Here is a 72,089-nt window from a genome sequence, read left to right on the forward strand (position 1 = left end):
GTTTAGGTTAGATATCAGGAAAAACTTCTTCACCGAGAGGGTGGTCAAGCATTGGAACAGGCTGCCCAGGGAAGTGATTGAGTCTCCATCCCTGGAGGTATTTAAAGAACGGATAGATACGGTGCTCGAAGACATGGTATGGATGGACTTGGCAGTGATAGGTTAATGGTTGGACTCGATGATTTTAAGGGTCTTTTCCAACCTTAACCATTCTATGATTCTATGATTCTATGAAGCATCAAATGATGTTAGATGACATCTGAATGGTCCTGCATGGTCAAAAAAACAAGAGCAAAAAGGATGAAGAGGTCATCCCTTCTTCAACTCCAGAAACAAAGTGTATCAGCCTTTTGGAGTGTCTTTCTCTCGCACTAACTATTAAGGGAACTTGGATACTTAACATTCAGGTGAATAAAGCTGAGTGAAATTAATGTGGGAATTAGTAATTATGTTATATTTCCTATGTATTTTTGCTTTTCAGAGGCAACCTTATTCATATATACCAATTATTTGACAAATATTAGCAAAAATAAACAAACAAACAAACATTAATTTTGATGAGGTAGTACAAAATAGGGGACGTAGGACATTAAAGCAGAAACTTGTAGCTTTCATATGCCTCCAGATTTCTGTTATAATGTTGTAAACATTATCACTAAAGCATTAAGCACTGTGGTGGTGAACTCTGAATTCAGTCTTTCCTAAACATCACTGACACCATTTTACTATTTAGCTACCATTTGATGAATGGTTGGTTATTTTCCACTCATCCATCATTTTCACGAAACACTTATTAATTTAGATTTTATTACAAAGATGTGAGTATTTTGCTACTGTACACAACCCAAAATACAAATAATCATAAGACATTATGTGAAAGTTTAACATGATGACGGTTATACTTCATAAACTCTATAGCTTGGCATGTACAGACACTTTTAAAGTATTATGTTTTCAGTGATTTATTTTCAACTGTATTCTTCAAAAAAAAAACCTGTGCACACTTCCTGAGGAGGAAACTCATATTACTCTGTTCCTCAGGAAAATGTTTCAGGATATTCTTCACTTATCAAGGAAGACAGGGTTTATTGGGGAACTTGATGGAGGAAAAAAAGGTAAAAATGTACTAATGAAGCACTTTATCTTCAGCTGAAGGAAATTTCATCTTGGATCAATTTTTTTCATACTGGCTAATCATAATTGTTTTAGCAACCCACAGTAGCTTCAGGTAGATATTTTGATTATTTTGCAGTGAAGAATCAATTAAACTGGCATAAAAATAATTGGTGAAAAGAGAAAAACACAGAAATTATTTTTCTACTGGCTGAAGCTTATTAGTATCATATTGCATTATATTTTGCTTGAACTCAAGTTAGACTCTTGATTTCTTACTTGAGGTACAAAGTCAAAGATGCAAAATGTCCATTTGATAAAAAAGAATTGTATTGTAACGTTTATGTTGCAAAAGAAAAAGAAACTATAATTCCTAATTCTTCTTGGAATGTTTCAACTTCCCAGAAGCATTACTACAATCTAGTCCTTGTTCAAATAATCAGAATAATTAAAAATTCTATTTATGTAAGATTTTAAAATATTGAAGTGTAAAACCTTAAGTTTTAAGCAAGTCAATGAAAATAGACTACTATTATGGATTTAACATTTTTAATAGAGTTATATTCTATATTTCAACAAAATGTTTCATAGTGGGCTGTTATACTTTTGAGTCTGATTCTGAGTTTTCCCAAAGAATAAGGGAATTTGTGTTATACAGATAAAAACCATATCTGTATCATGCTTTTAAAAAGTTTAATATGAAGCTCATCAGAAAGAAAAAAAAAAAAGGTTGTTTTTTTCAAGATGCTTCTGGTCTTTGGTAGACCTGCGTAAATAGTCTAGTTTTATCCTGGAAAGTTATCATGGACTACTTCTGAGCTAAATTTTGTCTGTATATTTCTGCAATACTATATTATTTGACCTTACTTTTGATTTCTTCCACTTGTCAGGCTTTAGGGGCAGGGAAACACTTAGAAAAGTTCTTAAACTGGAAGATGTTCAACTCAGATGCGATATATGAGTATTGGAGCCCTCAGTTCAGTTGATAGCAAATCCAAAATCTTAAATTGCTGTTAAATACAGATTAAACCCGTTTATTTTTTCCCTGAATAGATGTGGAACACCATATACATGAATTACACCAGAAGGCAGCTTCTGAACCTATCCTCTCTCAATTGTTCATTACCATCATTGATGAACAATGGACTGTGAGCATCTAAGTGTACTTTTTTTTGGCCTAAAATAAATGAAAAGTCCTACACTAACATGTCAGATATTGTTTCTTGTTGCTTCTCTGATACAACTCCATCTGCTGAGATCCTATTATTCTGTGCCCTTCATAGGCTTAATGCATGTGAACATGTCGAGAATGGGTGCAATTTCAAAATATTAACCTAAATATTGTTAACAGAGTTTGTTGCAATTTATTGTTCTTTTTAGATTTTTATTATATTTTTATTATATCTTATAATTTTATATATATATATATAATTTTATTTATATATTATTTATTTTATTATATGTTAGCAGATGAAAGAAATATGAAATGCATATTTAGGTAAAATTCATATGTATCCAGAACCTGAAAAGGTGTTTGTCATATGAGCAATGTTACCTTGTATAACACATATATGCAGTATACAAATAGTAGCATTTCTTCATCTGTCCTGTTGAAAGAACTGTGGCCTCTAAAAGACTATAGTTTATTGAAAGTTGAGTTGTTTATAGAGTTTTCTTGATTCATGTAAAGCTAAATTTTATCTTCTCAGCTTGCCTTTATTTTCTCAATAGAAAAGCTTTCTAACAATTATCTTCCTTCTTTTCTCTTCATTTTAAATATGTATTTGTTTTGATAATATATTTCACATATTGTCTTTGACTTAAAGAGTTTCACAGAACAGGATATGTCTTATGCTTGAAGATATAAGGTTATTATACAATTGCAATGAGTAATACAGTGAACTGAATACACTTTCTCTGAGGCATACACCCTGAGACCCCACATCCTGAAAACAATATTCACTTCTAATTTCTTGTTTTTTTCCCTGAATTAGCTAATGATCACGTTGCTTCAAATTCAAAGAGAAGAATGCATAACCTAAACTAGATGTCTAGAAATTATCCCTCTATGTCAGGATTTCTTGACAAAGGCTCAAAAACAAATTGCAGAATTTCTTTCTCAGCGAAGTGATTTCTAAGGTGACCATTGCTACTGTTACTTTCTCTCCTGAAAGACAACCAAGTCTTCATCCTCTAGTACACACTTAAACTCCCAATTGGAAGTATCATGAAGTAAATCAAATTTCTAATCAAAGAGCAAAAGATCAGGAATTCTGTTGAAAATATGGTAATAAAAACAAAAATGTATTTTAAAAGAAAATTACTTGCTTCCAAATTTTCTACACAGGGCATTTTCCTAAAGCACAGACTGCTGTCCTCTCCAGGAGCATTTTAAAATCCTTTGCTGTTGAAGAAGCTGTGGTGAAAGCCAGTTTCATATGATCCACAATAGATCAGATGGCTTCATGAACACTAGATTGTGAAGTACACCTTTTTTCCTTTCCAGTAAAAAAGATGTATGGTATGGTACAAAAAACATGGAGAATGTAGGTGCAGTATCAGTACCTCTAATTTTGGGTAGCCAGGGACTCTCACCTGATGTAAGATGGGTGTTTTTAAAATGCATTGCAGAGAAATCAGAAATACAGTTGCTCTGGGAAGCAAATTAGACAGAACAAAATTCTTCCATCATAGTTCTGGCTTTGAAGTCCTGTTGGTTTTCACATCAGACTCTACTGAAACAGAGCCTTGAAGAAAGATGTCCTGCATTGTTTACTATAGAGACTTTATCAGTATGCTAAGAATAGTCAAATTTTTACTTTGGTTATGGCTTGGAAATGCATCTAGCTTATAATAATTTGTTTAGCTCTTCTCCTAAGTGTCATGTCTAAAGAGTACTACAGTGCCTCAGAGTACAGGGACATAGATAAGAACTGAGCAAAGCAAAGATGACTGTGAGAAATGCAGATCTAAAAGAGAAAAAGAGAGAAGTGTTTTCTTATGAAATCTACTGATTTTTTAAAACTTAATTCCAAATCTGTATCAAAAATAGAGAAGTGAATTTCCTTGAGGAAAGGAACTCTTGTAAAAAAAGACTTAGGGAAACCAAAGGTATATATTTTATTATTTACAAACTACTTTTTATTTACTGCAAGTTTTATGTCATTTTTTTCAACAGGTCTCTTACCTCCTGATTTTCCCTCTGTCTGCTAGCCTCCCACTCCCTCAATTCCCAAAGTCAGGTTTAGTTCTCTGGCTGCCATCCTGGAATGTTCTTGTAAATCTTATTTTCTCTCTACTAAGAGTAAGAAAAAATCAACAAGATCCTTCCTCATAAATATGTGGGAGAGCTATCATTTTAATTTTCCTGAAAGAATATTAATCTCAGAGTATTTTTATTTACTTATTTTATTTATATTTACTGGGAAATATTTATCCAGTCATCCTTAAGAAACTTTTTAATGAAGTGAGAAAGACAAGAGAGCTCTCCAAAAGTTGTTAAAAAGGACAGTGGTTTTTTTAATGCCTACTTTAGGACTCTCTTAGATTAAATTTAGCATAAATTAACAATTAGTAGATTAAGTTAAAAATACATTGAGACTAAAAGGCTTTGTACAGAAAAAGTAAAATATTTTCATTTCTTTTAAAGATAATTTATATCTTGTTAGATGAAGACAAAACTAGAGAAATATCTTAGATATTAGCTTGAAGAAAGAAAAAATGTCAAAATCCTACTTTAAAGATTGTTTAGGAATTTTCCACATGGAGAAAGATAATTAAAATATGCTAAACAGTAATATCCTCTCCTTATAGAAAAGACTAGTTATGGCACTGAGCTAATGAAAGGATGATAAAAGCTAATTTTGAATGAAACCATGCATGGAAGAAGGATGTTTGTGTTCTCCATAAAGTGATGGAAAAGAACATTAAAACATCTCCTTGAGCTGAATAAGACATTTTCTATTTCTTTGTCCTCCAATCCTCGATTTAACAGCACTCTTTACTTGCATAAACCAACAAAAAGGCAGGCAACTAATACGATAGAAAACAAATTAAGCTTCTACAACAGGATCAAGAGGAAGCAACTTTCCAGTTCACAACTTCACATAGATTAAATATGTCATGATTAGATGAAGCTGTAACACAGGGAGTATATTTAAACTATTTTTTTCTTGAAAAGTTTTCAAGGGGCATATTAAAATACTATTATCACTGAAGATATTAACAGCATCTGCTGATAATCTGATTTGCTTCTATTCTAGAAAACATAACATGAACTAAACTCACAAAAATGCAAAGAAGAAATTAATATTTTACATTCTTTCTTGATATGTATTTATTTACTCCCTCTTATACATTATAGACTAAATTGGATAAATTAAGCTTTATGGTAGGATTCACCTAACCTAACTTCATATGTCTTTACATTAAAGCAGGGTTCATTCTACTGAATGCTAGAGGTTGGATTCATTGCACCTTCTACAAGTGAGGTACAATATAAATATCTTAGAATTTCCACTCCCACTCTGTGAAAGGTAGATTTGTTTAACCGGTGTGTCCTCTGTTTAGATGCTGACTTCAAGATGAAACAAATCAGTCCCTGGCCAGACTGACTGTATTGGCCATATCTCCACTGATTCTAATGAGGACCCAGACAGACACATTAGAAGCAGACATTTTCTGTCCAGATGGCTAGAACTTACTCCACATGAATGCATACCAAAATATCATAAAGCTAGGTATTTAATCTAAGATTGTGCAGGCTACTTATAGACACTAGAGAGAGCTAAGACAATACCACTTTGAGTATATATGACAGAAGAGCCTAGATAATTAGCTCTGACTGGTCATTTTATCTTTTAGATAGCTGTACTTAGCATTAATTAAAGCATTTAATTATATTCTTATATAAGACTTGTTATTGTTATCACTTACAGGACTTGTTATTGTTCTCAGAAATAAAGTATACAGTACCTTCCAAGGGGAGAATGACTTTACCAACATAGTTCTTACTGGAGTTATCAATAGTGAAGAGTACAGGGAAAAAAAAAGAAAAAAGAAGAAACTACTATTTATTGGTCAATGTTTTTTATTTTGTTGTTTTTCTCTCACAAGAAAATAGACTAATTATTAACTGTGATCTTTCTTATTGTTTATAGCTGTGGCATCTGCTCCCAAGAGCACAGCAAGAAAATCCAGGTTGCTAACACAATGGAATGTACATCCCTTAATTGGCTTGGGGGGGGGGGGGGGCGGGGGCGGGGGAAGATATTCATTGCTTGTTTTGCTTCTTTCTAATTATGGGTTATTTTTCATACTTAGGGTTACATTTCTCAACAGCCAAAACATAAAAAACACTCCTAACAAATCACCAATAGGAATTCTTCTCCCTTTCACTCAGAATCCATTATTGCATGATGCTCAAAGTTGTTGACCCCATCTTCTAGGTAGAAATCGAATCTACCTCTTAGGTAGCAAGAGAAAATCAAGGAATGACCTCCAGACTTCCTAACAGGGTTATATTCTCCTTTGGAATCTTCATAGAAATACAGCTTTAAAACCTAAACTTGCAAAATCCAAAGACAGTCATTTTACTGGAAAAGATATACATTTTCTCTGATGTCCAGCAGAAAAATGCTATAATCTGTGTCATAAAATTGGGACAGCATAGAAGTTCTAAAGTGATGACAAATTTAGGAAAATGGTTTTATCTTTCTGAGTGCTTTTCTGTCTCAAAGGAACCATCTCTATGTCACAGGAAGTCAAATGCAAAGTAATTTCCAGGACAGAAAACTAAGATGTGTATGATTATAAAACAAATAGAGGAACGATCAGTACTTTCCACTCGATATGTTTTTGATTGAACAGCAAAAGTCTGAAATTATTTTTATTTTACATCTGACAATATTCTCAGAGCAACTTACTGTAGTCCATTTGTTAAAGGCTGCAATAACCATATGACTTGCAAAACCAGCATATGTTCCAGTATGTGTTTTTAATTTGGGCTTCACATGTGAAAAATGCAAATATTATAAAATGCATTTGAGGTGCAGACATTAAATGATTATTGCAAATGAAACTTATGACATCTGAAGAAATTTAGGTATTTGATTATTTGTATTTAAGTTTCCTATGATAACATCAAAGGAATACATTTCAAAATGAATACACTTATAAGCTTACTCCTAAATTTCTATGGGTGCCAAGCACAGAGCTCATTAATATTTAGGTGAATAAGAATCTGTCAAGAAATAATCACTTTTAAAAGTGTAAAATTAAAGTGACAATAAGAAATGTATCCAACCTACATATTACAGTTCTGTGTAGACTGAAATCTTTGAAGAAAAAAAAAAAAAGGGGAGAAGAAAGCAAAGGCAACAGTGCAGTGAGCTATTAGCAAATATGGCTTGAAATACATACAAGTAAGTGTATGTCAAAACCTTGTTCTGGTTCTACAGTAGGTAAAAGATAATCTCAAACCTCCTGCTGGAGAAAATAATGCAAAACATATTTAATACTGCATGATGCAACTACAGCTATATAATGAAACTACAACAGGCTGCTCAGAGAGATTGTAGAATCTCCGGCCTCTAGATATACAAAACTCAATTGGACATCATCCTGAGGAACCTGATGCTAGTGACTGTGCTTTGGGCAGCGGTGGTTGCCTGGGCAATCCCCAGAAGTCCCTGCCAATGGCAACTGTTCTGTGATTCTATAGCTCTGACTACGCTAAGGTCGACTAGATCTACTGAAGAGATTTCTGCTATTGGTTTAGCACAATAAATAGACCATATATTGACAATGGCATCTGTCACACTTGGTGACTGCAAAGATCAGACTCCAGAGTCTTGAGTTCTACCTGAGAAGTAAAATGGCTCAGAATTCATAATCTTACATCTCTCATTAGCTTACTAGTAGTTTTTTTCCTGTCAGTTTGGCCTCCATTCAGGTAGCTTATTTCTCTCCGAATACCAGTCCTACACTCTTTTCTCTTCACTTCTAGTATGAATCTGAGGGATTTGAAAGAAAGGGGAATAAAAGTCTCTAAGTTGAATTATTCTGTCCAGCCCACAAATTTCCCTGCAATATCTGTGTTAACTATTTCATCCCCTTTTTTGCAGAAACAGGCAGGAACTATAAGAGATAAAGAGTCTTCTCTTAGGAAGGCATGTGTTCAGCGCAATTTACAGAGGCCTGTTGTATATTAACAAGTGAAGTCAAGTGAAGAAGAAAATCTTTACAGGTTCTAGCTGATCTGCTCTACACATGTTTTCCTGTGTAATGAGATTTTTCAAAGACAAAAGGCTTGGCAAAAGGCTTCCTCTCTGATTTCAAGTCCATGCTGCAAAGTCTCATGTGAATAGATGCTTGTTGATATTTAAGTAACTATATTTTCTAAAAGTATAAAACATAAATATTTCCTGCCACAGTTTCAGAAATGCAGAAATTATTACAAAAATTTCAGAAATTATTTAGATTGAGGCAAACTGTTGACATTCCAAATTTTTAACCCGACCATACTGTTACAGACTGCTGCAAATATAAGTGATCACAGGCACTTATTATGAGAACTATCAGACAAGGTGAATAATAAATGGTGCTTATTGCCCTGACTCTAATAAACAATTGTTCTCAGTTTTTATATTCCAGCCATGATATTGACAATTACATCATCCTTTTGTCTTTCTTTGTCTCTTCATTTGTGAAGCTTCCCTTCACAAACACTCTCACAAAGATCAACAGAAATCAAAATCAAATCCAAGAAAATGTGCTAAAGCAAATTTCTGCAGAAATTCATCATTCAGACTGAAAGGTCAAATGTTCATTTTGAAGAAACTGGGATGAAAATGGCTTTCTAAAGTTTTCAGGATGTCATAACAAACAGATACGCATGAGATACATAATTGCATGGACCAAAACAGAATTGAAAGTACTCCACTCATTTTGCGTGATAATACAATGCTTAGTATTCCTCTAGGCCCAAAATCCTCTTGGATTTTGGCAGGACACTCAGACAGAGTCCTGAATGCTGATGACCTACAGTGATGCAAAGGATTCAGTATTAGCATGAGATGGCAAAATGTTCTGGAGTTATCCTCTTTCACTTCATTGCTTAACATTGATATCCCAAGTTGATTCTTGGTACTTTATATCACATATATGTGTAAGATTTATTTACTTACGTATTCTTGCTAATCACAGTGTTATATAAGCCTGTTCCTTTGATTTAAGCCTATTCCTTTGAATTTTATTGTACTGCTTACTCACCCCGATGATCAAAAAGCTAGCACTTTCACGTTCACTTCTAGATCTAGAGCTACAGGAGTTTATTTTACTTACCATTTTCAGTTGTCACTGAATTTAAATTATCATCCACCTGTACCTATTACTGCAGTATACACAGCAGATCATTAGCAATTCATTGCAGAGTCAGTTAACATTGACATCTAATAATGCCTCTATATAGTAATTGCATTTTCATTATATCCTATGGGACACATATGTCCAGTTTGAAGACCATGCTTAGTAACTCTAATAAAGGAAAAGTAATTTGTTGCCTTTATATCTTTTTTCTTCTTTTTTTTTTTTAATTGAAGTAGTAACAATTGGAAATTAATTCTTGCTTTCCAATTTTAGGCTCATCCCACTGATAACAGGTTTCAAAGAATGCAATTCTGATGCTAACTTTCACAAAGCTGAAACTGTGAAGGCTAAAATTGACAGCAATCTACCTTTCACATTACTTATCGTTGACCATAATTGATTTTGATTTGGGATCTTACAGCAGCATTGGCCATAACTGACCCTATGAATTGTTCAGACCACCTGGAATATTCTCCTTTGACCTCTTAAAAACAGTCATTTCCCTGTCCAAAATCTTTTACTCCTGCAGAACCAGCATTCAGTTAAAGCAGTGAAGTTAAACCTTCTCTCATATAAACTGAATCTGAAGTCTCTCCTGGTCTAGTTTTAAGTCATGTGGAAGGTGCATACTCAGGTATAGAGGATCTTGTCTTCTTGATCTAATCTCTTTTCTGGGTGCCCAACATCCAGTGAAGAGGATGAATATGAAGACAGATGTGTGCTTGGTTCCTGCCATAATATGGAGGTAGGAAGCTGGGGACAGGAGCCCGGAGTAGTTGTGGAACATGAGCATAAAAAATACCCATAGTTATCTGTTATGTATTTATTCCTCTTTGTTTATTTGTTTGAGAAACGTGCCAGTTCATACAAGAGTTCTGTTTCATGATGTTTGCAGTAGATAGGTTAAAAAAAATAATTTTCTTCAGAAAGTGAATTTTCAGTTAAATTCTTGTTTGGTGAGAACTCCTGAAAACTCACTACCTGTATCTGGAATTTTAGCTGGTGACAATTGCCAATGTTCTGTAAAATGTGCATTAGCCTAGCACCTCCAGTCAAATTCTAGATCTATTCTAATAAGTATTGCACAATTACCTAAAAAAGTACTATTCCTAGATCTCTTACAATAAAAAATCTTCATCACAGACAAGTAGAGAAAAGACTAGGTGGCTTGGATGTTCTGAATACTTTACTGTTAGCAATTTAACATTCTTCCACAACAAAGCTGGGGTCCCATGGCCTATTGTACTGGCTTTGACTAGGGTAGAGTTAATTTTCTTCACATTAGCTCATATGGTGCTATGTTTTGGATTGTTGATGAAAACAACAGGGATGCTTTAATTATTGCTGGACATTGCTAACACAGCATTAAGGCCTTTTCTGTTTCTCATGCTGCTCCACCAACAAGTTGGCTGGGAGTGTACAAGAAGTTGGGAGGGGACACAGCTGAGACAGCTGACTCAAGCTGGGCAAAGGGACATCCCAGACCATATGACATTGCACTCAGCAATAAAAGATGGGGGAAAGAAGGAGGAAAGGATGATGTTTGGAGTTATGGTGTTTGTCTTCCCAAGTAACCATTATGTGTGATGAAGCCCTGCTTTCCTGGAGATGGATAAACATTTGCCTGCCGATGGGAATAATGAATGAATTCCTCATTTTGCTTTGCTTGTGCACACAGATTTTTCTTTACTTATCAAACTGTCTTTATCTCAACCCATGGGTTTTCTTACTTTTATTCTTCTAATTCTCTCCCCCATCCCACTGTAGGGGAGTGAGTGAGGATCTGTGTGATGTTTGCCTTCCTACTGGGGTTAAACCACAACACCTATCCTTTAGTGAAGAAAACCTGTAAGGGCTGCAGAGATGGTTTTCCCCATTTTGTTCATAATACAGAGATTTTTTATGTCAGTAAGATCCAGGCTTAGAAACTGAAGAGGCATGAAACAGATTTGGGAACTGAACTTTGGGCTGCCTCTCATTACCCAGCAGCAGTTACTGGAGGACCTGCTCTCTGAAGTAAGACTGACTGTCTCATAGGTCTCAATAACTTTAATTTCCAGCTGAAGGATGGGTAACAGTCTGATTTTTAGTTTGGGCTCCTAGCAAGTACAAGAAGATTAGTTGTTTGGGCTGTTCCTTGTTTCAACAATTCTGCTTTGTCTCTTACAGAATAAGCAATTGGATGAATGGAAATGTCCATGGAGCACATTTGATCTGCTAGCTGCAGCTGGACTACGCTGACTTACATTACATAACTTCTTCACTTATAATATGAAGTAAGTATGACATTTTTTTTTCTGTTAAAACATGGCTGAACAACCAAACAACTGAGTTGTCTTATTAGGAACATTTGTTTACAGTCAGCTTGACCATATTGTTTCTGCCACTATAAATTCAAAAACTCTTTGTCTATCTCAAATTCCAAAATTGATGGGATACTATGCTCTTCCTCCTTTAATCTTAAAATTCTGTGTAGGTGGTTTTAATTTGACTCTGAGTCTTTGTAGCACAATAAATCATAGTGTTCTAAATATGAGTTCCTTTTAATTTGAAAGCCTTTGGGACAGAAAAAACAAACAAACAAACATATCATTTGACTCATTGATCTCTACAGAACTGCTCTGGACAGTTTCTGTAATTATAAGTATATGCACCTGAACATTTCAAATAACAGTTCAAGGTCTAGGCAGCTAGCTGGCTAAATTTTCTCTGTTCAGAAAGAACAAGAACAGCAGAAAGAGGTGTTTATCATTCCATGTTGGGATATAGTTTATACCTAAAACAGTAAATATTTTTGCTAGGGATTTTCTTTTATTTATGCTGTGCAGGATTCTTTTTCATGTGGTGACCTGAAAAATTGTTGCATAAATGGTCATTTAAGCTTTGAAAAGTGGGTTGCATAAAGAAAGCACAATGATCCCTTGCATTTTATTTCTCTACTTCCAACTCTTGTTCTAACTAGTGTCCTCAGTTTTTCCCCCATTTCTGTTCTCTGACTTCCTGTTCTCTCTTGGGGCAGAGAGTACCCAGGAATTAAACACTAGAAAGGGACATGAACACTGCAAATTCAATTCTCAGTTCTTCATCAGATTTCCTTTGTAATTTTGGAGCGAGATAGTCAGAGTGAGTTTCAACTAAATGAACTCAAAACAAACTTTCAGGACACCAAAACACACACTTGCAGCAATGACTGTCTCTAGCATTTGCTTACCAGCTGCCTTCACAAAGCACCTAAATTTGCTGGATCTCTCTGGTTAGATTTAAAATTCCTTAGTGTCTGAGACCAGCACCACTGTAAATACCTCAGTTTCAGCATCTCAATGCCAGTGTCTTATTTAAGACTTATTGGTCTTGGGAATGAGATAACCTTTGGTCTGCTCCTGAAAGATCTGATCCATTACAGTGTTCCTGAAATGCATTCACATGATTGGTTTTCCTGCATAACTGCCAGAACCGCTTATTCTTTCAAACATGGCTGCCAGGGGAAGAGACAACCATAATACTATTCATTTCACTAGTCTTTAACAGAATAGCATTGCACCCATTCAAAAGATAAAATGCATGAACCACTCTGGAAAAAGGATAAAACTTCTGGACTCCCAATTGGCTGTATCAATCCTAAATTATGACATACCTCTCTTCTCTTTCTGCATTGGATGTTGAGAAGGTGGAGACTGTCTCCACAAAAAATCCATCTGTGCTGATAACACCTTCCAGGGTGACAGGAGATGTGGACTGGAACCTCCTGAGTCAGGGACAAGCAGTGAATATGGGTTTCTCACCTCCTGTGTGACTGCTCCAGTGATTCAGGAATTATATAAAAGAGGCTGCAGTTCTTGAGAAGTCACTTTTGTATTGGAAAAGGAAACAGTAAGCTTTACCCAGGTGTTGGAAAGAGTGTTTGTAGATGCTTACTGAGTGGCTAAAGTTGGACCAACACCTAATATACTGGATGGTGTTGAACTCACTCTGAGGGGTTTTCCTAGCCACAATACCTGAGGTTTGAGTGACCAAAAGCTAAGCACCTTGATTTAGGGTTTTCAAATCCTGAATTCTAGCTGGATTTAGTGTTCAGTCTCAATAAATTTAAATGTTTAAATGTAAACCCCAGATAATACCTTGCTTTTCCATTCATCTTCCATTTCCATCTCTCCATTCAATTTAAGAGAGACTGTTTGTGCTCTTTCAAAGAATTTATACTGGACAGTTTCTGTACTTTGGAGATCTGATATCAGTTAACACTCTTGATACTATAACAAAAATAATAATAAAATGGTAATTCCCAAAACAACTATTATATATTTTTGCCTTAAATTATTTCTGAACTCAGAAAACAACACAGTGTAAAAAAAAAAAAAAAAAGCACAGTGTAACTACAAAGATCCTTGAGGACAAGACTTAATAATCTGTAAAGACTTGTAGAGCATGATAGAAGGTATGGAAACAATGATTTAAAAAAAAAAATCACTACTGTTTTTTCTTTTGGCCCCTATTTTTTCTCTCCTCTCTGTAGACCTTGTTTCAGCAAACAACTTGAAAGGTCTGAGCATGGGAGCCAATCAAAATATAGTGATCTGTATGGAAATCAAGAGAATATTACATTTATTTACATAGTTTTATAGGATAATATCGCTTATATGTAAATGAAATTTCATCTCCTATATTGCTACTGAGAAAACTACAGGATAAATTGGATGTGTTGAATCTATAATCTAAGGTAAATGTACTATTATATAAGTTCAGCTGCATAGACTTCCTGTCATTTCATTGGGTGAGACAGTTCCATCTTCATTTTAAAATGAAGCTATGAACATTTTTCTAATCTTTTGCAGCCTAATCCACATGAGTGAATATATTTCTCTGTCTTTTTAGTGGTCCATACTGTATTTTGCCTAATGTATTCTTTCTAGAATTACAACCTGTAAAAATATATGATCCGCATAACCCTGTCTGTCTGGTTTCCCTCCACGGTGTCACAGTAGAAAGCAGATAGAAATCTGGCTTAAGCAGCTGATAAGGAGTTTTGCAGAACTTCTAAAGCACTGAAGTGACACCAAGCAGCTTAACTACATGGGCATACCCAGCTCGTCTTTCTCTCTCTTAAAATGCAGATATATATGTACTCATTCATTTTTACTATTAGATAATTTTCATACTCTGGACATTAGGAAAGAGAAATACCGCTTTCAGAATGGATATTAAGAAAAAAAAAAAAAAAAAACAAACAGAACAAATTAAACCCCAAATTTCCTGATTATTAATTATCTTGAACTTCTTAATTTTATATGATTCTCCTTTTCTAATTTCATCTTTCTACTTTTCACCTTCAACCAAAAGAAAGAACATACTTCAGAAAAATATATTTTTTAAAAATTATATGATCATATGTATATAATAAAGAATAACAAGTCAAGAGCCTGAGCACAGGAACAGGTTGTCCAGAGAGGTTGTGGAATCTCCGTCTATGGAAATATTCAAAAGCCATCTGGACATGATCCTGGGCAGCTTGCTCTACTGGCCCTGCTTGAGAAGTGGGGTTGAGCCAGACAACCTCCAGAGGTCCCTTCCAACCTCAACCACTCTGTGATTCTATGAGAGAAATTAAACGCTAAAGATGCTGTTCTCATATGACAGACAATAGTGCTCTTCCAGCATGTAGCACTGATGTTTCCTTTCTCAGGGGGGCAGGGTTCTTATTCTCAGTAAAAGAAATGATTTCTAGTGCTCATAACAATGAAATTTGATCTAATTGGATAACCTTTACTCCAAGTAATTACACAGTAACAAGAACACTGTACATGTTTTAAATGGCACATGTGCCTCGTAAAGTGTTGTCCCTAATTACACAGAGCGTGACAGAGAATATAGATAATGTAGTGAAACTGCCCTGTTTTCGCTGGGTTCACTTTTCTAGCTGCAGACATTAAAAAAGAGGAAAATCTGTTTTTTCCAGAGTCTTTAATATTTACATTTTACTTCCTTCTAGCTAGGTTAGGGGCATTGTCCCTATGTCTGAGAACAGTAAAGGTGGATGACATACATTATCTTTTCATATTTAGCTTTGTTAACTACAGAGAAATTCAGCATGTTCTTCATTTCTGATTCTGATTATTCCCAGAAGCTATTAATTTTTCTCTTTTGTTGGCTCCAGAAGCAGATACATTTCTGAGACTGACAAAATGATTTCTGTCTGACCTTATATGTATATAGACATACTGGTATACACACATACCGAAGAACTATTAAAAAGGTTTTCTCTCTTCCATATAAGTAATTTTTGTTGGTGTTTTTATAATGGATTCTGAAGCAACTCATTTAAGATCAAAAAGTTTTTGAGACATCTCGATTAGAGTATATGAGGAGAAATGTACTCTCTAACAAAGGAAAGCAATCTAAGAAAAATGCTGCAAACTGCAGTTGGACACATTTAAATTTGCAACAATGAGAACATTTGAACAGTAAGAATGATTAATCACAGAGGTAAAAGATGCAGACCTAGTAGCATCTTTGATGGACAGGCTGATCCAGAATTGGAAAACCAGTGCAGCAAAGTCACATGAATTGTGCAAAGAGTCATCCACAGTGATACAGTATGTGAAGTCAATGGGTGAAGCTACAGCCCTCTAAGTGTCCTCCTGAAAGAACCCAAAGGGCAAAGGGAAATGATATATTCTATAGTTGTCTTTGTGTTTCAATCAAAAGTAATGACCTTTCCAAAAACATGCTTCAACCCCCTATTTCAAACAGGAAAATGTGCCTGACCGGTGAGGGTTGCGGAACTGGAAGAAAATGCCTTCCTATCGATTCCCAGAAACATTGCACTACCAGGCCCACACATGTGATGAAGTACCATTTGCACTGCTTCAGATATATTCTTTCAGCTATGTGTACTTTTCAATATAACAGAAACTGGATGACATTAAAAAGCCAGCTACATTTCCAATGTCCACACCAGATGTTGGCCTTAAAATTCAAAAATACAAGTACTCAGTTCTCTGTCAGGGCGTAGACGGAAGTAGACACTGAAAATTGCTGTGTTATAAATTGCTGGCTGTCTGCAGTGAACAGATGTTTAATTGGTATTTATATTATTTCGGCTATTAAACTACAGAAACACGATCCTTCATCTCATCATCCAAGGATGCTCATTACCTGTTCACTGAAGTAGTTGCCTTTGGTCTTTATGTTTAAGTGAAGAACAATGGCCTTTACTGAATATCAGTGCTACTCATTAACAGCAAAAGGAATCCAAAGCAACATAATATTCTTAATGTGTTTTCATTGGAAAATATTTTCTGATTTTTTTGAGGATTCTATAGTATTCATGATATTTTGAACTGTGAGGACAGCTAATAAAACTGTTGACTTGAATACAATGGATTATTAGAATATATAGTAAATCAATTGACATCTCAGTTTTATAAAACACTAGAATTTTATTCTTACATTAAAGGAAACACTCAATTTATGTTCTATTAATATAAAATATAAAAATTTTTTTCCAGCCTAAAAATTAATTTCACCCATGCAAAGGAGGGATAGAACAGTATCTGTTCTTTCTGAAAGATAAAATACAGTATCCTTAAACTAACCTTCAATGGTGATTTCAGAGCACTGAACTGGGAGAGACATGGTACAACTACACAGAAATGGAATACAAATTCCTTTTTTTCTGTTTCTTTTTTCACTTCTGATGAAAATTATTTTACTGTTTTATGTGTGGTTTGTTTTACCATATATGATTTACCTTTCTTTCATGGTATCATATTTTGAGAAATATATATCCAACTTCAAAACATGTCTTACTTATATCTGTGACAAATACTTTGGAAACTATCAATTCCTAACAGCAATTGCACTCTCAATAAAAAAATAGCTCTTAAGCAAAAATATATATCCTTTGCCTACTTAGGGCACTCAAGAACATATCTTCATACACCTTGCAAAGTCTTATCTGGTTCTTGTGCAAGCAACTGATGTTCTTTGGATTTAGAGCCACTGGATCAGCTCTCAACCTAGTTCATATTATTCACATTCATGAACTGCTTTAAATAGTTCATAGGAAAAAAATACGTATATTTTTTTTTCCGCAACATCAGTGAAGTGGAACTACATGCTAATAGCAGGGGACTGACACATATTCCTTTGTTGTGGTGAAAGTAGCAAAAACAAATAATCTGCAAAACATCTCAATCTCAAATTGCTCCTTGCAAAGTTAATATTTATATTATTATTTCTAAGAAATAATTTTGAAGCTATTAACCTGTCATTTGACAGCATAACTTGAATATGCATTGCTATACAAGATTCTTTATGTATAAAATTGCTATTAAATGTTCTTGATACTGCTGAGTGAAATCAAGATTTACATAATATTCAGGCAGAAATTCACACTCTAAAATTTGATGCAAGCTGCAAAGCCAGGATTTGACAGACTTGTTCATAGTTACCCAAGAGAAAATAACATTGCATGTATAAGTCTTAAAGGACCCTCAAAATAGCTAAAAATATGTTTTATACCTGCACTTTAAGAATAAATTAAAATTAATGCTACAGGTCCAAATGTTGAGACGTTGGGGGTTTTTTGTGGGTTTTTCTTCTGTTTTCTTCTGTAGACAATTCTGTTATGGAAGTGTCTACTTCTCATCACTGCCTACCCAGTCTAAAGTGCAGATTTTGTCATTGGACAGCTGAATATTACCATTTCTGTTTCAGCTTTTTGTCTTTAAAACAGAGACAACAATATAACTTTTCACATAAAGATATAGTTGTAGTTGCCAATATAAAGAATCAGACTCAGATACTAGTCTTGCAGTGTTGAATGTGAAGGTAATCATTGATCTGTCTAAAGATGGCTTCCATAAAGATATTGAACATAGTGTTTTTCTCTTTAGTGTTTTCCTCTTTAGTGTTTTCCTCAATTAATCTGAACCAAATTATTAAAAAATCTGCTCATGTGATAAACAAAATTTGATTTTTAACCTGTTTTTGTGTCATCAGGTACTTTTTAGTTTGTTTTGTAATATACAGGGTCATCATCAATAATTATTTCCACAGAGTAATATAGAATAAGCAATGTTGCAAGCAAATTAAGCCTAATGCTAAAATCCTTCTATTCTAAGGTATTTATTGCAAGAGAAAATTGATACAAAATGAGAAACAGAAGAAAAAACAGTGTAATATTTCTGAGAAAGGAAAAGGTTTATACACATACACACACCCATATATACTTATATATACACATCTACATAGTCATGGATAATATCATTTTTCTAGCCATTGGGCCCCCAGACTTTTATCTGGTCTGAATTTCTATTGAAAGATTATTTTCTTCATTGAATGTTCCTTTTGATTATATAAAGAAAAACAAAGAAAAACACCTTGTAGACTAATACCCACAATTTTGGTCATTATGATGAATCAAATCATATTTACAAATCAAATCATATTTACTTTGTTTCCAATAGCATGTTTACTGTTTCCAATAGCCTTTGAGTAGATTGATTTAATTAGTTGCATGCTAGTATCTGCATATCTGAATACAAATAAGCAATGGTCTGTATAATTTAGAAGTCAAATGATCAAAACAAACTGTCTGGGTTTTGTGACACATGCTATTTTGCACTGTTATTAATAAGCAATATATTGTGGGTGATATGAAATCATATTTTCCCTTTGTTACTAGTTGACCTATATCTTGCACTGAAAGACAGTTCTACTGTAAACTGAAGAAAAGCAGCTGGAAACAAAAAATTGAATTGAAACATTAACTTTCTTTCTGACAGACATCATTTTTGTCAGAAAAATAGTACTTAGTCATTAATTTTCCCACTAATCAAACCAAAAAGGTGTAATTTCATCATTAAGTATATGCCTAATGGAAAGATACACGATTCAACTATACTATAATATCCTCAAGCCTCTAGTGAATTTCCTGAACCATAATGAATAGTTTCAGGTTCACTACTCAAAAACAAGGCGTCATGAAAGATTACTAAATGGTTCTTAAACCATACAGATGAATAATTTTACAGAAAGCAAATTAATTTGAATGATTTGCTTGAAAAGTTTAAGTACTTATCATAATTGATGAAAATTTTACATCATTTACTACTGCAAGCTATCTGTAATACAATGATTTTTTTTTTAATATCTCTCCAAATATGCTACTTGATTCTTCTCTTTCCACATCACAAGGGTTATTGACATGTTAGACACCACAGAAGTGCCTGAGAACAGTCACATAGGAATTAGGGCTTCTCCCCCCAAAAAGGTGGTGGGATCAATAGCCCAACTGAAGTGCATCTATGCCAATGCACGCAGCAGGGGCAACAAACTGCTGGCAGCTGGAAGCCATTGTGCAGCAGGAAAACTGTGATATAGTTGCCATTACGGAAACATGGTGGGATGACTTGGACAACTGGAGTGCTGCAATGGACAGCTATAAACTCTTCAGAAGAGAAAGGCAAGGAAGGAGAGGTGGTGGGGCAGCTCTGTATGTTAGGGAATGTTTTGATTGTCTGGAGTTTGATGATGGTGATGAAAGGGTTGAGTGTTTATGGGTACAAATCAGGGGGAAAGCCAACAAGGCAGATATCATAGTGGGAGTCTGTTACAGACCACCCAACCAGGATGAAGGGGCAGACAAACATTCTATAAGCAGCTGGGAGAAGTCTCACAATTGCTAGCCCTTGTTCTCATGGGGGACTTCAACTTACCAGATGTCTGCTGGAAATAAAATACAGTGGAGAGGAAACAGTCTAGGAGGTTCCTGGAGTGTGTGGAAGATGATAACTTCCTGACATAGCTGGTGAGGGAGCCAACTAGGGAAGGCGCCCTGCTGGACCTGCTTTTTGCAAACAGAGACGGACTTGTGGGTGATGTGATGGCTGGAGGCCATCTTGGGCATAGCAATCATGAAATGATAGAGTTTTCAATTCTTGGAGAAGTAAGGAACTTTTTCTGCTTAACTTTGATCTTTGAATGAAGCAGGTAAAACAATTTTTTTCTCATGTATTTAAATCTTTCAAAAACTACTTCCATTTTTCAACCCAAATTTAGCTTTTGTCTTAGTATACTTTGCTGTCCTACTGGACAAAACCAGTTACCCACTCAGCAAAAAAGACTATGAAATGCTAATCTATAGTAATTTTTTAAATCATATGAAAAAGGAATGTTCTTTTTTAAAGAAGTTTCAAGAACCTCATTCCATTATAGTTATGACAATTTTTTCCAGCATATTTATTTTTTTTACTTTCAATATTTTTAAATACTGCTGTGAAAAAAATTCTAATTGCAGGAAAGTAGATGCATATTGGTCCCTTTAAACATCAGTATTTTTACTAACAATGACTTAAAGCAGCAACATGAACTCTCTTTTTGCTTGATATTGCAAAGTGAGCATGCATATATAATTGATCCCAATTGAGTGATTCTTTTTTACCTATATTTACATATTGAAGGAGCCTTTCTTAATATGTTTCTTCAGTATTAGAGAACTTTAGTAAGTGTCACTATCTGTATTGTCTTGGAGAAACTACTTCACTTCAGCATGTCAGCATTGGAAATAGTATCTGATTCAAAAAACCAGAGCATTAGCTTTTCAAAAAATGGGAAAAAAGTATTTTTAACAGTTTTTTGCTGTCTGAATTAAACTGCCGTGTACTTATACTTTCCCACCCTTTTATATGCCACTAAATCACTGATCCCAGATTGCTTAGATGTCTGGGGGAAATGGAAAGCCACGTATTCTCCAATTGCAAAGGAAAGAGTTAATGAATAAGTAGGAAAACTGTCTTTTCAGCCTGTAGAAATATTTACTGCCCTAAACCCCCCAAAAATGAGATGCTAGGTGGTAAGAGTGGATCAGCTGTTACACAGAGATCTCCTTTATATATTGTGGGTTCTTTTAAAAATTTTTGATTGTGTATTGATTTTGTTTTGTTGGAGACAAAACAGTCTTGATTCAAGAATTTTTACTTAATTTATTACTGATTAAGGCAAACTTCTAATCACTGATTTAGGTATTGAGAAAAAAGAAAACATACATTATTAAACAATTTCACATTTAGTGAAGTACCTTTCCTCCCCCTTTCCCAGCTTAAGTTAAGCCAAACAATTCTCCTACCCCCTTCCTAGTTTCAATTCCTCATGTTTAACTGTGCATTACACTCAGCCAAGCCAATTCCTTTGGTGAGAAGTCAGGAGTGCAGGAGGTTTTCTTCAGTGCATAACAGATTGTTTCTGCCACTCCTTGCTTCTTACACATTTTCCTCTGCTGTTCCTGAATTCTTTCTCAGTTCTCTGTGGCCCAGCACAGGTCCGCCACAGGCTGCAGTCCCTCTGGGGTGTCCCTGCCCTGACTTGGGTCCCCCATGGTGGCAGTCCCTCAGATCTGCGCCTCCTTCGGCATAGAGCACCTCCTTCCAAGAACCTCCAACCATGTCCCCAACAATATCTTTCTCCATGTGTCTCTCTCCCCGTGGGTGACTCCCCACTGTGCCTCCAAACATGTATCTCGGCATTTCCTCCATGATTCCACTATATATCTTCTTGTTCTTTTGTTTCTCCGCATGTCTCCCTCTGTGTTTTCTTTGCATCTCTCCCGTTTCTTCTTGTACAACGACTGCTGCTCTTTCATCACTGCCTGAGCAGAAGTGTTGCAGGATCCCCCAGCTGGAGCAGTTGTAGGGTGTGATCGTAGAATCATAGAATGCTTTGGGATGGAGGGGACCTTTATAGGTCATCTAGTCCAACCCCCCTGCAATGGGCAGGGACATCTTCAACTAGATCAGGTTGCTCAGAGCCCCATCTAGCCTGTCCTTGAACGTTTCCAAGGATGGGGCATCTACCACCTCTCTGGGCAACACGTTCCAGTGTTTCACCACCCTCATCGTGAAAAATTTTTTGGTGATGGGCTGTTTGTATCTGTGTCAGCTCTAGCTGGAACCAGCTGTGCCTAGCACAGGGCATGACATGACCACGTCCCATACACAGCACCCTGGAAAACCCCTGCCACTCAAAGCCTGCCCATTGTGCCTGATACATCTTCCTAGAGGGTTGTCTTTCTGGAAGTATTTTTTCTTATATTATGGAAGTGAGATAATACTGAAAGAATAATTTAAAGATGGTCTTTTGGGACCATACCACTGTAAAATATCCTGAAATAAGTGTTCTTGTAACTGATTGTGGTGGGTTGACCTTGGCTAGCCGTGAGGTGCCCACCAAACTGCTCTATCACTCCCTCTCCTCAACAGGACGGGGGGAGAAAATAGGACAAAAAGCTTGTGGGTCGAGATAATTTTATCCCAAATGTGGGGTCATTCGCCTGGTGTGCAGATGCCAATTAACACACAGAGCCAAGGTATTTTATTCCCTTCATATTTGTGCAAAGATGGGTGCTAGGTGGCAGTTCCACAAATCTATCAGCACCTTCATACAAAACTACAATATATTTCTCCTGCTACATGATTAGCATAAACCCACCAAAATTTACACTTATTGGTTAGTGATTAACATTTCATACACTATTGGTTTACTGTATTTAAATTAGCCTCGCTTGTTATGCAAATTAGCAGGCATGGTCCTTTCAGGTGCAGGGAGGGGCAAGTCTTTTCGGTCCTGAATTGAGTCGGTGGTCGCGATCTCCCCTCACCACATATACCTTTCACCCAGTTACTGCAGTTTTATCATACTTCATATTTTTCTGGCCACCATCCAGTCTTTGGCGCCAAGATGTTCCCTTTTATCAGTCTGGTAGCTCTTCTTCAAGTGTACAGCCGTCAGTTTTCCACAGTGCATTAATTAAACAAATACTTTTTTATCTTTTAGCTCCTTCCCAGATTCCTTTCTCAGAGCACAGGTGGTTTGTAGTTTTGCTCAGTGGAAAATTTTCACTTTCTGCAGGATATCAATAAGTACAGGAAGATCACTTACCAATTACCATCATGGGCAAAAAAGACTGGACTCAAGAAAATTAATTTAATTTATTGCCAATTAAACACAGTAGGATAGAGAGACATATGAACAAATCTAAAAACACCTTCCTCCGTGCCCCCCTTCTTTCCAGGCTCAACTTCACTCCCAACTCTTCTACCTCCTCCCTGAGTGGCCCAGGGGAATGGGCAATGGGTATTGCAGTCAGTCCATAACACTTTGTCTGTTGCTCCTTCCTCCTCATGCTCTTCCCCTGCTCCAGTACAGGGTCCCTTCCACGGGAGACAGTCCTTCACAAACTTCTCCATAGGTCCTTTCCACAGGCTGCACTTCTTCATGAACTGCTCCAGTATGGGTCCTTTCTACAGGGTGCAGTCCTTCAGGAATAGACTGCTCTAGGGTACGTTCCCCACAGGGTCACAAGTCCTGCCAGAAAACCTGGTCCAGCATGTGCTGCTCTCCACAGGGTTACAGTTCCTGCCAGGAGCCTTTTCCAGTGTGGGCCCTCCAGAGGCTGCAGCTTCCTTCAGGGCACATACACCTGCTCTGGCATGGGGTCCTCCATGGGTTGCAGGGTGGATATCTGCTCCACCATGGACCTTTCTGGGCTGCAGGGGGACAGCCTGCATCACCATGGTCTTCTCCATGGGCTGCAGGGGAACGTCTGCTTCAGCACCTGGAGCATCTCTTCCCCCTCCTTCTTCACTTATCTTGGTGTCTGCAGTGCAGTTTCTCTCACATTTTCTACCTCCTCTCTCCCAACTGTTGTTGTGCAGCATTTTTGTATCCTTTCTTAAATATGTTATAACAGAGGCACTACCAGCATCACTGATGGGCTCAGCTTCGGCCAGCAGCAGCTCTGTCTTGGAGCCGTCTGGAAACTGCTCTGTCTGACATGGGAGCAGCTTCTGGTATCTTCTCACAGAAGCCACTCCTGCAGCCCCCCTTCCACCAAACCCTTGCCACATAAACCCAATACACTAATACCAACCAAATAACCAAAGGAAATATATCTTTACATTATGGAAAATGTGATGTGACTTTAGAGTATTAGAGTAGGTATGAGCTATTGCTTTTCTAACACCAATTCCTGAAATTACTGAGGTCTGAGACAGCACCTCTCTCTGCATAGGCATTATTAGCCAAGGGCACTTAACACTGATGATTCATATAGGTGTTTGTCCTGGGTGTTTCTATTCAGCATAGTTATTTGTACAACTGTTAGTAGAGTTAAAGGACGGTTTGGGTAAAAGGTTAAAGACAAATGCCAACGGGCTCCAGTGAGTATTTTCATGCAAGAACAGCTGCTGAGAATGTTTCTGGACCTTTTCATTATTTACTGGATAGAAAGACTAAAGAATTTCTGTGTTTAAAATCAAGCTATATCAAAGAGCAACTTCTATTAAAAAGACATTTATTTTAGAGGAACAAGGTTTCCATACCTGGAAGATATTTTTTTATTCTAGATGCTTTGTACCAACTTAGGCAGATGGAGATCTCTGTAGAAAAACAGAGGATACCTGGAAAAAAATTATTTTTATGTCATCCCTGATTACTAGCATAGTAATATTCATACATGCTAGTATAGCATACTCATACATGGGTAGCGGTAGTAGAATATCAAATTGTAGCAAACTCTAGGAGAAAATAAAGCACCCCACCAAGTAACCATTGCTAGACTGAAAAAAGGGAGTGGAGGTCTGGGAGATACAGAACTTAGTGTATGTATGCAACAGACTCTGGTCAAAAGAGAGAATATTGAACTTCCAGAAAGTCTATTTTACCTGTGTCCAAGATATAACAACAATATTGATCCCAGGAGGTAATTACTTCTTTGTTTTGTAAAGCCGGTGAGTTTGAATCAGGCACAGACAGTGCATGCGTGAACACCTATGCATGCATAAGAAGTGTCTTTACCCTGAACTTACTAGCCAGCTCAAATAACAGAGAAATGTAGCTGTATTAGAGTGGTACTTTGTTTAGGTTAATTAGCCTTTCTAAAAAGACATTATTTTAGTGTAGAACAAATGCTAGGCAGAATGTGTCTTTGTTGGTTCCAGTACCTGAGTTGATATAACATATGAGCAGGACACAACCTTATACCACACAGACATGTTCCAAGAGGCAAAATTCTATACCTAAATATCTACATAGTGTTGTGGAAAATAACAAAAAAAAAATTAAAGCAAACACCTAAAGCACTTTCTCAGGTTGTATTTCTTTTTTCTTTAGTTCTAGTAGCTTTCATTATGCTTTTAATACTATGCAGGAATTAGCCACTGTCAGAGAACAGCTTTGCCTACATGGAAGCTAGTGACAGGTGCAAAATTGAACTGCATACTATTACTGCTGCTATTTAACGGGTTTAGACTATATATAATCAATCATTTGCACTGGTGTTACTCAGAGAGCAAAGACAATATGCAAACTGGGTAACAAAAATTTTCATTATTCAAAGGTTTGGCCACATTTCCCTCTAGAATTATAAATTTTCTAGGTGAAAGAAGTACTCCTATTTTCAAAATAGTAATTTCTACCACCTTCATATTAATTCTCTTTTTTTTTTGTGAAGGGAAATTAATGGCTGCAGAAAGTAGCAAATGTGAGTAATGATGGAAATATCCAGTACGAGAGAAAGAGCAATACAGTTCATAATTTAGAAATCCTGTGGTCTAAGACCGCATTTAGTCTACAACAGAATATTAACCTCCTTCATCTACTTTTAGAACTTTAACTTAAAATTGAAGACATTTTCCACAGATAAAAACTTTTTCAAATTTTCCAGCAAAATCAATAATGAAAACAAACAACGCCCGTCTCCTTCCTTTCAGATTATTAAAGTAAACTTATATTATAACCACAGAAACAAAAGGTTGTTTTTCAAAGGAAGGGGTTTTATTTGATTGTTATTTTTCTAAAAGCTGTGACTAATGAAATAAAACTCATTCTTTTTTTGGAGCTATTGCCCACTTTAAAAAGACAGGAGTAGGAAAAGAAGCTATGCCAGAAACATGGGCAAGAATTGAGAAATTGTTTCTACCTCAAAAGTTTCTAAAAAAAAAAAAAGGAGCTGGGCAAGCTTTCCCTCTCCCCCCCCCATCCCTTCTGAATATATCTGTCGACTTAATATTTTAAAGACTTACTATAAGTGATGGGTCACTGCTTTTACTAGGCATTCTGCCAATTTGAGGATACATGCTTTCAGTCTGTCTCCCTAATCAACTCTTCAGCCCCTTCATTGGTTCATCACTAACTTAGCCATCTGTTACCACTGGCTGAAAAATCCCAAAGTGGCTAATTTTACAGTCTAATCACTATTTGAAAAGAAAACAAAACCAAACAAACAAAAAATCACCCCTCTTTTTCTTTCTTTCTCCCCTGCAAATGTATTTTAGTTGTGTCTTAGCTTTTGCAAGTACTGTAGGAGCTTTGCTCTGCATTTTGCAGTAAGTCAAATAACCCAATCACCCCTAGCCAAACATTGCAATGCTGATTTTTTTTCACAATAAAACGATGAATTGCATATATTGGGTCATTTATTCAAAATGTTCTTTTCTTAGGATTTGTAGGCGAATACATAGGAGAAAATGCAATCTAATAATTTTTCTTTTAAGCAACAATAGTGTTTGTTATTTACTTAAAATATTAATGAATACTGACAATATTAAGCAAAAAAATTCTATCAGCATTAATGAAGTTTTATGGGAGTCTTGAATCCAATATATACCACAGCCTTTTATTGTAAAGCAATTTTAAAATATGTGTTAAAAGTACTGGGATTTGTAAGCATATTTGAATGGGAGTCAGCACTCAAGACTTTTATGCAGTTATGTCCCACACGTATTTTACTTAGAGATTGAAACTGTCTATATACACAAGAACTACAGCATGTGTAAAGGCATGTCATGCCTTTGGATTTTAGAGATTTTTCCTGGAAGTGCCACTTAAAAGATAGATCTGTTCTGGATCTTTTGCTTAGATTACCAATGGGGGTCCTGATTTGTATCAGGTGAGAGCATGATTTTGTACAGTATGAATTGTCCCACAGGAAAGGGATGGAGTTCATCAGTTCTATTCAGAGACTAGGCATTAGATAAATGGCAAAAACTTTTGGTTTAACAACTTTCCACTGACCTGGACTGCATTCAAATTAATAATTTAGGGAAAAAAATTCAGGACACTACATTTCAAATACCCATTGCAGTTCTGAAGAAATGATTGTCTCAGTTGCATTCAGGCTCCTTCCTTCATATTTGCAAAAGTGTTTGTTATTGTGGTTTTTGTCTGAGCATAATTGCCTGCTCTTCACACCAAAACTTACATTTGTATGCCAGAGAGCATAGCCATACATAAATAAGTGTATGTGGTTTTCATCTACTGTTTCTTAGAATTCTGTTGCTGATAATGTTTAATTGTTCTTCTGGGGAAAAGAAGTTTTATGTATTGCGAGTTCCTATATGAACAAATGCTCATAGTGATTGGGATAGCATGTATGTAAGTCTCTCTGCATTTACAAGAACAGGACTCACTTAAGAATCAAACTGTATGCTCACAAAGGGAAATTAGTGGGCATAGAATAGAGAAAAGTAATATAAGGAGAAAGAGGGCATTTTCCTTAGCCAATTTTAAATCACTTCTGAGCCCAGAAGGGTCAGTTCTCAACAAGTCGCTCCTGCCATTATGCCTAGTTTTGGACTGATTACATTTATGCAAGTGTATATTGGGGTGTAGTGTTGGCAAACTGTCTATGAATACTTGCAATGCAGGTAAAGACTTCCTTGCTTCCTTTGGTTGCCCTTAGCTAACATATCTTATGGAAGGCCGTAATAAATTTAAATTTCACTTGTAATTGTCGAATCATTACTAGATAGATCCCATCACTGGGAAGGAACTTATGAATTCTATGTAACAAGTTAGGGCGTTACTGTGGAATCTTAGGCTCTTAAACCTTTGAAAATTCACAAAAGATGACAAAGAGAAAAAGAAGTGTGATCACTTGACCCTAAAAAAGGTATACAGATCTGAGTCCAGCAGTTAATGTCAGTCTTAGATGTAACCTTTATGATTAATGTACATGACTTAGAAACCATATAATGTATTTTGTACGTCCTTGGAAAGAAAATCTGAGGTAATGGTGCATTTTCTTTTTTTTTTTAGTTGTATAGTTTAGTTGTTTAGTTAGAAAATTCATCTGTATTAACAAAAATACATTCAAAGATAACACCAAGAATACAAGTTTAAATCAACTTTATTTTTTTTGCTGAAAAGGATGTCATAACATTTCAGATATCTGTCTTCATAAGGTAAGTAAAAAGTGAACCCTTCATTAAAAAAAAAAGAAAAGAAAAAATTATCTTTTTCTTCTTGAAAGACATTTTATTCTCAAAACTTCTAGATTTAATTTAGAAAACTATTTAATTTGGGTTTTGTAAACTGCATGGATAAAATCCTGATGTCATTGAAATCAGTGCTTGAATTTCCCTTTTCTGATTTTGCCCTAAAGATGCAATTCTGTATCAAAATCTTTTTTTTTTTCAAAGTTAGGTAATTTTTATTTTAGTTGTGTTTCAGAAGAATTCCATGGCTCCAACAGACAAGAACAATATTGCAGAACTACCGAGGTTGTAGGTAAGATGAAATCATGTCGTCACTGCCAGTAGAATCATAGAATCATTTAGGTGGAAAAGACACTTAAGATCATCAAGACCAATCATTAATCTAACACTGCCAAGTCCACCACTAAACCATGTCCCTAGCACCAGATCTACACACCTTTTAAATACCTCCAGGGATGGTGACTCAGCCATTTCCCTGGGCAGCCTGGTCCAATGCTTGACAACCCTTTCAGTGAAGAAATTTTTCCTAATATCCAGTCTAAACCTCCCCTGGCACAGCTTGAGGCGATTTCCTCTCATCCTATGAGTAGTCTTTAAACCATAGAAAGCTTACATATACCTTACAAGGGCAGCAGGCACCTGTGAGATTCACAAATAAGTACCTTGATGGTCATGAAGGAAATTATGTACTTTGCTGTACTTCAAGCTTAACAGAGGCTGAGTATAATTTGGTGGCTTTTTTTTAAAAGGTGTGTCTGCCATTCCCTTTCTGCTGCTGTGTAGGTGAACGAAGTACATTCCATCTTCTTTAATTATTATGCAGCCAATAACAGGGTTTCCCTAGGCTGTGAAATCCAGAAACCGGTATTCACTGACAGAAGACAGAACCACAGAATCAAAGAATTATTGAAGTTGGAAGAGACCTCTGGAGGTCATCTGGTCCAAGCGCCCTGATCAAGCAGGGCCACCTAGAACTAGTTGCCCAGGAACATGTCCAGATGGTTTTTGAATATATCTCCAAAGATGGAGACTCCATAACCTCCCTGGACATCCTGTGCCAGAGCTCTGTCGCCCTCACAGTAAAAAAAATTGTTTCCTGATGTTCAGACTGAATCTCCTGTGTTTCAGTTTGTGCTCATTGCATCTGGTCCTGTCACTGGGCACTATTGAAAAGAGCTTGACCCTGGCTTCTTTGCACCCTTCCTTCAGGTATTTATATAAATTTATAAGACCCCCCTGAGCTTTCTCTCCTCTCCTCTCCTCTCCTCTCCTCTCCTCTCCTCTCCTCTCCTCTCCTCTCCTCTCCTCTCCTCTCCTCTCCTCTCCCCTCCCCTCCTCTCCTCTCCTCTCCTCTCCTCTCCTCTCCTCTCCTCTCCTCTCCTCTCCTCTCCTCTCCTCTCCTCTCCTCTCCTCTCCTCTCCTCTCCTCTCTTCCTGAACAGTCTCAGCTCTCTCAGCCTTTCCTCGTATAAGAAACACCCCAGTCCCTTCATCATCTTCGTGGCCCTTTGCTGGACTCTCTCCAGTACGTCCATGTGTCTCTCGTACTGGGAAGTCCAGAACTGGACATAGAATTCCAGGTGTGGCCTCAGCAGTGCTGAGTAGAAGGGAAGGATCACCTCCCTCGACCTGTTTGCGTCATTGACAGAGAGTAGAGGTAAGAATTTATTCAAACTGCAGAACACAGATTTATTTTTTACACTTTCTGTAAGTATGTAACAATTATGATGAAATTTCTGTGACTGTTATCCTGGCAAATGGTAAAATTTGAAAACTTTGTGTATCGTTAAATGTTTTGTCTGATGAAAAGAAGGTGGCCCCAAAACAGCCTAGGTGGTGCAAAAATTGCTAAATTTTACAGGAAGAAGAGTCACATTAAACTTCTTTTGTGAGATCAGTTTCGTGAAATATAAAAGGCAATAGGTTTCATTTTCATTTCTTGTGAGGAAAAAATCTTAGCATCAGCTGTAGTTAGATTTTAGTGCTTTGAAATAGACCTATTGCTCAGTAAGAGACAAAAATAGTCATAAATCCTTTACCTAAGCCCTCTTAGGTAAAGAGGGCTTTTTATCACAGAATGTGAAAGAAAATGTAAATGTAATGAATCTGAATTTGTTTAAAAATTATTAGTAGAACAATATAAGGTAGGTATTATTTCCCCTACCAATAAAAATTTGACATAGTAAAAATCTGTTGTCATAAAGCAAATTCATCTGATATGATATTTTTGAATATCAACTTAGATGTAGTACTACTTTAATTCTGCTAGTAAATTTTTAAAAAGCAGCATCTGTTTGTAAGTTTTGATGTTGTAATTCTCAAAAAAAAAGTGAATGTGACTACTAGTACCTGCTTCTTCTCTAAAGAATGCAAACATATTATTGAATATTGTGGTCCATCAGTTCTTACTAATGGATTTATGAACCCTAAGGAAAAAGTATTTAAAACACAAAGTCTTGGAAGCAGGAAGAGATAAAAGGCATATATCTTTAAAAATTAACTACTGTGTAACCATACTGAAAAAAATATTGCAGGTAGGTTTTTTACTTTTTTCTTATTTATTTAATTTAACTGCCTACCCCCTTGACTGCATGTGCAATAAATGATAAAACACTCTGTATGAAAAAAATGTAAGCTAAAATAATGCCATCTAAACTGAAGCTTTTTCAGGCTCTAAATGTCTACATTGCACATTACAGTCTATGTAAAACATCACACTTGAAAGCAGCTAAATTTGACCTCTTTTAAGATCAAGTTGCCTGATCTGACTTTTTGCTGTCACTACTGGAAACCTGCAAGTTGAAGTACTTGTATTGCATCTTAGAATGATTCTTATGGTATTACCAAAGAGGCAGGATATCCTTAGTGTATGCAGTACCGTAATATCTTTGCAAAAAATTTAATAGCTTCTATGCCCATCTGCAAGAAAGTCAAATTGCATAAGAAAGATGATAGCTATGTGTGGAACTTTCTTTCACTGAAAATCCTCAATTCTTTTTCAGAATAGTGTAATAAGAACTTATGTAATGTAACATACTAGTTATTTCCCGCATGAATTTTATGGATTGATAAGATTCTTCTGTTTATTAAAAACCTTTTCAAAGTATTATTTTTATTAGGGAATATTTCATTTCAGTGCTTCATAACACTAAAACTGCAAGAAATTTCTACAGGCAGATACCATCTAATCAGAACAGTATTGTCTCCTGATCAGTATGGTGAAGGCAATACAGCCCTTATATAATCTCAAAATGGTCTGAATGCTTCTGTACCATTCCTTCGTAACAGACATCAACATCAGCTCAGTGATGTTAGAGTGATTCATATGAATTGGGAAAAATTGTTTGCCTTACAAATAGAGGAAAAAAAAGTTCTCCAAAAAATATGTTTGAATATTCAATTTACCTGAATAACTGAGAATTGTAAGATTTTTGTCTTTATGTGAAAAGTGAAGATAATAACAGTAACTGTACTGGGCACGAGATTCAATCTTGCAAAACTACCATCGTTGCATAATGATCTTTATATACTTTGTCATCTTAAAATTCAGTACTTGGACAGTTTTCAATAGCTTAATCATTTTTTCAATGTCTCTGCTTGCACTGGGACCACTTTGCATCATTTTAAATTAAAATGTTTCTTACTGATGCATGCTCCCTATGTGAAAGCATTGATAGATAATACATACAACCAATGGGGATACACAGACTACTTTTTTTATTAAATATAACTTCAAGGTTTTTGCCACTTTAATATGTGCCAAAGCAGTCAATTTCTTTTTTTTATAGGGTTTTTCTTTAGTATCTTAGTTTATCTTCTGTTGCACTGAAACTTGTTCATACTCAGTCTAGCATACTTTCCTCTGCAGAATTATAACTGAGGTAACTAGAGATTATTTACTTTCTGTCTTGTTTCATTGCAAATGTCAACCCACACTCTTAACATGAATATTTAAATTTATCCTGCTAGCATGGCAATTTAAAAGTAATTAAACATTGCACATAATTGACTGACAAGCTATGTCTAATAAACACTTTGAAGTTGTGTTTTTATACTTACATATAAACAGTCCCGACTGTTAAAGACAGTGAAAGTTTTAGTGGTGATCTTAGCAGAGTCAGAGCTTCTTTGATTTGATGAAACTCCATCACTCAAGGCTTGATGAAGACCTGTAAAACTTAATTATACTGCAGATCTCCAGTCAAACCTGTAACTTATAAACACACTACATGCACCTAGCAAGACCTCGATATTTCAAACAGATAATTTCAGTGCCTGTTTCTGGATGCTTTGCTTTCTGAGGGAATGCAGAGTTTCTTGAGAGGTTTCAGTCCCAAAACAAACCTGAGTGTTTAAGATGTCAGAAAAGAATCTAAAAAAGTCATCGCATGATATAGGAATCCATCTAAGGAAAAAGGAATTATAAGGGCTTAACTTCATTTTAAGCATTTTCTTTTTAAAATAAGAGATTCCTTTCCCATCTGTGTTGTACCCATAAAAGGGGCATGGTTCTCACGTCAGTGGCATGAACCTTGCATATTTCTGTTGTCAGATCACATAATGAAGGGCATGAAAGTATAGCACTTCCACCAAAAAAAACCAAATATATATACGCTCCTTCTATATTGTTTACCACTACAGTTTTGCTGTTTCACTCCATATGAGTGAAGGAAGAATGGGGAAGCCACTGTGCTGTGTTTTCTTCGAATGTCTCAATTCCCAGTGCCATGGCAGCCCAGTAGAACATGGAAGCCAAAGTCAAGGCCAAAGCCAGAAAATTCAGATTCTCTGTTAAATTTGCACATATGCAGGTTTTAAGTGCCCTTTTCTGGGTGTTTTTTTTCACTCCATTGATCACAGCCATATATATATTTCTGGTTGTAGGCAACTCACTACATACAGCACCTCAACACTACAATTTTCAGGGGATCTTGAACAGAAGTTCAATCCTATAACAGAAGAGAGAGGATCTGAAACTTCTGTTAGTGTGTGGGTATTTCTAATCACATGATGATAAGTTAAATTTAGATGGGAGATCTGTGAATGCCACAGCTGATTTATTTGGTTTTCTTTTTTTCTTTTAAGAGAATAACTGAATTTCTGTTTATCTGTAAGAAAAAGAAAAAAAGGAAAAGAAAAAGTGAAAATGTATCTGTAGATCTGCTTGCAAAGTTTATTGTGAATGGATATAATCTCTTTCCTGTACACCCAGCTGACCAAAAGATCACACTAAGTCTGAGCGAGTGTATACAGCTGCAGTATAAAGTAGCTTTGTTTTTCACAATAAATATGTACAGTCAATTCAAGATAAAGGTAGGGCATCTATGTAAAATATACAGTGTAAATATATAACATATATAGTATAGTGGTTAGAGCATGTTACCTTAACAAACTAAAAAAAACCCAAACACCTTAATTTTTATTTCCAAACTGTATTTAGAATCCACAAAACTCTTCTTTTTCATTATTGTTGTGGGCTTTTTCCCACACTAACATGTTGAATAGCTTTGTAAATTTGGACCTTATACAAACCCTTTCATCATTATTTTAATTTTAACCCACATTGATCAGGGCAAAAAGTCACTGTAAGCTGACAGCATTTCGATAGGCTCCCAGAGATGAATTTTTGGTTCTGTTCAGAACCAGCAGTTGTTTTCTGATGTCTCACCATGCAGCACAATTTGGCAGGTTCACCCTTCACTCTCATGGGCTGGGTATGTAGGCTGATAAAGATTCCAGACAGCTTGAACTCCCATTGTCAGTGACATTCACGCTCTTAGTATAAACAGAAGCCTTTAATGCAAATCCAGCATAAATCATTAATACCTTCCACCTTGCCAAAAATATAAGTTGTACTATGGCCTATCTCTAAGGTTTTGCCTCTACGTTCAGTAACTGATTTCTTTCACAGAAATATGGAAAAGGATGTAACTCACTATGGTAAGCATATAGATATATTCTCCTCTCTTTCTCTCTCTCCAGTTTCCATGGTAACCCATCAAAACTAATAGAGGCCCACAGAACGTCATGTTCAGATACAGAAGAGTAATACAAAAGGTTCAATTTGTAGTTCAAAATGAAAGGCAAATTACAGTGTGTTAAAATCATTCTTATAAATACATGTTTAAAATGTAAAAGTTTAGGTAGAAAACTTTAATGTTTTATAGATTATATGTATAGACACAGCCCTTATAGGAAACCTACAGATTTAATGTAGAATGTTTGGGACTTTAAACAGAAACGTTGAGAGTATGGTGAGGAATTTAAAAGCAGATAAATTTCTCTATATCAAATGATGCGTCGAAGTCATCTCTATTTTCTGAGTGATTTAATTATTCTACAAAGTGTGAGAGTTTGCCTAGGAGTATTACAATAGAGATTCTGGATGATTGCTGGCCAGAGGACACTTTGACAGACAAATAAAACAGTTTGAAATTAAAACAAACAAACAAACAAACAAACAAAATGCCACCGCGAACTAAACCAAATGAAAACAAATCTAATTAAAACCTAGGCCTACAATTTTCAGATGTAAAACATGGAAAAAAATTGCATTCTGTGAATCTTATTCATCTATGAATTTTACTTAAATCACCACAGCTCCAACAAAATTCATTCAGCTGGACATCATTCACCTGACAGGCAAACGTCTAGCTGTGAGTTTAATCAATAGCTGAAACGAAATTTAGGTAGATCAAAAAAGCAAACTGTGACTGACTTGGTTAAGGATGTATCAGTTTGACATATATGAAAGCTAACACTGCTGCTAAAGAGTGAATTGTCTCTTCCAACTCTTTCCTATACTTATATAACCTTCCACAGAGCTCTTTGCAGATTGATGGTGAATGAAGTAGGGACGTTGATTTGCCTGAGAGGGTTTTTTTTTCTAAGTTCTTTTCAGGTGGATGTCTTGTCTGTAAATTACATCAAATGCTTGTGCTGTCACAATAAAAAAGAGGGAAATGAAAGTTAAAAAACAGGACAAATGGAAAAGAACTTTAACTGGTAGGTCTTGCTTAAATGAACTTCAAATAACTGCACAGGGTCTAGTTATTTCAGTGATGAACATCAATAAAGATAGAACGTCATTGTAACAAACAAAATTATTCTTAATGTGGCAGAGACACATTTTGTCATATTATCCCTGTATCTTACATCTTCTAACATAACTAGTAAATTATACACATTTATAGTCTCCTAAACATTTAATATTTTCACTGCAATTTTGAGAAGTCAACATTCTACAAGGATTTATAAACACCATTTTTATTGAAAGTAGACTCAAGTAAAAAAAGTTTATCTACTTAAAGTTTTGTCAAGGCCAAGTTTATTCACTGCCCTATTCCTAGCTTGGAATATCAAATAGGGGAGATTACTTTTTTCTTGTTTATCACCACCTGTTGTAAGCAAGGAGTTTTTTGGTGACTGAAAGAAAAGGGTTGTTGACATAAGTATTTAAATGAATATTTCATATCTTTAATTGTAACGGCTGTGTACCGTATCATGAAGGAGATCGATGCAAGTATGACTCAGGTCATAGATTTAAGACATATAAAGACCAACAAACAAGATGGACATTTTTTCCTCATTAACGAGCATCTATTTAACCCAAACTGCTCTTGAGGACCATTAAGCCCATTTGATCATTGATCCCTAAGAATTAGTCTGCTTTACAGTAACCTTTATAAACTGAAACTAAAAATATCTGTTCTGCCTGTTCAATTTCAACTAGTGTGTACAGAACAGACAGTGCATCTGTACAAATTTAATAATCTGATTCATTTCAGGTCGTCTACTCAGTTTAGCATGTTGGACAATGAAGCATGAATACAGTCTTGCAAACAGTGTTCTAAGAGAGGAAAAGAAGAAATATACTCTTCATAAAATCTAATGCAGGTTTAGCAAAATCCAGCTTTGCTTAACACGTGGTTTTTGGAGATGTCTCTGTGATCATGGATGAAATAGAATCATTTTTCTTCCAGGCAAGAAAATTAGATCCGGAATTTAGTTCTGACTTTAGCAAATAGAAATGTTAACTGTCCTGGAATATTCTTAAGGATGGCAGTGGTGCTCCTTACCCATCTGACATCAGTTTTCGCTTCATTAGTAAACACACTTCATGCACGCCACTTAAAAAAGGAAAAAAAAAATTCTAGAGTGAAGTTCTTTGCCTAATTTATATTGATTTTATTTACTCATTGGAGGAAAGCTCCACCACTAAATGATGTCTGAACATATCTCACACATCTAATATGCTGTTCTAGGAGACTGTCTGGTTATCATACTTGTGTAATAACCTGTATCCATCAACAGCATTTAGTTTTTTGTGAATTTATGGAGCTAATCACCAGTCCTGATTCTGACAGCCAATAATGAGACATTTTTACACAGTGTAGTTTGTTATTCACTAGCTCAGAGGAAAATTGTTTTTTTCTTCCCTTATAATGAATCCATTCTTTGACATGTTTAACTTTCTGATATCAGCTGCAAAATTATTAGTGAAAATATGACTACTGTATAACAAATCCACAAGTGATAGGTTTGGCAAATAAGTAAATGAATACAGCAGTAACACAACTTTCAGTATTAGCCTCTAATGAGAGTGTGAAAATAGGAGTGAAAAATGGAAGCATCACAAGTACGCTTTGCAGATGCTTGTCATTGTTATCTTAGGAAACTACAAAGAAAATGTTAGTAGCCCAGGGAAGAAATCATTTTAATAGTCAAATAAAGGGAGATTATTTCAAGGAGGATAATAAAAAGGTGAAATAAGAATTGTCAGAGCATTGAATAGAATAAGTAATGGAAAGAAATGTATACCAAAAACTATAACCAATGAACATTATTATACTGAATATTCTATATATTCTGTATATTATACAGAAGCTCTCAGTTGTCTCCTCATCCATCTCTTCGTGCACTCCAGCTGCTCTCTCACATAAAGGTCAACTCCCCCTCCTTGTTTTTCCATCCTGTCCTTCCTAAAGAGCCTCTATTCCTCCATTGCAACACTCCAGTCATGAGAGCCACCCCACCATGTCTCTGTGATCCCAACAAGATAGAAGTCCTGCAACTGCACCCAGATCTCTAACTCATCATGTTTATTCCCATACTGCATGCATTAGCGTCTTCATCAGCAAAACCTGAGTTATACTTTACTGGTGCTGGATAGCGAACCTCAAATGAGAAGTCCATGAATGCCCCTTTTAGGTATATCTTTATCGCAGCTTTCCCTATCAGGCACTGTAGCAACTCTGAAACCATTCAGTTAAAACAGTGAGAGCTTGTTTAGGAAATGAAAAGAAAGAAAGGAAAATTCCAGCTTCTTTACTGGATAAGAGTATTCTATAGCATTTCAGAAGTAACACAGTTCTGTCCATTTTCCACAGCTTTTCTGCAGTTTTCTCATTTTTAACCATATGCCAAAAGGACACTCCCTTTCAAGAGGAAGAACAAATTAAAAAAAAACTCCAAACATTCTTGACAGAAAAAAAGGAACACTGTTGTCTTCTTCTGTTTTTCTTCCAGCCCCTCAAAGTAAGTGCTCTCAAGGATTCCTCAATAAAAGATTAGAAAAGTGAGGGCAAAACTCTCAAGAAGTGCAAAATAGATGATTTTTCAGGAGATCATTGCCTCATGCTTGGTTTCAGAGAAACTTTGTAGGTATTGTATCGTCATTTCTTAGGCAACTCATTGGTTTATATATTTGAATGGTTTGCGTAATCGAGTGGGGGATATTATGCTATTTTTAATGGAGTTACTTATATTTTTTATTTGTAACTATGTTAATAGAAATAATGTTTTCAGTTTGGAATTTATTATAAATTCCATGTTTTTCAGTTATAGCGTAAGATCATAGAATGAAAATGTTTAAAAGCCACACTAGGAGCACATGTATTTTGGTTTTGTAATTAAAGAAGAGTGTGTTGACTGGGAAGTTAGTGCCCACTTATTGTAATGGGATAGCCTCCACTCACAGAGGGAAGCTACTTGAACATTCCTTCATCACACTATTGTACCTACAGACCATATCTAGTGCAATTAATTTGGCAATTTGTAATATGACTAAAGGGCCAGACCTGCTGCACAGACACCTAAGTAAATTTGTGTCTGCTCTTGAGTTGCCTCTAGAAAAAGGGTGGTTGAGTACTTCTTTGCTATAAGAACAATTCCAATAGCCTTTACCAGTACAATTTATTTCCCAAAGTACCCTCAGAAACTGGGTGTGGGTTAGATTCATTTTTCTAACAGCCATGTAACAGTACCAGCCCACTTTTTTTCCAAAGTCCTTTTCCTCTCCTTTATTGTGTGACCAGATATACCTGTAGATAGGGGAAGGGGTCTGGACTGATCAGAGAAGGCAAGAAAAATTAAGCTAGCTTGCAGTCAGATCCTGAGAAGCCAAATAAGTGCATGCAATAGGCTGGCTGTATTGTCTTGGTGGAGCACCCAAATAAGAATCAGTGGTGTAAGTACAGCAGTAGTTAAAAGTGCTTTTTATAAATATGACTTTTTTTTCTTTTGAGCATATAAATAATTCTGATACAATGCAGGTTCTTTCCTTCCTAAGACTAACTAAAAGCCAGTGATATCTAATTATGTGAAAAATCTTAACTACATGTTCTTATTTTTAAGGCAACAACATAAAGAACAGAAAAAAAAAAATCTTGATAACCTGTAAGTTTCATATGCTAAACAGATATATAGAGATTTGTGGGGTTTTGTTTGTGTTTTTTTGTTTGGTTTTTTTTGTTTGTTTGTTTGGGGGGAGTGTTTGTGTTTGGGCTGGTTGTTTTTGTGTGTGTGCTAACTTTTAAGACCTACGCTATAATTTGATTTTGCACGGTTAGGGTCTTAAATAGCAATGTGCTGCCCCACTACTCTTTCTTTGCAACTAAATGGAGCTGTGTTTTATAAAATGGAAAATATGCTATTTCACTTCATTTATATATGTGTGTGTGTATGTAAAAATATTTATAACATTTCTGTTCTTCACATCTGTTATGACTGATACTTATAGGGAAGAAAGCTCTTTGTCAAGGGTTCCTGCAGCTTATGCCTCACCTGAAATCATAAGCCTTTTTTTTTTTTTGACCTGATTATCATTTCTATGGCAACCAATTGTAATATCAAAATGGAACATTTTTCCTTCAAGTAGGGAATAAGCAGCAGGATGTGATTAATTCTTAAAGTGCAAGGGTATTCTGAAAACTCTCTACAAAAATAGTATTGTCACATTCAATAGGGTTTTTTTCCCCCCATAATTTCTCAATCAAATTAATTCGGTTTACAATTGAAATGTTTTTCTGACAGCCAGCCCTTTAAATTAGGACTGGGATTTGGAAGCTTATTTGTCTTCTATCTGACTCATGGATCGCCAATAATAAAGATTTTTTCAGGTCAAGTATTACCTTCAGATTCACTTGTGCAACTCCATTACTTTCAGTCAGGTTGCATAAATGTAACTGAAGGCAAAACACCAAAAATAGTGGAACTGAAAAATAGTCCTGCAACTGGAACTTTTAGTTAACAATTGTATCGATTATGCTCAGGCCAGAAAATTATGCAGTGCACTCTCCCAGATCTATATTGTTTCTGTCTGCTTAAAATTAATTTGTGCTTATAAGACCTCCCTGTTCACAAGTTCGACTATACACAAATAACAGGCCAAAGCAACAGATTGTTTTCAGAAAATTTGAGACTGAAAATGATCTGTTTATGAGATATGTTTTGTATTTTAAAAAAAACTTTTTTCTTTTCCACTTGTTTTTTTTCCCTTTTTAAATAAAAGGTTCCCATTGTCTTCTCTGTTCTGTCTGTCCAGCTGCATCCTGCTAGAATGGGGTTGCTAGAAATGTCAGTGATTTCTTAGTTCTTTTGCAGTTCTCCATGAAGTACAAGATGTCAGGAGCCTGAGGGCAATAAGAGGCATTGCTTCCCCTGCCCAGCCTTTCCTGGGGCTCCCCCCAAGCTGCCCACAGCCCACAACACCATTTCAGCCTCCTGCAGCCATCTGTCCCTGCCTCAGCGATGCCAGTCTTCAGCTCCCCACAGCCCTGCCCTGTCCAGCCACGGGTACCCACATCCCAGGGTAGCATTCGCCTGTCGCCGGGGAGGTGCTTGATGCCCAGGGCTGGTGCTACCCCTGGTGCCCCCCTGGCTGCCCTCCTCCTGGCTGGGGTGGTGGGATAGCCTGTGGCTGCCCCCTACCCCAGGTTCCCAGCCCCCAGAGAGCCCCCAGCCCATGCCATGCCTTAACACGAGACAGTGTCTTTGCTGTTCATGCACTGGGCTTGTTTTGTTACTTTTCACTTAAAGAAGGTGGCTTCTATGACTGGTGCAATTGTAATTCAATAATTATGGTGCTGATTTTATTTGGCTTCCCTAAAGCAGCCATTGAATTTTTAAGTTCTCCTGATAAAGGGAACGCTAAAATATTTAAGGTAGCAGGATAGGAGTAAGCCCTAGTACAAACAAAAAACAAGCTTGAGCAGCTAAGAGCTGTTTTCATTTAAGTGAAAGTAGCATTGACATGGTAGCTGGATGGTTGGAGAGTTCATACTTCACTTTTTGCTTACAGGCAAGGCTAGTAATTAATGGTGGGCGTTTTGCCTCTGTTTGGGCAAAATATTGAAGAACCTGTTTATGCATTAGTCCTTGGCCTTCACAGATGACTTATCAAATAACTTCACGTTCCCTAATCTTGATAAAAGTTTTCCTGCAATTTGTACATGGATTAAATCAAGGGCTACTTCTCTACATAGGTTCTAAATGCACACTTTTAGGATAGGTACGTACTGTTCAATTTTTCTAAAGATATGGGGTTCTGCATAATTTTTTTTTTTTTTGCTGTCTGTAATAGAGAAGCATTTAGAGTAATCAGAGAAAGGATTGAAATGATACTCAGATCTGGATTCAACGTTCATTCTGTCCCCATGTTAAAGTATGGATATTAGTAACGTACTTATGTTTTAAAGCTCCGGTTTCAGGTGTGTAAAATATATATTAATCCAGTAAATTCTAGAATTCTTTGGCATATCTCTAACCTAATATTACACATCTAAAAGGTAGTTATACAAGTCAAAGCAAATAATTTTGGCTTTCCTGTATACTTAGTAGAAGGAAATAAAAACCTTCAGAGAATGCTTTGACTGCCCTTGGACATCTATTTTAGGATAACATGAATTATTTGAAGGTGGCTGTTTCTCTCCATTAACTATAAAGAAAGATAGAATTACTATCTTTGACTTAGACAATGAACTACTAAGTACCTAATACTGAGACTGATTAATCCAAATTTAGGTGAGATTAATTTGTTTGGAACTCTCTTAATAAGTCTATACATTCAGTTGAACCCTGCACATTGCTTTAGCTGATAATATGCTTAAATCCCTTATGACACTACTCATTACATGCAACTTTTTTATCTGCTCTGGACTTGAGATAAAAAGTGGTTTTAAAAGTGAAATCTAAAAATTTTAATTATTAAATTTATGTCAAATAGTTGAGAGATATTAATTATACCATGAATAATCTAAACACATTAGAACTAAACAGACAAAGAACAGGATAGGATAGGGATGGAAAAACTGCATGATGCCTCTGTTTCTATGGTATTAGAATTGGCTACTTGCAACTTTCATTTTGAGGAACAAACTTGACTTTTTTTAAGACTATATTAGTACAGGCTATTCTAACAAGCTTTTATTGCTCACTTAAAATTTATTTCTTGTCTCTTACATGCAAAGATACAGTCACTTGGGCACGAACTGTACACCTTCATCGGAGTACAAAACATAATGAGGCAGTGTGCTGGGGCAGGGAGGAACCTTTATTTCATGACTGGGTATTTTGAACATGCCCAGGTTTTGGAAAGACTTGAAAACAGTGTTTTACTGCTGTGAGCGAGGCTTCCCTTACTTCATTGAATGAAACCTGATTCATATTCTTAACATTTAATACAAAATTAATACAGCGGTCACTTTGACCACTTCCCAGTGAAATACACAGTTCTGGCACTGAGATACTGACTGAGAGACCAGCTCTCACAGGTTGGCTATGCTGACAGTGTTAAACAGCTTTGGCCTCTGTAGCAGGATGGTAACCTCCAGACTGCCTTTTGGAAATAACTCTGGTCTGTTCTAACTCCTAGCTGTGTTCCAAGTGTGCTATCTAGCAAAGGCAAAAGCCATGCCAATGATTATGCTAACAGTAGAGCAGTGTGGATCATCACTGGCCAGTGCTCATGCCTCTGTCCTGGCCTGTTTTAGTTTATTAGCATAGACATAGTGTCAGGAGCTGAGTTATGAAGCTAACCTATAGTCATTGGAAAGACTAGTCCTCTCAGAGGGCAATTCAGTGCTCCACTGTAAGGTATTGACACTGAATCAAGAAGGAGATTCAACTAAATCAGCTTTAGATGCCTCTTTTCTCCAAGCCTTCTGCTGAGACCACAGTCTTGCCATTTCAGTTACTAATTGCACATAACATCATACATAGGGCTCTCACTGTTTCCAATAGGAGTGCCTTCCAAACCACAAGGAGAGAGTTTTATTGATAGTTAAAAATAAATAATCCGAATTATTTGAAGTTACTTACTCCTTTCATTTCTATTCCAAAATGCCTATAGCTGTTCTCTGTAAAAATCTTTAACTACCTTGATGTATTGTCATGAAAAAGTTTGTCAGGAAAATTTCCCTTAAGGGGGAAATTTCCTCTTTCCTCTCAGTTGTGAACTCTTCAGGTCTTTTCTCATGTTTAAGAAATGTAATGTGATGGATGAGTAATTTATCATGAAAGTAGTGTCAGGGCCTTGAGGGTACCATCAGCCCTGACTGTCCCTGCCCACATCCCCTGGGTCTCCCCCAACCCTGCTCACAGCCCAGGACCCCATTTCAGCCCCCTGGGGCTGTGAGCCCCTGCCTCAGTGACATCACAGCAGGGCTGGTGTCCAGCCCCCCACAGTCCTGCCCTGCCCAGCCATGGGTCCTGCTGAGCTTGGCCCACCTACAGGCCCACATCCCACTCTAGCATTGGCCCGTCCCCAGGGAGGTGCCTGTTACCCAGGGCTGTGGGACTGGGGCTCCCCCAGTACCCCCCAGCCTGCCCTGCATCCTGGCTGGAGGTCCTGCGGGCCCAGGAGCCTCATGTAGCTCCCAACTCCAGAGAACTTTATCCCCTACCTTACATAGGTGATTGCTGATCTTATCCAGGAGATATGTTTACATTTTCTTATACTTATCTAGTCATAATCAAATGCTGGATTATTGTATGCTTTGGTTGCCAATAAGGAGTTATTTCCCTCGGTAGCAGACAGTCTCACTATGATTTTTTTTCAAGAAACCCACGCTACATCCTTGATCTGAGCTGTAAACCCTCCTGGTAATAATGATACAATATTACCATGAGTCTTGGTATGAAACACCTGCACACTTTGGTGCTTGCCATTCTTATTTTGCCTGGTCATCCTCACTGTCCTCTTCATGCTGGTGTGTCTGATCAGCATAAATAGAGAGCAATACATTCTGCCAGTGGAAAACTTCTGACTCCTTCAGTGATACAGGTGTTTGCAGGACAGTCCCTCCACCACTGGCAGCAGAGTTGTGGATTAATTGCTCAGGCTGCTAATCAGGGTAGCATCATACCAATAAACTCCTAGAGTTTTTCATTCACTATTATGTTGTTTAATCACCTAACACTAAAGTACTCTATGGTTTAGACAAATGATGCTCTGCCACTAGCTTGAAAATTTGGTGCATTTTTTCCAGTGTGATACCCATAAGCAGTGAATGTTCTCTAGGGCCTTGCCCAGCTTAAGACAAAGAGTGAGACAAAGAAACGATGCTAGTAACAAAGTCCTTTTAATATGTCAGGCTACTCTTTCATCATCAGAGCTGAATTTTTTAAAAATGATTTTATTAAATTGTTCTTTCAATACCACATCCATTTGTCCTCCTAAACTGAACACCAGAGAAGAACTGGCAGTCTTAAAATGACAGAGACCCATCATTTGTGTTAAATGATTTTTATAATAGCCAGTATAGGAGATAGAAAACTCCTATATGTCTTAATGTGTGAGGAAGGATGTCATCAGCTCCTGGATAAGCCCAATGAATACTGAATTGCCAAGCTTCAAGTTTTTTCCTATTTCTTCTTGTGTCAGACAGTCTGAGAAGGCTATGTCTCTCATCACGCATCACTGCATCTTCTCTCCCTACCCATCGCAAGACATTGCAGGATACTTGTCTGGACAGGTAGCCTGATCCATAAGCCTAAATTAATTAGCTAAGTAGGACTAGTGCTCAAGTGAAATTCTCTTGTACTTTTCTCTAACATGTTTAAATTTAAGTATGCTCCTCACTGTGCTTTTGGCCAATGCCAAGTAACAGTCACTTAGACAATGGTCATGTATGGTCACAGATACTGTGAGTCAAGAACTTACCCTCATGGACATTACAAATAAAGCTATTTATGACAGGAAGAAAGTTCACCAAACTGGTGCAAGCTGCTGTAGCTCAGGGTCAGACAGCAGATTTTAATCTGTTTTATTTGCTCATACAAACATAACCATAGGCAAAGAGGTAATGAACTACAATCATTGATGGGTACTGCAGCATTCAGAAAGACATTTTATTTGTAAAACCAAAATGTCATGGTTTTGCTTCAAAAAACACTAAAAGGTTTCACTAAGGGTCCTTTATTTCTGATCAGTGTTCATTTTCATCAAAAGGATCTCCTTTTCATTTCTGAAATTGTGGACCTGATCTTGGAAATATGCAGAAGTCTGATACCTATTTTTAATTGCTGTTTACCTATGAACTTTTTGCTCTTGCAGAGCCTTATGTTTTCAAGTGAGAGCAGTGGATGAGAGCAAAAGAGAGGTGAAGATTAGGAATAGGTGGAAATTCTCTGAAGCTGAAAAGAGTTTTATGAGTTCCTGTCAAATTCCCCTTTCTCCTTCTCTTAAAGGTAGATACTGGGGGGAAAAAAAAATGTTAACCCACTTGTGTACTTCTTTGGCTTGTCTGTTATTTCTTAAACATTTAGGTTTAGAGTTTACCCCAAATGAAGCCCCTCTCCTAAACACTAACATGCAAAATAAGAAAAGATACATGAATAATGCCTCATTGATATAACAAAATCTCTACCGTATTTTCAAAATCAATGCAGATTTATAATTTTTATTTTACTTCCCACCAACATATTCCTTATTCAAAAATATCTACCTTCAAATTCTCCCAAAATACTCTCATTCAAACACCACTGTAGCAAATAGATGTTTAAACTGCATACTACATTATTGTATAACCAACTGGGACTCATTTAAAGATCTTTATACAGTGTATCAGACACATGGTATCCAATTTATTAAGTATTTTTTAGATTAAAACAAGAGATTTGCATTTCATGTAGTATATTTACCCCTAAACCAACAGAAACAGGAAGAGTCTGTGGGACTGTTGTTTCAATCCTGGTGCAAAATGCTTAGAGGTAAAAATTCAAAGAATATCAAAAACTTCATCTGGCCACCATTCTGTTCTCTTACTAACTCTCCAACATTTTTTTAATTGGGGACAATTTAATTAATGTCAATGAAGAAAACTCTATGACTATATAAGAGCATAAATGTTTAATTCTCTTATGAGTTATTCACATTAAAAGCCTTTACCAAGTATTAATGAAGAATATTGTCTGAGACTAGTTTGAATGTTAAACTCATTTATTTCTTCAACCTATTATTACTTGAGTTGTGGTTTCATTGTAAAAGAACAGAATTCTCCAGGAAACAGAACAAAACGTTTTAAACATATTGTAATTTTCCTGTTAAAAATATTTGATTTAATCACTGTATAGTAAGACTTTAAGCATGTGATGTACACACAAATTTCTGTATGGCAACAAAAGAATTAATTGTTCAGGTATTCTGCTATTAAGTTTTAACACTGTTTTAATACAGTAATTTTTAAAACTGTCTGTTTCTGATCCACTGAAATCAGTAAATTATTGAGCAATACAATAATCCATTAAAGTAAAAGTAGCAAAATTTATTCCTTTGAAACATGCATCAAAGATATACATTTTAACAGAAACTCCTATATTCCTCCCATTTTTGTTTTTTTATTATAGTCCACAAAAGAGACTAACTGCAGTGATAATAGTAAGGGTGAAAGTAGTTATTCAAAATATCTTTTTATTTAAGTCTAGAAAAAGTTGAAAACTGTAAAATTAATTTCCAGACAACAATATTCATTTTAAGATACCATTTTCAAACACTTGGTGCAATTAAGGTACTGGTCAGGAATTTGGTCCTCTGTTCAACTATCACATCTCTCACAAATTGCTTTCAAGAATTTAGTTCAGTCACTTAATCTCAATTCCCTCTTTGGAAAAGAGTGATGATAATCCTGTACCTAGCAGAGGTAAGAAAGAAAAAAATAATTCATCTGTGTCTGACATTGTTCCTTCAGTTGTGTTTGTATAGCTGTGGTGGCTTAACCTTGTCTGGACATCAGGTGCCCACCAAGCTGCTCTATCAGTCCCCCTCCTCAGCTGGACAGGGAAGAGAAAATATAACAAAAGGCTTGTGGGTCAAGATAAGGACAGGGAGATCATTCAGCAATTACTACCACGGGCAAAACAGGCTTGACTCAGGGAAATTAATTTAATTTATTATCAATTTAAGTTAGAGTAGGGTAATGAGAAATAAAACCAAATCTTAAAACACCTTCCCCCCACTGCTCCCTTCTTCGTGGTCTCAACTTCGCTCCTGATTTCTCTACCTCCTCCCCCCGAGCAGCACAGGGGGACAGGGAATGGTGCAGTCAGTTCATCACACATTGTTTCTGCCGCTCCTTCCTCCTCGCACTCTTCCCCTGCTACATCGTGGGGTCCCTCCGATGAGACACAGTCCTCCATGAACTTGTCCAACATCGGTCCTTTCCACAGGCTGCTGTTCTTCATGAACTGCTTTAGTGTGGGTCCCCCACAGAGTCACAAGTCCTGCCAGCAAACCTGTTCCAGCGTGGTCTCCTCTCTCCACAGGTCCACAGGTCCTGCCAGGAGCCTGTTCCAGCGTGTGTTTCCCACGGGGTCACAGCCTCCTTCAGGTATCCACCTGCTCCAGTGTGGAGTCCTCCACGGGCCGCAGGTGGATATCTGCTCCATCATTAACCTCCATGGGCTGCAGGGGGACAGCCTGCCTCGCCGTGGTCTTCACCGTGGTCTTCGCCGTGGTCTTCACCGTGGCCTGTAGAGGAATCTCTGCTCTGGTGCCTGGAGCACCTCCTCCCCCTCCTTCCCTCCTTCTTCACTGACCTTGGTGTCTGCAGAGTTGTTTCTCTCACATATTCTCACTCCTCTCTTCTCTGGATGCTTTTGCACAGCAGTTTTTTCCCCCTTTCTTAAATATGTTATCACAGAGGTGCTACCACCATTGCTGATTGGCTCAGCCTTGGACAGCAGCAGGTCCATCTTGGAGCCAGCTGGCATTGGCTCTGTGGGACATGGGGGAAGCTTTTAGCAGCTTCTCACAGAAGCCACCCCTGTAGCCCCCTTGCTACCAAAACCTTGCCATGCAAACTGAATACATTCAACTTCTCGCCTCTGTGAATCACATATTTAAGAATTATCATTAAAACACACAGTCATCACGCAATCTTCACAATCTTCGCAACGTTTATTCACATCAGTAAAAAGAATTCCCCACACCAAAATCAAAATAACGTCATTACAACACTTGCAAAAGTGGACAATTTACACGCAATCCACCCCCCGTCCCTTCGCGATAATTACAACAGAAATTCCCCGCAAACTTTCTGGTCTTTGCTCTATAGCTGCATTTGGTCCATGTGTTGCCTGTTACCTCTCGCAATTACTATCCTTATCTCAAATTCCTCATGCCCCATGTTGGGCACCAAAAAGGACTGTGGTGGGTTGACCTTGGCTGGATGTCAGGTACCCACCAAGCTGCTCTATCACTCCCTGTCCTCAGCTGGACAGGGGAGAGAAAATATAACAATATATAAATATTATAAATAATATATATATTATAAATATATATAATTTATATATACTTACATATAATTTATATATTATAATATAAATATTATAAATTATTCTATATTATATATTATATTATAATATAAATATTATAAATAATATATATGTATAAATAAAATATAACAAAAGGCTCATGGGTCGAGGCAGGAAGATCATTCAGCAATTACCACCACAGGCAAAACAGACTTGACTCGGGGAAATTAATTTAATTTATTACCAATCAAAATCAGAGTAAGGTAATGAGAAATGCATTGGGTTTGTGTGGCTGGACTTAGATAAAGTTAAAATCTTCTACAAGGCTTTGGGCATTAAGTGCCAATAAAAGTTAGTTGGACTTTGATCTGGGCCATCAAAATTATTTTAGCGCCTAATCCAGTGGCAGTACAAATATTTATAAGATCCTGTGTTTCATGATCTTCTGTAAATGTTGTTCATAGTCATTTTGTAGCTGACAAGAAAAAAATTAGAGTATATTACAGAAGGAGAAAGAGGAATAAAAGAAAGAAGAGAAGAAGGTGATGTTCTTGTACTTAGACATTAAAATGACATTCCTGTACATTGTGCAGCTCAGTGCTATCAAGATTGACTGGAGAATGAAGTATTCCAATTTTAGATTTTTTTGAATCAGGATAACACTTTCTTAGAAGACACATGCTTTGTCCTTCAAGGTGAATTATCTTTCCCCTTTTTAATGTTTTAAGTGATAATAATCCAAGATAATATGAGTCCATGCATAAAAATGTAGAATCTCATGCATCCATACTGTGTAGTAATTTTGCTTCAGTATTATGTGTTGATTTAGATGGTCATCGGTAAAGAAAATATACAAAGAAAGGACATGGTCAAGTATTCCATACACAGGCAAGATTCTTATTAACGTCAGGCAGATTTCTAGCATTTTTAGGAATACAGAGTCTGTTTCTTTTGACTCATCCTCCGTAAACACATTTTGTTGTAGATAGAATAACAATAAAAGTCTGACTCCATATCCCATTGTAAAATTTCAAGTGTCTCTAATGATACTGTAATATTATGGTCAAAATGCATCTCTTGTTCTTTTATTCAGTGACTCCTTTACAATTAATAATACCAAGCCAACATTCAGAGTAATAAGTATAAGAATCTGGTCCATAGCCAGCAGCAATTTCTCCTTCACCTCAGTGGGCTTTGGATCATGTTACACAGCAGTAACATAATCTGTTATGTTTATTTCTTCACACTAAAGGATGTGGGGCTTATGTATGTGTGTGTCTAAATGTTTTGAGGCATTTCATAAAAGTTAAAACAATGTTATGACAATCACTCTAAAACACAAAACAGAAACTAGATCTAGTCATTAATATCTCTGTTAGTTTCTTGGTTTTAATACTACTTTATTTGAGACCTTTCCTTGCTTCTTGTTTTCAAATATCAACTCAAACCTCAGGATTTTTTTTTAAATATTGATTTTTTTTTTGAAAAAACAATTTCTCTTAAACCAAACCAAACCAAACCAAACCAAACCAAAAATTAACTTCACAAAAAATTTCAAATAGTCCCACTTGCAAAGTAGTTATACATAGTTGTCTTTTGGCAGAGCTTTTTTCTTCCGCTATTTTCCTTCAATATTTTACTATACTTCATAATTATATACATATATATAATTATGACTTTATAGTACTTCACTACTACTGCTTTGGACAGAAGTTAGTTTGTGTTTGCACAGTTCTAATACAAATAGTCTTATCTGTTCTGCTCTGGAAATAATTAGTAATAATATGGGTGAATAAATCATAAATCAGAAAGAACACTGCAGTTTGGAATAGAGAGTATCTGGCTATGTAAGTGTAGTTATTACAGAGTTGAGGGAATTCTTGGAACACGACCCATATGCAGACTAAGAACTTCATGCATTGTATCTTAATGCTATCAAGGAGGCAGAGTTTGGACACTGTGAAGAGAAATAAGAAGCTTATCCTAACAGAGTTATCCTAACAGTTTAGCCACCCCTAGCATCACCCCTAGCATCAGTATTTTGCAGTAAATAAATTGCTAAATGTACAATATAAAATATAACCCTGGAAGTGATTCGGTTAAAATTGTCAAAGGTAGTCACCACTGGACTAGCTTTCAGGAAGACTAGGTTACCATGCTTTAGCAGAGCTCTTTTCATTAGAGAAGACCTTTTGACTACTTTTATGAGCTAGTCATGTATTTGCAGGATATTCAAGTAAGAAAGCAACTTGTAATGAGTGGTGATTTGTTAAACTTAACAGCCTATGAGCTATGCCAATTTGGGGTTTAGAAATCATATTCCATAGGAATAACATGGAAGTGTGGAAACAACTTAATTTAGACTTTTGAAAAAATTTTGAAAGCTCCCCCTTCTCCCCTGACCTGCAAGTTTATTTAACCATATAATTTATAAATCTTTGTTTCAAGGGTAAATTTAGGCACATGTACCTTTTTGTTTTGGAATTAGTCAAACACTGTTGTGTCAAGACATTTATTAACCTTGTAAAAGGTATTGTATCAATCCAATTAACTGAAGTCATTTGCAAACAAAGCCTTTGTGCTCTCAACAATAACTAATGGTGTATAGCTCTGTTAGATACATTCAAGATAGAGCCACATAAATCTTAAGAAGAAGTTAATAAACAGGGCTGCCACTGTAAATGTAATGATGAGAGACTTCTCTGTGAATACTTAAGAACCAAAATGTGTAGAATGTGATAGTGCCAGGAATGGTTTCGTTTGTCTCCATTCTCTCATTTCTCCATGCTAAACATGTATAAACTGCAATGAACCTCTTCACTCATATGACAGACACAGTCACAGTAGCTTCTAAGATAGCTCTTTAGAGAACCTTGCCACTAAATGAATGGCACTTATTGCAGCATCATTAAGACATGTCACTTACTGAAATAGCAGCTGAAATGGCTCTGTGGACAATGTCACTATGGGACTTCTAGTTGCTGTTATGTTTATACTGAGGAATAAGAAGGCTCAGACAGTTAAGGCATTAAGGTATTCTTGTCACCTTGAACAGTGAAATACTCTGGTAGTTTGGGCAGCCTGAGTAAGGACACATTGACCAATTTAGTTACATGACAAGTGATCTTTGTTAATATCGTTTAAACTTATTTAGTTAACACTAAAAAAAAAAAAAAAAAAAAAAAAAGAGGGAGGTAAGAAAATATCCAGTTAAAGGAATACCAAGATTGTATTAAATGAGTCTTTTACTTTAACAACCACTCTAATTCCCAGTCCTTCAAGACAGGCACTGTTCTACTTAATTTTATTTTTTTCTTAAAGAAGAATATATTATTTCACAGTCACTTAGATGCCATTAAGTTTCACTAAATATGTTTTTTTTTCAGAGAAAAGACAGTGAGTTGAAATAGGCAGATCATCATTTTTATTTTTCAGGTTATTGAAGCCAACTCTTGTTTCCTTTAAAATAAGAAAAATACATGGGGGAAAAAAGGTAAAAGCATAACAAATCTAGAAAATGCAACTGCCTCTTACAAACTTGTTTTTGGAAAATGGCAGTCTAAACCAGAAGATGCAAACTTTTTATCATTCCCAGTGAAGCCATACTGCTTTGTCTTATTGGTAAAGCTATATATTTGTGTTCAAGAAGAAAAAAGCAACAGCTACTTCTTCTGCAGTTATAGCCAAGAAATAGATGACTAATATGCTGTCTTGATCAGCTGAGGTAGATTTTGTTTTAGAAGGCAAAAACAAGATAGTCAAGAGGAAAAAAAAAGTGCTAATTTAGAATGCAATGCAGAGGAGGCTAAGAACATAATGAACATGTCCCATAACAGGTAATGCTGGAAAAGAGATCAAGTGATATCTCAGGTTCAAGGCAATGAAAACTTGAAGATATTTAGCAAAATCTTTGGTGAGTCTCACCCTTTCTACCCATGCATTTTCCTTCTATCATTATTAAAAGGCTTAAAGTGAAAAAGATATCTCATTGTCTCATTACTTTCTAGAATTATTTATTATTGCATCAATTGCATTCTATTCCTTTGCTTATTACTCCCTTTGTCTGCCAGATGCAGTGTTAACATGGTTCCTGGGATTTGTCAATATCTGATTTGGTTTGAAATGAGTTTGTTTTTCTGTCTTTCATTTTTGTTAAACTTATGACACATTTAATCTACCAAGCTGATCTGAACTGTTGTGCTATGCACAACACATATTCTCTTCTCTTCAAACCAGACAGGCTAACAGTTGTTTATGGAAACACTGCTTTGCCTTTTTTTTTTTTTTTTCTTCCCTTTCTTTTTACGATAAGGAAGAAGAAATAGTATAGAGAAATTGACTATATATTTTCAAGTCACTAACATATGAAAAATATCCTATTTCTCCTGTTAGTCAGCCCATACAGCTGAGCACTTTCAAACATTATGACAACGCCAACTTCTCAGAGAGGGCTTAACATTTTGGTTAGTCTACTTCCAAACCCTCTTACTATCTTCTATTTCTCTGTGCAGTTTCTTTGTGGAACTAATTCCTTGTGGAAGGTAAAGAATTCTGGCGATCCACACTCTAACACATATATTAGTATAATGCAATTGTAAGAGGCACATAAAACAGTATGTGTCCATAGGCTCTTGCAAATGAAGTCATGGAAGTCCAACAAGCTACAGGAACTACTTTTTTTTTTTTTTTCTGGTGACGAAATATTTCCTCTGAGGAATGTGAGTGCATTTTTATTCCTTTGACTTTATAGCACATCCTGAAAGCCACAACTCTAATGATAAGGAAATGCATGCATGGCAGAATCTGTGGAATATATGGGTGGTAACTTTTTCTTAGCTCTTTTCATTCCACTAGTTATTTAAGGCTCATTATATTGACATAAACTGTGTCCTCAATCTGGAGAGTGTCATGCTAACAGGTTTACCTAATGGATTTTTTATCATCATTTAAATGCTTTGAATGCCAGACTGTTGTGAGAGATTGGGGACATTCAAGAGAAATGTCTGAGGTTGCAAAAAAAAAAAAGATATAAAAAGGGTATTCAAAAGAAATTCATATGAAAAGTGTCTAATGGCCAGATCCTATAGCTGCTGGATTTCTGTACATCTATTAGAAAGAGGAGGAGGATCATTCAGGTTTTTTTGGACCTTTCCCTTACAAGGAAGAAAAATTACAGAATTTGTTTGGAATCATGTCAAGTGTTTTCCAAAGTAAAGGTGGGGTAAATTTGTTCATAAAGGTATCAGGAACAGATGAGGGAAACTGTCAGGAAATAGCTAAAATGAGATCAGATAGAGAATGTCAACTGATAGAACAGTTTAATTCAGGGAGAGCAGCATAATCCTGTCCAAAGTCACTTTATTTATACTTTATTCTATTTCTGATGACAGTTCTAATATAATCAAGAAACAAAAACAAGTTAAGCTCCAAGTTAGCTATCTCTAAGGTGGTCTATGAACTTTTGTTTGCAAAAGTGGATTCATTATGTCACCAGAGAAAAGCTAACTGCAACAGTTTCCGTATATAAAGTTTTTTCAACAGGCTGCCAGGAATGATGTCTATTATGTTTCAGTACAGATTTTCCTGCATACAGCAAGCAAAAGTAGTTTTTAAAAAACTGGTTTGCTTGTCTTTAAAATAGTGCTATCAAAAACACCTTAAACATCCTCCACTCCACCATCACCATTCATAATAGTTGTCATACAGCCCAACTAAAAACAGCTATGGACTTGAGAATGAAGAGAGTTTAGTCCATATGCTAACAACAGCCTCTATTACATTTTCACAGAAAGCTGTAGCTCTCTTATAAGATGGCTGCGTGGACTGACTGAAGTGCCCAGAACTTTGATCAGTTGAGGAGAGCTTGTCAGATAGATAATCACCTATTTCCAACACACATGCAGCATCATTAAGTATACTCTGCATTTCATTAAGTATATTATGGCCCAGAGTACCATACTTTACTATCAGATTTAGAGCTGTAAAATTTTTTGTCTTTTTTCTTCTGTAAAATGCTGTGCAAGACAGCAATATCCTACAATTACAAACAAAAAAGTGAAGAAAAATACAAAAAGGGCAAAAGAGCCCTTCTGCAGCCAACAGTATTTTTTTGGTATCCACTTTTTGTATTTTCTATATCAGAATTACTTTGAAGTACATAAGATGTTTATTTCTAGTGTTTTGTGGTTAGTTGGTTTTTTCCATGTTTCCCATGTTCTCATCTGATGCCTTCCTTTAGAAAAAGGGGAAAAAGGAATATATCCAATGGAAGAGTTTTGTAGCAGATCTAACAAAGTAGAGGTTTCTGGGAAAGCATGGTTGATATGAAGTGCCAAAGAAAACAGTAGAGTGCTTTCAACATAGTCTGAATGAAAAACAGTCTCATGTGAGAGGTACTTTAATATGATCAATATGATTCTCTCCACCTATTGGACTTTTTCTACAGCAAGAATAAGCTTTTTGATTTTAATCTAAATGTCAAGCTGGTACACACTTCTGTGTATGTCAAACTATCTGCTTTGACATGATCTAATGTATCTTGCATGCTGTAATGTATAATTCATGTAATAGGGAGTGAAGCATTATAATTTCTTCAAAGGTAAAAGTGGTTTTGCCATGTTCACCATTCCAGAAGAGTAGTAGATATTTCTGTCTCTAGTCTCAGTATTTTTATAAAGAGAATAAATGTTAAAAGATCACATTAGTAAAAATGCTTCCATAAGAAAAAAAGAATTTTGCTCAAATACAAGCATATAAGATAATGGAAAAGATGAAAGTTGCATAAACTACTCTCAAGTAAAGATATGCATTCATATTCCAGTCTGAGCTGCATTCCTGGATTATGTTTTCCCAGGTGCAAGACCTTACACTGGTCATTGTTAAACTTCATAAGGTTCTTGTTAGCCCACTCTTCCAGCCTATCCAGATCTTCCTGCAGGGTGGCTCTCCCTTCCAGAGTGCCTACTTCCCCACTCAATTTGGTGTCATCTGCGAACTTCATCAGGCTACACTTGATCCCGTTATCCAGATCACTTATGAAGATATTGAATAGCATGGGGCCCAATATCAATCCCTGGGGGACCCCACTTGTGACGGGTTGTCAGTTTGAAAAGGAGCCATTTACCACCACCCTTTGGGTGCAGCCCGTCAGCCAATTCCTCACCCACTGCACAGACCACTTGTCCAGGCCATAATGCATCAGTTTCTCCAGGAGGAGGCCTTGGGGAACCGTATCGAAGGCCTTGGAGAAGTCCAAGTAGACAACGTCGACCTCTCACCCCATGTCAAATGAGCAGGTCACTTTATCATAGAATGCCACCAGATTTGTCGGGCATGATCTGCCTTTTGTGAAGCCGTGTTGGCTTTTCCCAATCACGTGCTTCATTTGACTCATGATGGCCCCCAGGAGCATCCGTTCCATGACTTTCCCAGGGATTGAAGTGAGACTGATGAGCCTATAATTACCCGGATCCTCCCTTGAGCCCTTCTTGTAGATAGGGGTAACATTTGCCTTCCTCCAGTCCTCTGGGACATCCCCCGATCCCCATGACTTCTCAAGGATTATAGAGAGTGGCCCCGCAATGACATCAGCCAGCTGTCTCAACACCATCAGGTGGATGGCTTCAGGGCCCATCGATTTGTAGGGGTCAAGCTCCTGTAATAATTCACATACTAACTTCTTCATCACTGATGGTGGGTCTATGTTTGGATCCTCCTGGATTTTTGTTCCCCACACCTGGGATCCAACAGTGTTGGTAAAGACAGAGGTGAAGAAGGTGTTGAGAACCTCTGCTGTTTAACAGTGGGTCTATGTTTTCCTTCTGTTTCTGCTTGCAACTTACATACTGGAAGAACCCTTTCTTGTTATTTTTGACATCTCTGGCCACTTCCAATTCAAGTTGAGCTTTTGCCTTTCTAACTGCATCTCTGCACACTCTGGCAATGCCCTTGTAGTTGTCAGTGGACAATCTTCTGCTTCTCCATCTCTGGTACGCATCTCTTTTGGTTTTAAGCAGACCCAGGAGCTCGTGGTTGAGCCAAGGGGGCCTCTTGCTCCGCTTACTTCCTTTTCTTTTATACGGGATGAACTGGTTTTGTGGTTCCAAGAGAGCATTCTTGAAGAACTCCCAGCACTCACTGGCTCCTTTATCCTCTATGGAAGCTTCCCATGGAATCCCTTCCAACTGAGCTCTGAGCGAGCTGAAGTTTGCTATTCTAAAATCTAGAACCCTTGTCTTGGTGTTAACCTTCAGCATGCTCAGCTGGATCCCAACTCCACAATATTGTGATCACTACAGCCAAGGTTGTTACTGACTGAGATATTACAAAGCAGGTTTTCTTGGTTTGTGAATAGCAGGTCCAGTAGTGCCTCCTTCCTGGTTGGCACATCTAACATTTGTAAGAGGAAACAGTCCTTTACTCATTCCAGGAACTTGCGTACATATGTACTTTCCAGAAAGGTTAGATGAATGATTGAAAAATAAGCCAGATAGATAAAATCAGACTTCATCGTAAACAAAACAAAACAAAACTGTAGAAATAAGATGATAGCCTAAACACAGGCCTCTACTATGATTTGAGATGGCTTAGGGTATTGCATCTGACCCTTAGCTTCAACTCTAAAGAGGTATGACTGTCTTACAAGTTCTGGGTCTTACTTGACTGCTCCATATGTCTTGCACCTTCTAGTATCTTTAAAATGGCACTGGTTGCCTATATTTGGGCAACTAAACCCAAAGACTGTAATGCAGTCCAGTCAGACAGCTACATGTAAATAACCACAGGCTCACTAAGAGTCAAAAAAAAAAGTCATTGTAATCAACAGACACCTAATCAATACAGTCAATGGAAGAAGGAGAGTCATTTAAGTAGGAACCTAGTGGTGAGACTCCACTGACTAAATGTTATGACTGGCATTTAGACACCTAGTGTAGATGTGGACACTAACAGGTAGACACCTGCATGTAGGCATAATCTTAATTTTGCAATGGAATATATGTATATATTTATGTATCAGATAACCAGAGATCATTGTGATGGGAAGGTTCAGAAGACTGACAAATCAGGCCACTTTTAAACTGTAAAAGAAAACTTTTCTAACTTAACTTTAACAACGCTCCCCTGGCTAATGCTTAATCATCATTACTACATACGAAAAACTTGTTATGTTTTACACTTATACTGTAAAAGTCAGCAATTATTATACCGTACCACAGAGCTGATGTGTTTGCACTAATGCAGTTAGCACATGTAGTTAGCAGTAATGGCTATGGCTCGTAGCCACAGAAGTGATCAGGCTTGAGAGCTGTTTAATGATTGAATTTGGAACAGAGGTCAGTTTGTCCTCTTTCTTTTCCAATTTTACTCTCTTATGATGGATGTTTTTGTGATGCAGTGTCCCTCCCAATAAGGGGTGGTGGCGTTATGCTCCTGACAATGCATGTCTCGTTTTTGGTTTTGCCAGTCATCCAGCTTATGTATTCTGCACAATGTCCCGTCTGCTTGCAGACCTTTGTACTTATTCTTTGTCTGGCATTTCTTTTTATTTGAAGGTCTCCTACATGCAACTACATCTCTTTTTCCCTTTGGAGTTCACACGCCTTACAAACTCACATAATATGCTTAGAACTTAGAATCATAGAATCATTTATGTGGGAAAAGGCCTTTAAGATCATCGAGTCCAACCTTAATCCTAACACTGCCAAGTCCACCTCAAAACCATGTCCCTAAGCACCACATCTACACCTCTTTTAAATACCTTCAGGGATGGAGACTCAACTACTTCCCTGGGCAGCCTGTTCCAGTACCTGACTACCCTTCCAATGAAGAAATTTTTCCTAATATCCAGTCTAAACCTCTCCTGGGGCAACTTGAGGCCGTTTCCTCTCTCTTGTTACTTGGGAGAAGAGACTGACCCCCACTTCGCTACAACCTCCTTTCAGTAGTTGTAGAGAGCGATAAGGTCTCCCCTGAGGCTCCTCTTCTCCAGACTAAACAACCCCAGTTCCCTCAGCTGCTCCTCGTAAGACTTGTTCTCTAGACCCTTCATCAGCTTTGTTGCTCTTTGGATGCGCTCCAGCACCTCAATCTCTTTCTTGTAGTGAGGGGCCCAAAACTGAATGCAGTAACTTCTCTCTGGCTATGCCATAACAACGTTACAAAATGTTTCTATACTGTTGTTAGTTACATTATTCATATTTAGGTTCAAGGCTAAAAAATACTAATTATATCCTTATCAGTACCTTTTATAATGTGTAGGTACCACAGGCCTCTCTTTTGGCACTATTAAATGAATCCTGAATGAATGTCACTATTAATGCTAAACATCCTTCAGTGGCAATTTTTAATCAACATTAGGTTTTCCTTTTTTTTGAATGGAATCTATTTCATAGAAATGTTATGACTTGCATTATAGAGAAAAGCAGCTTAGATTATCACAGTAAAGCTCTTCTAGCATTATGAGTTATTAATTTACGGAAGCCTGTGAGGATACAGACCAATATTAATTTCTCAGTCTCAGTTGTATACGTAGACTTGTACTGTGATTAGAGGAAAAAAGAAATATTCAGGAAAACGTTTGCATGGCAGGCATCTAAACACCTCAAAGTATCAGTTGTGACATTATCCTGTCTGTTGCTGGAACTGGAATTGCTCTGAAGTAACATCTTAGTGGAAAGCAAAGATGTCTTCTGCTTGTTGAAATGATGCCTAGACTCTGGTCTTTAAAAGTTTAATGCTATTGAATCAAGGTAACATTTGGATGCCAGTCTTCAGCTATATTCTGGGTAAGTCCTAAGTATATTGCATAAATCCAAATTCTACATATTCCTCTTTAAATTGCTATGCAGTTTTGGTATAAATCCTTAAAGAATTACCATTAGATAGAGTATCTATTTTAAGAAAAGGTTTCCTGTCCAATTGAAATTCTTTGGAGAAAGCAAAATATTATCTTTAAGCCTTTTCTGTCTGTAAGGATATCACCAAAGTGGTCTGGGTATCTAGTTCTTCTATGCGTGCTGCCTGAGGCAGTAAACAGATAAGAGCAGATCAGATTACTTTCTCTCTCTATGGTTGAGTGAAGTTGTTGCAAATCGATATTGTAATGAAGTATTATACATGCACTCATCTTTTCCTCCAAGAAGTCATAACTGAAACATTTAAATTTTGAGTATATTTAGGATACCTGATAAAGAGTGTAGAAAGTTGCTACTTGAAGGAGATGTACCTCTAAGAACTAAAATGCAGGAAATGAATGGTTTCAAAGTAATCTCTTTTCAGGGGTACTTTTCACTTTAATATACCAAATGTGCTAAGCATTTTGAAAGGGAAAATAATGTTAGCTGTCCAGGGACTGTCCTTCCAGGCTCACTAGTGTGTAATACAGAAAGAGAAAAGTGGAAGGAATTTTGCAAACCTAATGAAAATATCTAAATGTCTACTATCAGTACGAATTAACATTTAACGATAGGGAATAAACAGAAGTTTCTTTGATCCCTCAGCAGTGAGAGATCACTACTGGTGATGAGTGGTCAAGACTACAGTAGGGAGGAATTTTTTGTATTCATAGGTCACTATTTGCACTTGAGCTACAGGGAGCTGATCCACAGCTGAGCTGTAAAAAGTACAAGCAGCTGAAGCCATGTTGAAAAGTATACTCAATAGCCTTATTAGTGTTAATGGAAGGGGAAGTATTACAGGCCTGTTAGGTCCCTGATAAAAATAGTCTGATATTGTGCTATCCACCCCCTAGTAAACTATAGAATGTACTTTTTTGTTTGTTTTAAATGTATGTCTTTATGTGAGAGCTTTGTTAAAAAGGTTCATAAATTATATAGAAATCAGAGCATTGTCTTCTGTCAGTGACCTACATAAAACATACTAGAGATAGTCGCAATATATTACAATAAACCTGGAGAGAATATCTTGCTGCTCTGTAACTGAGCTGTCTCCCACAATTGCAGCCTTATGGATATGAACGTACCATGGGTTTTTTTGTTGTGGTATTTTTGTTGTTGTGTCCCCTCCTCCAATATGTTTTTTGCATAGAATTAGCTGCAGTGGATGCACTAATATTATGGCTATAGGTGAGTTCCTGGTGCCTTTGTCTTTTTGCAAGTCACGGGAGTATGATTTCCCCAATTGAAAATACAGTTGCTTTCGTCTTTTTGAGGAAAGTTGTGTTCCAAGAGATACATAAAAATGGAAAGGTTATGGAAGAGCTAAAAAGTCTCCTTCCTCAAAACTGCTCCCCCCATCCTCCCAAAATTCTAATATGTTATAATGAGACCTAGTTCAGAATTCCAGTGCAGATTTGTGGATATTTAGAAAGATCTACTTATATTTATCTTTTTAATAAAATCTCTTTTTTTTTCCTTTTAAAACAACAAAGCACAATACTCCAAATTGCAAATTTACTTTGAATTGTGGAAATACCAATTCAGCATATGCTATAAGCAGAAAAAAATCAGATTATTACTCACTGTCCATTTGAGTTCTAGAAGCAACACCTTCAAATACATTTACTTGTCTTCATACAGGCATTATGGATTTAGTTCTCTTCCTACAGCTGTTTCCATAATGAAAATAATTGGCATCAAGTATGCATAAAAACTGAATACTTAACGCATTTTAAAAAGACAATAAATGACTGAGAATTCTAATTGTGATAATGTGCTCATCTTTTTCCTACATGTTGACATTTAGTTATTCAGTTCTTTTGGTTAAATGGTTTTCTTCTGCTATCTAACAAAGGTTATTTTCTGGAAGGCTTTTCTTGGCTGTTAGAATTATGGAATTTATTACAAGTCTTTTAAAATTCTTTTGTAATTAATATTTTTTGTATATATTTGAAGGGAGAGAACTTCTAGCTAATAAATTGCTTGAAGAAAAATATTGAAAATTATTTGAGAAAACACATCTTAAAATATTAGGTTTTCTTAATAAAAAACAAATACGTGCCAATATTTCTAAGTCTGGTGGTAAAGGCCATCTTCTCTTCCATAAGATTCCTAGTAATAAAGGAACAGAACAACGGAAATTTTCCTGTAACGTAGTATGAGCTGTTCCTCATGAGCTGCATAATACTGCAGAATAAAACCTTTCTGCATATCTTTTATGTATGTGTGTGATAGGTATGTGTGTGTGTGTATATATATATATATATATATATATATAAAATCTATCAAAATGTAGTTCAGGATTCTGTCTCTTTGAGTTACGCATTTTTAGAATATAAACACCACAAAAGATGCAAAAAAGCCCTAAAACCCCAAATAACTATTTTTTATAGCTTTTCTACTATTAAATTAAATTAGAATTAAAGTATCACTCCCACTTCGTGTAAACAGAAGAGTCCTCTGATTCATTTCATTTGTGGTATATTTCTAGCATTATAAAAAGAGGAAACAAAGTTGTTTTGGCTTAATTAATCAACCACTGTTACTATTGGAAACCCAACTGGTGAAACTGTGTGGGTAAGGTTAAGGGATAATAACATATGTAGTACATAATGCTATGTAACTTACAACGAGGAACTTTTAGAACATATATATATATCATTCTTTCTTAACAAGCAAATAAAGGAGGTAACTGATCAAGCAGGTAACTGATGTGTGTGTATATATATATATATGTATAAAATGGGTTGAGTTCTGCCCACAGGGAGAAGAATAAGGCAACAAGACCACAATGCTGAAACCCTGCTAGACTTCTTAGCATTCTACTTACTGGAGTGTGTAGCTAATATATTTAGGTGGTTTGATTGTTACAGCCTTTGGTCTAAGTGTGTTTTCAATAAACCTGTGCAACTAACCAGTATCCAGCTTTTTAATTTTTTTTTAATTTTTATTTAATAATAGCTCCTCTTCCAGGCATCCTAAACCAAACAAACAATCAAACAAACAAAGCATCCATGTTTTCCTGCATATAACTTGAACCTCATTAAGAGATCTGCTCTGTCACAGTATATCCTCTCACAAATTTGGATAACTCACATGCCTAATAAAACCTGACTCTTTCTCCATCCTGACATGAGAAATTTTCACAAATCCAGCAATTCTGAGGTAAGACTAATAACAGAAAACAGAATATGCAAAGTAAAATAAACTGAGAAGGCAGAGAGGCATCAGGCTAGAGGGGATCACGAAAGTGTAGATTTCCAAGAAACAGAGGTTTCTAGGGTAAATTCCCCTTGTGTGTAACCTGCATTGTTTTTGAGTCACAGTTCTTATATATTTTAATTGATTATCTGTATGATACATGAATGAAAATACTTTATTAAAGGGGTTTGATACAGCTACTTTTAGGGTAGAAAGTATATTACTGTGGTGGGCAGCAGGGAAATTTCATGAAATAAATCAAGAGCTCGTGATAATACTCATATACAGAGCATAATTGTTTTTCCACAATATCCACAATTGTCTCCATTTTGATTACTCATTGTGCAAAGTGATAATAAAAATTATTTAGACTGACCCCACACACAAACCACTGCTGATGTGTCTTTCCAATTGGTTTTGTTTTCAGGATTGGTAGAGGAGATGGAAAAAAAGAGAGAAATGGAAGAAAAAAACATAAAAGCTGGATTTGTTAACAGTTCCCTTTTCCTGTTGTACTTTTTTCCCCCCTTCTTTCTGTCTTCTTGCATGAGATTCACCTTAGCTACATGTGGATGTTTGCATGTCTGAGTCACAGAGGACACTTTACATAGTTGACAGTGAGGAGACGATTCTGCAGTTCAATTTGTCTGATCTGTTTAGAAACCTGTTTTGGGATAAGAAGAATTGGTCTCTGAAAGTGCCTATTTTTCTTTTTCTTTATTGGCTATGAAGAGAGTACGAGGTCACTAGATAGGATATACACATTTACACTGACATGCCTAAGCTAAGTGAGACAAATCCCGTCCTTATGCTCAGCAGGGTGAATCATGTCAAAGTCATCACTTAGGAGAAATATACATGTAGAAGATATGTGATGGTACGTATCTTCTACTTATCTATTCTTCAGAGTCTCCAATTTTTACCATATTAACTTTGAATACATATTAATTTTCAGTTGCAGTCTATCTCTCCTTTTGTTCACATATAACAATTTTCTTCTTGAGTATATGAATTACTAGAATTTAGTCTGAAGATGTGTATGAGGATGCCATGGAATGAGACAAAAGGAGGAATGCAAGGAACCAATAAACATTACAAAATTAAAAATACATACAACTAAAGGGACTGATAAATAAATAAATAAATATATAAATATATATGTACCTGTTGTGGGTTAAGCCCGGTAGGCAGACAAACACCACACAGATGGACAATCACTTCCCCTGCAGTGGGATGGGGGAAAGAATCGGAAGGGTAGACGTGAGAAAACTTGTGGGTTGAGGCAAAGACAGTTTACTAGGTAGAGAAAAAGCTGCTTACACAAGCAAATCAAAATAAGGAATTCATTCAGTGCTTCCCATCAATGGGCAGGTGTTCAGCCATCTCCAGGAAAGCAAGGCTTCATCATGCATAATGGTTACTTGGGAAGACAAATGTCATAACTCTGAACATCCTCCCTTCCTCCTTCTTTCCCCCAGCTTTTATTGCTGAGCATGATATCATATGATGCGGGATATCCCTTTGGTCAGTTGGGGTCAGCTGTCCTGGCTGTGTCCCCTCCCAACTCCTTGTGCATCCCAGCCTAGTCGCTGGCAGAGCACTGGGAGAAACACAGAAAGGCCTTGATTCGGTGTTAGTGCTGTTCAGCAATAACTAAAACATTGGTGTGTTTTCAACACTATTTTGATCACAAATCCAAACATAGGACCATACAAGCTTCTAAGAAAAAAATTAACTCTATCCCAGCCAAACCCCATACAGTACCCTGGTTTCTAATGTTTACTGGTTTCAAGAACAAGTTTGAAAAAAGGTAAGAAAATTTTGGGATACCTGAATTATTTTTCTGATTAAACATTCCATTTATGTTCTTACCATTTTTGCTACATATTCTATTCTTTCTTGAGTTTATTCTTGTTCACTGTGTGTTCTGTTTGCAAATTTAAAGTTATGCTTGATAGCATTAACAACAAAGGGCCTTTCTTAAAGATGTTGAGCATGTAAGTTTCCTGAAAATTAATTTATTAACTTTATGAAATCTTGTTGTCCCCTTTTTTTTTTTTTTTCTTTTTCCTTCAGAAGCTGAGGTGAATAATGCAATACTAATGAGAAACTGAGACACCATTCCATCTTGCAGAATGACCATTTTTAGGCAGTACCATTAATAACATTGCAAGTACATGTAAGTATTCAGGACAGAAAAGCAAAACTCTCATACTCTTTTGTGACACATATATTTATCTATTTTGAGTAGTTTATAATAAATAGTTAATTCCAAACCTCACTATTACTCTTATTTGTTTGTCCAGGCTTGGAAAACTGACAAGATTATAGTTTGATGAGAGGTTCTCTGTGCCAAAAATCCTCCTTTGCTTTTATCAAGTAATATAAATTTCTCCCACCTATTTTTTTTAACAGCTGCTGTTAATTGATAGCAAATAGGAAAAAAAAATTACTATCCAAGAATACAATGATAGTTTGAGTTATCAAGTGAGTTAGGTATGTGAAATGAATAGACCCCCTTAACAGTCTGGCAGGATATCAACCTGGCAGCAGTACCATTAGCACATCCTGATTTCCCTAGTAAAGATAAGCTGAATCAATCAGACAACTGTTTTATTTCTTATGGTAACTGTAATGTAATCACTCCAGAGCTCTTCATAATATAACTAACTGATAGAGACATGAAATGAATAGCAGATGCAAGACATGGTTGTGTATCTACGGCAGACATGTTCTCCAAATATTACTGAACATTTCAGACTGTCTGAGATGTTATGTTACCTCATTGTCACAGTACTGGGAAGCTAATGCCACCTGATACATAAATAACATTCTTGATTTCACAAGCACTTAAGCACCTCAATGAATAGATGCACTGCAATGTACAAATTTTTATCAGTATGTTCAGGAGGAAACACCTCATTTTGAGTATCTTTTGAAGACACTGGCACAGCTCAGGGACATAAAATTTTATTTAAAGTTTGAATGTGGAAATAATGTTTTCTGATGCTGATCTTGTCATTGACGTTTAAATCTTAGTTATAATCTGCTATCTGTAAGGAGAAAAGATGCCAGTGCTGGAGGCTTACACATATATCATGATTAATAGGGGAAAAAAAGGAACACCCACAGACTTACAAAAAGACTAGCAATCTTTAAACATAAAAGATGCTGACCAGCGTGAGCACAGTGGATGTAAAGTGCGCAACTGTGTGTGTAAGTGCCTCCAAAGGAAGAACAAATCTCTGTAAACAGATGCTCCATAGGAATCACAGCAAAATGTTATAGTCCAGACCCCTTTTAAAACACCTAATGAAACAAAAAAGTGACACTAGCTTTGTGTGCAATTATTGAATGCTCATACAGGAAGAGGGAGAGCAAGGTCCTTGGCCAATACTTTCCCAAACAAATCTTCTTCAAGGTGATTGTGCTAGCACAAATGTAGAAGCAGAAATGCACAGCTTGGAGCAGGATGTGAGGACTTGTAGCTGAGTGAGGTGAAGGGCCTTTTCCCTTTTGATAGAATCAGCCCTTTTCCTCACATTGTCTCCAGAGTCACTGCTCATCCAGGAAAACCACAGTCATGCATAAGACAGAGACATAAAAGTTTCACACCAAGGTCCACAGCACTACATCTGGACTTCTTTTCTGAGTGTTCAAACAACTATGAAGATGCAATGTCATTTACAATTTTAAGAGTTTTAGAGAGGACCTGGACTGAAATTGGGTATACCAGTTTGCCTAAACCTAGATCAGAACTGTGTTCCCTGTCTGTTTATGTCTGGGTGACGCTTCCTCTGGGACGTAAACAGCCATCTTCAAAATGGCACTTTGGCAGTAAAGTGCCAGGTGAAGTAATGAAGTTTGTAAAGATAACAGCCCACTATATGGTCAAGTGATTCTGAGAAAGTGACATAATATATTACTATCTGGAACTTAGATGTATTTCATACCAACAGTTTCTTACCTTTTTTTTGTGTGTGTGTATGTACATAATACTCATATTTGACAGTAAGTAGGCAAGCTCCATCCAGAGCTGAAATCAAAATTAAGGAGGACAATGGAAATACTTTTTGTGTAATTAACTTATTCATTCATGGGGCTGAGTAGCAAAAATGGTCTGCAATAAGATAAAAGCAAACAGTAAAGGGTATTTCCGATCACTTGGTAACAGCTAAGGAAACACACCTTTATGCAAACTGATTTGCTAGTTAAGATCTTGTAAACTTACAGTGTTGTCACTAATAAGAGTATGATTCAGATGGAAGCTAAATGCTGACAAATTCCATTGACTTCAGTAGAAAACAAAAGTTAAACAGCTAAAAAAAAAATCAAATTTTGACCATCTTAATTATATATACCTGCCACTAGGAGAAAAGGAGAGGAAGGAAAAGAAGAAAAAAAAAAATGTGGCCTATTTCAGTTTGAAAACTTGATTCCCATACATATGAAACAGTTTTGGAGGGGCGTTGTAATCAATAGTGTTAATCTGTAACCCTGGAAGATAATTTGAAGAAGATATGACTGTCATAGCATCTAGTGCCTAGAACATACACAGTATCTAGAAGATTGTTGTGGTTTAACCTGGCAGGCAGCTAAACACCATGCAGCTGTTCGTTCATTCCCCCCCAAGTGGGATGGGGGAGAGAATCAGATAAAAAGATAAAACCCATGGGCTGAGATAAAGACAATTTAATAGGACAGAAAAGGAAGGGAAAATAATAATAATTTTTGTTCAGCATGACATCATATGGTGTGGAATATCCCTTTGGCCAGTTTGGGTCAGCTGTCCTGGTTGTGTACCCTCCCAGCTTCTTGTGCACCTCCAGCCTCTTCGCTGGCAGGGCACTATGAGAAGCTGAAAAGTCCTTGACTTAGTGTAGGCACTGCTTACCAACAACTAAAATATCAGTGTGTTATCAACATTATTCTCATCCTAAATCCAAAACACAGCACTATACCAGCTATCAGGAAGTAAACTAACTTTATCCTAGCTGAAACCAGGACAAAGACATACAGTATGTTTACACTGAAGTTTTGAAGTGATCACCATATAACTCATCAGTGCTATCATCCTGACTGTGTGATCAATAGTAGACACCCACAACATCTGCTTTGTTTCTATCCCCCTAATCCTCACTCAGAGGCTCTCAACCACATCATCCCTAACTGTAAGGTCTGTAAAGTCAAACCTCTCCCTTATATACAGTGCAATTCATAGAATCATAGAATTGTTAAGGTTGGAAAGGACCTCTGAGATCATTGAGTCCAACCATTAACCTAACTGTTAGGTCCACCTCTAAACCATGTCCTCAAGCACCACATCCATAAATTTTTGAATACTTCCAGGGACTGTGATTGCACCACTTCCCTGGGCAGTCTGTTCCAATGCCTAACCACTCTCTCCATGAAGAAATTTTTCCTAATATCTAATCTAAATCTCCCCTGGCACAACTTGAGCCCATTTCCTCTTGTTCTATCCCTTGTTACTTGGGAGAAGAGACCGACCCCCACCTCACTACAACCTCCTTTCAGGTAGTTGTAGAGAGCAATAAGGTGTCCCCTCAGCCTCCTCTTCTCCAGGCTAAACAACCCCAGCTCCCTCAGCCGCTCCTCAGAAGACTTGTGCTCCAGACCCTTCACCAGCTTTGTTGCCCTTCTTTGGACATGCTCCAGCACCTCAATGTCCTTCTTGGAGTGAGGGGCCCAAAACTGAACACAGTACTCAAGGTGTGGCCTCACCACTGCTGAGTACAGGGGCACTATCACCTCCTGGTCCTGCTGGCCACACTGTTCCTGATAGAATCCTGAGCTCCTCCACCTCACCTGTCTTGCCTACCCCTCCTGAACATCCTGTAGCCCCCCATCCCAGCACTCCAGTCATGGGACTCATTCCACCAAGTCTCACTAATACCAATGGTGTCATAGCTCTGGGAACAGACTAACACACCAACGTTGGTCAGAGTTATGAAAGTTAAGTCAGAGTTATGCTATTTCTCTTATATACTGAGTTGCTACTAAGGCATTTATTGCTAAAGGATAATTCCCTCCCATCCTGCCCTTCCCTGGTCACACAGGAACTGGGGGCAGAGAAATTTAGGCTAGAAGAACAGCGCTAGCAACTTTGTGTTAAGAAGGGATTCCTCAAATGTACAACTCTTCCTGTAACTAGCCTTGCTTTAATGCTGTGTGTCTCCAAGGAAACAGATCAAACCCTTTCTGCCTGCATTTCTTCTAGCATTTGAGATAAGTGTCATGATAAAACATTGGAATGAGGCACTGATCTTTTAATTAATTTAATAAAATAAATAGAACAGCTTGATGATGGGATGTTGACTACTTGCTTTAAAATCAAAATGCTATTGACTTCTTATCCACTTGGAAAGACTTTTTTTTCTCCTTTGAAACAGGTCTTTGTCCAGCTGAAATAGTGCGGTGAGTCAGGAGAGATCACAAATTTGCTTATGACTGCATTCACTCCTAGTGTTTTCCAAGTAAGAATGAATAGTAAAACAGATTGAATCATACCAAAAGACATTTATCACCAGCACATCAGATAATAGATGCCAGTCTGTTTAAGTGGTTATTATTTAATTATGTTAATTTAAATAATGCAATTTGGTGATGAAAAAGTAACTGGTCTACATTTTATTTGAATGTCTTTCTATTACTACTTAGTCTTGAGTGCTAAGATCTATATTAATATTAAGCTAATGCAACATTTAAAATATGAATTAAGTAGTTAACTTGCAATAAGTAAATTAATAGGAGCAGTATGAATCTTTATTTAAATAAATTGCTTCATCAAGTACTTATTTTTTCTACCTTATCTTTCTTCACATTATTAATCCTTCCTTTCTCAACATAAGACAATTGGAATTTGATTAACATGTACCAATTTCTTTTTTTACAAATAACATTAATATCACTATTGCTGCTGAACCTGAAGCCCTTTTTGTTTATAAGTCAAAAGTCCACTGTTAATAGGATCAAACTGTAGAAGCAATCTGACTGGAGTAATTTTGCACCAGTGTTAAGAGTAAAACAAATTAGTACATACATATAAGCACATTTTGTGTTATATATTCTAGTACAAAAGAACCTCTTTTTTAAACAGAAACAATTGATCACAATTTTTGAAACAGATGACAGTTTTGACACAATAAAATTACTCTAAATTATTACAATGAAGTATGTCTTACCATTTTGCATATACCAATGCAAAATCAACATCTACTCCCACTCCTTAGTTCAAAGATGAAGAGATAGTTCCCGTACTTTTTTTTATTTACCTAGAATCATGTTTGTCAGTACAATCTACTGTACTTGCTTCATGTGCAAACTTTCCAATGATACAGTGATTTACTTAGTGTAATTTCACCTGTATAAAAAATGACAGATGCAAAATATCCCAAGCAGCAGTTCTTACGGTATACCAAATAGTCATTTTTTTGCAAAGTTTACAGTGTAAGAACTGGCAATACAGGACATATCCAAGGGTGACAAGAGGCAAACAGGGAGGTGGGGAGATTTCTGTTAGAAAGAAGCAGAAAGATCATTTCATTTTGTGTTGGAGACTTATCAGATGTAAAGAAGGAACACTCAAGAATAAGATGGGACGGCAGGGAAAATACCCTGTTTTTTTATCTCTTATCTTTAGAAGAGGTAGAAGGAGTGGGGTTTGGGACTTACAGAGTCATTTGCCTCTATAGGTACACTTTTCCTCTCATGCAGAACTGCTATTTCTTTTTGTCCGTCTAGCTATTTAATTTGAGGCATATGGCTTGATCTATTAATTTGGATAGATGTTGAGAATGAGCACCTAAATTGTGATGTCAAGTCAATAGTTAATCTTTAGATATGGTTAACAGAAAAAAGAAAATACTTTCAGATAAAGTAATTGCTTTATCTCAGGTAGACAGAGATACTTTTATGTATTTTTACTTTCTTCAGTAAGAAATGAGCTGGAAGTTACTTTTTCTCCTAAAAGCCAACATTTCCATCTTTCCCTCCTGTTGAATTTTAAAACTTTGTGGTTGCAGGGTAAGTCACACAAAGGGGGGAGTGTGGGGTGCGGGGAAAGGCAAACAAAAAAAAAAAAGATGAATTTTCCATCAGGAGGAGCCAGTTCCCCCAGTTCAGGCAGCACTCTTACTATTGCTGTATCCAATGGAAGTATTAAGAACACGTGGACAAGAGTGGGAGGAAGTGGGGCTGCCCATCCTGGTTGCAGGCTGTTCACAGACAAGACTAAACAGACTGTGAAACTGCATCTTGGGAAAAAGGAGTTCTGCTGTGTATTTCAGCAATAAAGTCTGACAAATGATGATGTCTCATCAAGATAAATATCCCTAACTAAGTAGGATAGATTTGAAGAAAATGGGTATGGAAAAGGATGTGGAAAAATGTTTCCTTTTAAAAGAATCAAGACAAAAATCTTGTGTGCTTTTTTTTTTTCTTTTTGGTTGTATGGTTTATAAGTATTATTGGATTAAGCTGAGGTCCTCAAATGGAGTTTCCCAAGTACATTGTTAGATTTAACCAGATAAACAAAAGTGATCCCAAAAGGTAAACAGACTCCAAGCTAGCACAACATGGAAGTAAATGGCCCTCTACAGCTCTTAGGGTACTCCTGGTTTTGTGCTTCAACTTAAAAATTTCCAGAAACCTAGTGATACAGTCCATGCCTTCAGCCGGAGGGAAGAACAAGTCCTTCTGTTGAGTCACTTGACACTACAGATAATATGGGAGACTTTTTTAACATGATTAAGTCAAAACAGCAGGAAATTAATCACAAATGAGATATGTTCGTAAAATCTGTGAGGAATAAGACTTTTTAAAAAAGAAGTAGATGTCTGTGGAACCCTTTATAATCTAAAAATGGGCTATTTTTCTCAGAGATGCTGGTTCAACTTCTTATCTCTAAGCTAGTGCTATTGTGAGGGGATTGACAGTTCTCAATATAGGATGCAGCTCAAGGAGAAGAGTTGGAAGACACAGGAATAAAAGTGAGTGCAATTAGTCACAACTGACTCTCCAGGCAAATGTGAAAAAAAAATCACTCTGTGTAGGACAACATATTCTTACAGTTCACAGGCCAAAAATGGGTCCTGTAAGAAAAGCTGGTTTGAAACTCAGGGTGCAAATTGTCAGAATCTCTATTAAAGGACGAGGTATTTCATACTATCTAGAGAAACTTGGGCTCACTTTGT

Source organism: Nipponia nippon, unplaced genomic scaffold (genome assembly GCF_047370975.1).
Source record: "Nipponia nippon isolate SJK-2023a ecotype South Korea unplaced genomic scaffold, ASM4737097v1 scaffold_4, whole genome shotgun sequence".
NCBI classification, from domain to species: domain Eukaryota; kingdom Metazoa; phylum Chordata; class Aves; order Pelecaniformes; family Threskiornithidae; genus Nipponia; species Nipponia nippon.